The 70004-nt window shown below is 50.4% G+C and overlaps 3 protein-coding genes and 1 pseudogene across 3 annotated transcripts in view; 3 read left to right on the top strand and 1 right to left on the bottom strand.

The window, feature by feature from the left end:
• The window catches only part of PADI3 (peptidyl arginine deiminase 3), a 29837-nt gene extending 18329 nt beyond the window's left edge, over window positions 1-11508 (top strand). Inside the window, exons 10-16 of the mRNA XM_039842090.1 lie at window positions 763-870; window positions 1978-2129; window positions 3425-3569; window positions 3678-3780; window positions 6431-6510; window positions 7896-8021; window positions 9757-11508. Coding sequence (XP_039698024.1) covers window positions 763-870; window positions 1978-2129; window positions 3425-3569; window positions 3678-3780; window positions 6431-6510; window positions 7896-8021; window positions 9757-9990 — 948 coding nt within the window. The 3' untranslated portion in view covers window positions 9991-11508. The remainder of the gene's footprint in view (window positions 1-762; window positions 871-1977; window positions 2130-3424; window positions 3570-3677; window positions 3781-6430; window positions 6511-7895; window positions 8022-9756) is intronic.
• A 16914-nt stretch (window positions 11509-28422) lies between these two features.
• On the top strand, window positions 28423-54641 carry PADI4 (peptidyl arginine deiminase 4). Its single transcript, XM_039842089.1, has 16 exons — window positions 28423-28527; window positions 34508-34688; window positions 36847-36913; window positions 38433-38500; window positions 39696-39813; window positions 41296-41421; window positions 42934-43112; window positions 43241-43344; window positions 44283-44394; window positions 45910-46017; window positions 50513-50667; window positions 51656-51794; window positions 52029-52131; window positions 52916-52986; window positions 53251-53391; window positions 54175-54641. The coding sequence occupies exons 1-16, from the start codon at window positions 28436-28438 to the stop codon at window positions 54406-54408; spliced, it is 1998 nt and encodes a 665-aa protein (XP_039698023.1). The 5' UTR covers window positions 28423-28435; the 3' UTR covers window positions 54409-54641.
• LOC120585940 (uncharacterized) lies at window positions 31774-31892 on the bottom strand (annotated as a pseudogene).
• A 4084-nt stretch (window positions 54642-58725) lies between the features above and the next one.
• PADI6 (peptidyl arginine deiminase 6) overlaps window positions 58726-70004 on the top strand; it is a 21627-nt gene continuing 10348 nt past the window's right edge. Inside the window, exons 1-7 of the mRNA XM_039842088.1 lie at window positions 58726-58835; window positions 59607-59790; window positions 61791-61863; window positions 64184-64251; window positions 64738-64852; window positions 65625-65750; window positions 69871-70004. The exon at window positions 69871-70004 is cut by the window's right edge and continues 45 nt beyond it. Coding sequence (XP_039698022.1) covers window positions 58744-58835; window positions 59607-59790; window positions 61791-61863; window positions 64184-64251; window positions 64738-64852; window positions 65625-65750; window positions 69871-70004 — 792 coding nt within the window. The 5' untranslated portion in view covers window positions 58726-58743. The remainder of the gene's footprint in view (window positions 58836-59606; window positions 59791-61790; window positions 61864-64183; window positions 64252-64737; window positions 64853-65624; window positions 65751-69870) is intronic.

Genomic DNA, 70004 nt, shown 5'->3' with positions numbered 1-70004 from the left:
GGAGCTTTCGCAGCTGGAAGTCATCCAATTAGGCGGTTCAGGGCAAGACCCTGGAGTGAGACGACCTGAGTTCGGATCCTGCTGTGCTGCTGATTAGATGTGTGCCCGTGGACAAATAACTAGACCTCTCTGTTCCTCATTTTCCTCATCTGTAACATGAGGTAATAATAATAATGGTGCCTCCGCATAGGCATGAGCGTTAAGGGAGTTAATATTTGTAAAGGGCAGGGCCAGGCACATAATAGTAAGCTTCTCACTGGGTGTGTAGCTTGTCAATGCTGGGCCATCTTTACCTCCAGGACAAGAAAGGTCAGAATTAACCTGGACATGTTTATGGGTCTGAGGAGAAGGCAGATCTGTACCTGCTCAGGTCCCTTTAGCTCTGTCCAGCCATCAGCACTTGATGACCACACGTAGAAGCCACACGTAGAGGTGCTAGCTGATGCCCAGCAGCCTGCCTGTCCAACTCAGGTGACCCTGCGTCCTTCCCTGTGTCTGCTCCTTCCTGATCCAGCCTGGGGACATGCCCAAGGTTACACCCCTGTTCTCGTTCATTCCTAGCCTGTCTTACTGTGTGACGCTAGGCAACTGCACACCCCTCTTCCAGCCAGCAGCCATCACGACCCCTGCCCTCTTCATCCCAAAGGGCAAAGTTCCCTGAGACAGAGAACTCCTGAGACTAGTCCTCCCTGAAGCGCTCAGTGCCAAGCAAGCTGGAGAAGTTGTTGACTGTCCACAGCTGGGCATCTCTCTCATTTGCAGGATGAGATGGAGCTGGGCTATGTCCAGGCACCACACAAGACCTTCCCTGTGGTCTTTGACTCCCCAAGGAACGGAGAACTGCAGGACTTCCCCTACAAAAGGATACTGGTGAGTGGCCCAGGCCACACAGCCCAGCCCTGAGGGCCACACTGGGGGTGTGGCGTACAGAGGGTAGCACTGTGAACATGCTCTTTGGGGACAGAAGTAGGTAAAATATAGGAGATACCCACTTGAATTTAAATTTCGGATAAGCAAAGAGTGTCTTTTAGGTATAAGTACGATGTCCCAACCATTGCATGGGACATGCTGATATTAAAATATAAGTGTCGTTTTGCTGAAATTCAAAGTTAACTGGGCATCCTGTGTTTTTATTTACTAAATCTGGCGGCCCAGATGGGGAAGCAGGACAGTATAGCTGTTAAGAACACATGCTCTGGAGTCAGAACAACCCAGCTCTGTCACTCATGTGCTGTGTGACCTTGCATGAGTTACTTCCTCTCTCTGAGCCTCAGTTTCCTCATTAGTAAAAATGATATTATAGCCCTGGCCTCAGGTGTTTGTGAGGCTTCTCTATGCCTACACCAAGGGAGCACCCAGCACAGTTAGCTGGTATTATTATTGATAATAAAATAAAGAAGGTGTCTCGATGAACCCCCATGAAGAGAGAAGGGAGACTCTCTTGATGCCTTAGAGAATGGAAGAAAGGCGTCCAACTGACCACTGGATCACACGGATGGTAGGGGCCCTCATCTCTTAAGTTCCTTCTAAGAGGTGCCCCGGGAGTCCTCCCCTTTTCCAGATTTGAGAGCCTGAGGCTTGAGAGCCATCACCAGCCTCTGCCCTTCGGCCGGACTTGGCAGAAAGGTGGAACAGAGAGTAAGGGGGCGGCCATGGCCTTGGTCTCTGAGTCTAATGGGGAGTGCAGGAGCAACCAGGGCCCTCTGTGCTACCTCCCTGTGGCCACGGGGAATAACATGTTCTAATATGTCACCAGGGTCAGAGGGCCTGTGTGTTTCTCAACCTGGGTCCCTGCATGCAAGAATTATTGAATAGGCCAGATCCCTGCCTTGGCTCAGTATTTCCATCTGAAGAATGGGCGGCCTTTCCTGCCCCCTCTTTAAGGAGCTCAGAGCACAGCAAGTCCATTCGAGCTCTTCCTGGTGAGCAGCCTCCCCCGACCCTGCTCCACCAGCCTGACTCAGTTTCTCCTACCAGGGTCCAGATTTTGGCTATGTGACTCGGGAACCCCAAGGCAGTTCTGTGTGTGGCTTGGACTCCTTCGGGAACCTGGAGGTCAGCCCCCCAGTGGTGGCCAACGGTAGAGAGTATCCCCTGGGGAGGATCCTCATTGGAGGCAACTTGCCTGGGTGAGAGGAGCAGGGAGAGGCGATCCTGGGTGGAGGCTGAGGGTGGGGATGGCGACGCGGCTGGGGAGTGGCGAGGGGCCATCCCACTCCTCAAAGAGAACCAGAAGGAAGGAGAGCTGAAGTCGTAGTCACGGATGGGGTGGTGGCGGGGGTGGTAGGCGGTCCGCCAGACACTGTCCACACTTCCCTCAGGGAATTTGAGGAGGCTAGAGCGAGCAGAGTCCTAAGAGGTCATTCGGTCCCACTCTTTCAGCTTACAAGTTGGCTCAGAGAAAGTGAGTGACCTGGAAAGTCACATAATGTGCAAAGTTATGACTAGACTTAGGTCTTCTGATTCAGAAAATAAATAATAAGTCTTGCTGTCAATTAATAGTTACAGAAGAAAAAGCTTTAAGTCTCAACAGTACTGGGAGAAATTTCATGTAAGTTAAAGCTTGTTCATACTATGAGGTAAATGACTAATATCAGATCTTTTCTTAAGAGCAGGAGAAGGGAAGTATAGGACATGAAAAGTGAGATGACAGTAACATACACAAATACAGAGTAATAGATTGTCTTATTCATCACGTGACACCTGGAAACTGATGGAAAAGAAAAGAAATTATATGGTAATGTTATCTGCTGTGAAATCGACCAAGAAATAGAGCCAACCAAATTCAGCAAAACAGTTAAAACAGACTTGGTATCAAATAACTGATGAATCAAGAATCTTTGGAGAGACTAACTGCTCTCAAACACATGATCCAACAGAAAGAGGAAGTTTGGGCTAAGCCATTAGATCTTTCCACAGAAGGCAAAAAAGAATGGGGTTTAAATTCATGACCATAAAATGCTAGGGTTAGGAGGCCCCTCAAGGGTGGCCTTGTCCATCTCTCTCCCGGCTGATGTGCAGGCAGGTGAGGCTGCAGCCAGAGAAATGTAAGATAAACTCAAGGAAGAGCCACCTGGCCACGAGGGGTGGATATAGAGGTGAAATCAGTCTCTTGGAGAATGTGAGGATAGGGTCTGAGGGAGGTTCTGAGAATTTACCTAGATGGCGAGACCTGGGGGTGGGGTGGGGTGGGGTCACTGACTCGTATGATTGACCTGTCCCACATCTGCCTCATTGAGAACTCACCTTGAGTGGACTTTTAAAATCTATCCATTTATTATCTTTCCTGCTTACAAAAGCAATGCATGGGTTGTTGCTTTCGTTGTTTTGGTAGATGTTGCAGAAATCTCGAACTCTTATTATTCCATTTCTGCATAGATTTTTGGAGTTAAGTAACTTTTAAAAAAAATCCCTTGAGCTGCAGGTCAAGTGGCCGCCGAGTCACCCAGGTGGTGCGGGACTTCCTTCACGCGCAGAGGGTGCAGCCCCCTGTGGAGCTGTTTGTGGACTGGTTGGCCGTGGGCCACGTGGATGAGTTTCTGAGCTTCGTTCCTGCCCCCGATGGGAAGGTAAGGACTTAGGTGACACGACTGTCCCTGGCATCTGGATCAGGGGATGGGCTCCAGGGAGCCATGCTGAGGCCAGGGAGTTCAGCCGAGTCCGCTCTCTCCACACAGGGCTTCCGGATGCTCCTGGCCAGTCCTGGTGCCTGCTTCAAGCTCTTCCAGGAAAAGCGGAAGTGGGGCCATGGCAGAGCCCTCCTGTTTGAAGGGCTTGTTGGTGGGTACCAGTGCTGTGTCCCTCATCACAGCTTTCCAACCCTCCTCACCTAAAGCAAGGCACATCATGGCTTGAGAGAGGGATGGCAAATTTTAAAGAAGGGCTGTCCCCCCAAAATGCAGGCGACTTCACTCCTGCCTCTGCGTGCCTTGCTCCACCAGCCACCATTGCCCATGGCTGGGGAAGAGCTGGCAGGGAGCACTGTGGTGGACGAGGAGCTTGGGCCGGGCATGGACAGAGTGGAGGCATGGCCAGTGTCACGGGCATGCGACCAACGGAATCACACAGGCCCCTTTGCTCAGGAGGGCCCTTTGTTTGGAGTTTAATGCTCCATAGTCATTGCCTTGAAATTCTTAATAATTTGCGCTTTGTGGGTGAATCTGATTGATCAATGGAGCATCTATTGGAGGCTTGGAGCCTGGGTTCATGAAAGGCCCCATGAACAGTCCTGCCCCCGGCCGCCTCCTGGGGTTGACTTCCCTTTGCTCACTCCCCCTTCCCCTGGAGTCCTAGACCCAGGCTCCCTGTCTCTGCTGCAGCCCTCCACCTCCAGCTGGAACCTGGGTGTGGAGAGGGTTGGGCCCACCTGCCCCTAAGCATCTCGGGGCAGGACCTAGCATCAGTCAGTCATCCCTGTCTTGGGCTGGCAGTGCCATGGGGCACATGGTGGGCAATTTGGTAGGGTTAAGCCTCTCGCATACCCCTGATCTGGGTATCTGGCACATCCCAGTGCAGAGGCTACAATACCCTTGTTGATCACCCATTTGCCATCGCTTGGGGTGGCCGGCCTGTGGGAAGGGGAAAGGTCCGGCAGCTGGTGGCGGGCTGTGCTCATGCGCCAAGTCCCAGCGGGAGCTCCTGTCACTGTTAGGGTCTACAGCTCATGCCACAGGGAGCTCAACATCAAATAACAAGTAAATAAACACCATGACAGGGCAAGAGAAAGAAAAAGCTTATATTTTAGTACCTTTAATGGTGCTTCTTTCTTGCTGGGAAGCTTGCTGGTGGGGGCTGGGGTAGGTGGGTGTGCTTGCTGGGGTGGCTCTCAAATCCCATCCCTACCAAGACTGCATGAAGCCTGGAGGACCCTTCCTCTCTGACAGGGACCTGGGGAGGGGGGTCTCAGGGTAGAGACCCTTTGCATGCAGGATGGTAGATTTCCTTGGCCTTATGAGAGGTAAATAATTCCCTGGACCAAACCTATCGCGAGAGGAAAAACTTGTGCAGAACTTAGAAGCCCCGCGTGTCTCTTCCCATGCCCCTTTCTCTCTGTTCGCTACCTTCACCCTTCTCCCAACACGAACCGTAGGTCCCCAGCCTCCTCCAACCCCAGTGCTCCCAGAGGGACTGACCAGCCTCCTCTGAGCCCAGATCAGGCCTTAAAAATCCTCACATCCAAATTTTATGTACTGGGCAGGGGAAAGCCCTCCTCATCTTTCCTGGAAGTACCAGGTTTATAGTGAATGAGGCCCAGGAAGAGTCTGAACAGTTTTTTCAACTGCCCAGCTGGAAAGGAAAGTGGGAGACACTCACAATTTTCAGGCCACACAGAGCCACCAAGCTGTTCTGGTGAGCTGACACCCAGGGCAGTGACCAGGGAGGCCCAGTGCACTTCAGTAGTCACCTACTGTGTGCCTGGCCCCAGGCTCTGTGCTCCATGCCCCTCATCTCATTTGACCTCATTAGGGCCTGGGAGGAACACTGTCACCCACTTTATACCCAAGAATGAGGGGAAGTTGCTGGCCCAGAGGCCTCAGCAAGAGTGCAGTGGAGCTGGCACTAGACCCCAGCTGTCTGACCCCAGCTGGGATGGAGAAGATGCTCAGCCTGCAGATGGGCAGCTGGGTCTGGAGAGCTGTCTCTTTTCCTTTGGTCAAAGCCTGAGGCCCTTTGTGAGCACTGGGCTTGGGTTTGATCATAAGCCCCTATTCCCTAGCTGGAAGTCCTCGGTCAAGTCTTTTATCTCTCTGAGCCTCAATTTCTTCATGTATAAAGTAGATATAATAATGCAACCCAAACTTGTGGGGTTGCAGTGAGGGTTAAATGGGGTACTGAACACAGAGCACTGAACTCAGGGTCTGCATGTGGTAAGAGCTGAATAAATGACGGCTGTGAAGACTGTGGGCTGTTTGCTTTAACCTCCCTTCCCTGTCTAGCCCTGTCTCCAGAGACACCCCATCAAGCAGACAGGAAGCTAGGTCTCTGGGGAGCTCCATGCTTCACCTCTTGGAGGGCAGGGACAGGGTCCAATGGTGTCCACCAGGGCTGGCACTGGTGGGCAGGTGGGTGGCCCAGCCCTGACACCGCTAGGCAAAAGAAGAGGGATCATCACCCAATGCCCTTGGGGGAGAGGGTGGGTAAAATGCCAATAAAAGAAACGAACAGTTCCAAGGAATTCAAATAAAGGTCTAAAGTTCATAGCACCGTGGCCCCCTGCCCCTCCCATTCTTCACACACCTAGACTTGTGTAGTGACCAAGCTGAGATCTGCTGGGTGGTGCCTACCAATGCCCCAAGGCCAGAGAGCTGCTGACTCAGCAACACCAGTAGCTATGAACTTGGCCTCTGCCTGGCTGCTTCCCAGAGCAGGTGGCCCTCAGTGCTGGTGCTGTTCCTGCCCCTCCCTTTACGTCTCTCTATCTCCTTCACAGGTAATGTGCGGGTCAACACCATCTCCATCAACCAGGTCCTCTCCAATGAAAACCTCATCAACTATAATAAGTTTGTGCAGGTACAAGGGCCATGGGCTGTGAGTAGAAGGTGGGCGTGGCTGGGGACAGAGATGGGAAAAGGAAGCCTGAGGCTCATGGCTCATGAAAGCTCAGGCTAGAACAGGCCCAGACACAAGAGCTCTAACCCCCTCCTTTGACCCAAGAGAAATGAAGGGTAAGCCATGTGTACGTGAGGAAGACAAGCATTCCAGGCAGAGAGAAAGCATAAATGATGGCCCTGAGGTAGAACAATGGGGCTTGGAGTGTATGAGGATGAGCCAGGAGGCCAATGGGGTCACGCGAGGCCTTGTAGGGCATTGGTAGGATATTGGATGTGCCTCTGAGTGAGATTGGAGGCCACTGAGGGGTTTGAGCTGAGGAGAAACCTAATCTGACTTTGGCTTTGAAAGAATCTCTCGGCTGCTGTGTTGACACTATGTCATTATATCATGGCAGAGGTTAGGGAGTAGTGACAGTAGGTCTCAGCAGGAAATATATGGCACCTCAAGCTGAATAACTGTAGAAAAGTTTAATCAAGGGAATATTTACAAAGGCACCGGAAGCATTTGAGGAAATCAACAAGGTTGTGCAGTCTCCTCAGGCCAGGAAGAGGGGAGCTGTCACCACCCCTAGGCCCGAAGGAATTAGGGAAGGGAGTTCGTACTGGAACCTGGAGAAGTCGCTGTGAAAAGAGGGATTTGAAATGGGAGCTGTGACCTTTACGGCCAATCCACAGTCATCTGGCAGGGAGGGAGCTGGAGGAACAAATACCCACTGAATTCTCTTACCAGCCCCCCACTTCCTGCCAATGCTCCTGTTGGCTGAACCCAATCAGAAACAAGTGGATGTGGGAGACCAGATTTCCAAGGATTGGTCTCCGGGGACACAGAGCAGAGGAGGTGTAGCGTGTGTCTGGCAGGGCAAACAATCTCCAGCACAGGCTCCTACAAGCAGCAAATGCCGAGAGGGGGTTAAACACACAAGGATCGGGGACAATGCCTGTACCGGGGAAGAGGGAGGGAGGTGGAGGAGATGGCCGACCCTGAGTGAAGACGGAGGGCCGGCTGGGAGATGGAAACTGGGGAGTTCTCAGTGCTAGATGGTGGGTAAATTGTGAAACTGAAGGCGATCCCCTAGGGAGTGAAGGATCTAGAGGAGAAAAGCGGGTCAAGCATAGAACACTCTGGAACACTCTCATTCAGAGCCCAGCTAGTGGGATAGGACCGTGAGGAGCGGGACACGGGACAAATGTATTTTGACAAAAGGACAGAAAGATAAGGTTTGCGTGGGGATTTGATCCATGGGTAGCTGTGCAGCCCACCTCTCCGTAACCAGACATGACCCCTTGGGGCCCCCAACACACATCGTTAGGGTCTCCCCAAATCTACCTCTCCCCCACCCCCAGAGCTGCATCGACTGGAACCGGGAGGTGCTGAAGCGGGAGCTGGGCCTGACTGAGCAGGACATCGTGGACATCCCCCAGCTCTTCAAAACTGAGAAGAGAAAGGCGGTGGCCTTCTTCCCCGACTTGGTGAGGCCACCATCTGTGACTTAAGATTTCATCGAATTAGCCTTCAAGCCTCTCCTACCCAGAAGGGCAAGGTGCTTGGTCACTGCCACGTTTAGGACTGTGTTGGCTGGTGGGGTGACAGAGAGAATCAGGAGTCCCATGGGGTCAGCAGTAAGGCCTCTAGTTGGTTGACTGTTATGGTCACTATGGATGCACATTGGCTAAGTCCCTTGCTCATGGGCCATCAGAGAAGAAGCCGTCCCTCCTCCCAGGGACCCACTTGATATTTACGGAGTGAACCGATGGTTATGTGAGGTCGTGCATTTAAAACATGCAGCATCAGCTCGGGGCTCAGATGGGTGTTCTGCTCCCTTTCTTCAGGCTTTGTTATTCATCCATCCCTCATGTATTAGGATACCCTGTAGGAGATACAGAGATGGCGAAGCCTGCTCCTTGCTCTCAAGGAGCTTCCCATCTAATCTGGAGAGGGAGAAACTCTTCCCCTCTCCAAGCACCTGCCCCCAAAATCTATTTTGTATAATAAAGTGATGCGGCCGTTTCAAGGTGGATCAAAGCCTAAGAGGCAGAACTGGAGATCCAAGAGGGCTTCTTGGAAGAAGTAGCCTTTGAGTAAGCCCCAAGAGTCTTGCCTCTGGTGCTTTTAAAACTTGAACTTGCTTCTGGAACACCTGGACCACTGGGGCCCCACCCAAGGGGTTTGATTCAGTAGGTCTGAGGTAGGGCCTGAAACACTGCTACCTTTCTAACCAGCACCCAGGTGACAATGATGCTGCTATCAGAGGACCACATTTTGAGTAGCACTGCTGGAGATCACCCAGCTCCCCTCCCCACTTCCAGTCCCTCCCCATCATCCAGAGGAACTCAGCTCACCCATCCTCTGAGCCTTGCAGGAAGCCCGTCCACACCACCATTGCTTCATTCCCGTCCATCTTTCCTTCCCTCTTCTAGCTAACCTTTCGCCCTCCTCGATTTCCCCACCGGCAAAGCCTCTCATCACTCCCCTTCCTTCCTGCATGTTTAAGGCTGCCCTGCAATCATGTATGTGCCCCCAGAAGCTTGTGCATGGGTTCAGATTCCTGTGTTTGCAAGAAACATGGAGGGCCCCCCAAACCAGCTTCAGCCAGAGATGGAGATTTAACATAAGGGTGCTATGGAAGCTGAGGGCTACAGAGGGGGCTTCAGGAGGGCCTGTAACTGTCTCTTGTTTCTATGTCTATCTTTTTATTCATTTCCTCCCTCTTCCCTCCTCCCCCCGCAACTCCAGCTTGGCTTCTTTTGCTTCTCTATCCCTGGGGACAGACAAATATGAATATGGCCACATGTTATTGATACATAAATGGGCAGAGATTGACTCGATTCTTCTGCCATATCAGCCTCAAATACCCAAGAGAGAGAATCTGATTGGTCCATCTCGGGTCAGATGTCTACCCTCGTCCACTCAGCTACAGCCTAGGAGATTGGGATTCTGGAGCACAAACATGGCAATCACCACAATCCACCAATAAGGAGGGCAGTCACCAGAGAGATACGTTATTGTGAGCTCTGTGGAAGCTCCCATGGGAATGCACAGCTGGCTAGAGTTCTTACTAACCCAAGTTCCTGCATGAAAGGGCGAGTAGCTATTTTCAAGGCTGCCTAAGAGACAAACCCATTTCCTACCAGGTATAGTAAAGGTGTTGGGGTGGGAGCCGATGATAAAGTGCTGCCCCTGACCTGGCATCCCGCTTCTTTGCAGGTGAACATGCTGGTGCTGGGGAAGTACCTGGGCATCCCCAAGCCCTTCGGGCCCATCATCAACGGCCGCTGCTGCCTGGAGGAGAAGGTGCGGTCGCTGCTGGAGCCGCTGGGCCTGCACTGCACCTTCATCGACGACTTCACTCCATACCACATGCTGCACGGGGAGGTGCACTGTGGCACCAACGTGCGCCGCCAGCCCTTCCCCTTCAAGTGGTGGCACATGGTGCCCTGAGCCTGTCCCACCCACCATCTTCTCCTCCTGGGGCGAGACATTGGCCCAGGTGCTGGAGACTAAGACAGGCCCCTGAATGATAAGTGTCGAGGGACCCCCAAGCTTCCAGATGGAATGCTGAGGGTGACCTGTCCCTCTCAGAAGCCTTTTTCCTAGAAGTGTTCATTCCTCACCTGCAACCCATATGGTTCTCAGGCTTGATTCCTCTTGGCCTGCCAAGAAGGAGGACCTCATTTCTTGTGGCCTCTCATGTAGATCAACATGACTCATGGGGACTCCTCCAAACATCCCCATCTCAAATCCTCCATTTGGGGCCAAATTCACTTTGGGGTCTAGCGACATCCATGCATCTCATCTGCCCTTTTGGCCTGTGTATCCTAAAGGAGGAAGGACCCATGATGCTGCTTTGGTCTGATTGCCTCTCGCTCTGCACGGAAGGAGCTGGGGGTCCACTTAGCTCAAGGTGGGAGCATCATTCCAACTGCCAAGCTCCTGACCTGATCTTGAACTCTCTACCCTGCCCAGTGCCGGAATGAGCTTTCAACATGGTAGGTGCTTCTCAGTGCATGTTGGAGAAACGATAGTTGTCCCTTAGCCTTATAAATTCTCCATTATCTGATGTTCAGAAGTCCGGCTTTGTCTACAGACCTCTTGGAATGTCTTGGAGATAGAAGTATCTGGGAAATTCCTGGAGATTGGGAAGACGGTGGGTGCAAGGGTGAAGACATCCTTCATAATGCGTAGGGAGCTTTGCTGGCCCTCGGGGCCTCTCTCTGAGGGAAGGGAAACTCCCGGCAGGATTGGTCTTAGGCTTTCTGTTGACCTCTGGTCAGTGTTTCCATATCCTGCTATGCCTCAGGAGTGGGGGTGCCTACAGGGGCCAGATTCCCCCTAGACAGCTTACAATAGGACAGTTCTGGGAATGAACCACTCGGAGTGAGGGGGGATGGGGAAGAGGTGGGTGGTTTTCTTCAGGTATGTGTCAGTTACATACGTGTTCTGTATGGATCCCATTGTGTTTCCATCCTGGCTAATAAATCTATAGAAACACAAATGATTTGAGTCTAATTTTGGCCCTTCTTTGGGATTAGAACACAATAGCGAGAACAGAAGAGTTTCTTGCAGCTGAAACATTTGTTTGCCTGGCCCTTGAAGAATGTGAGGTTGACAAGCCCATGTTTTAGTAAGACTGTGAGTTTGTTCCATCTTGGCCACAGGGCAAGTTAGGGCTGGTATGGATAGTTGTGGTGATACAGACATGTAAATGCAAGGCCAGGGGTCAAATGCCAGGCTGCCAGGATCAAGTGGGGGTGGCAGGGCGAGAGTCTGGGCTGTGGCCAGAAGTTTGCATTGTGAGTGTAGCAATGGGGGAAGCCGATACGTGTGGAGCATAGGAAGGCCTGCCACATGCCCTTAGCAGCAACCTCCTTCCTGCCCATGGGGAGGCCTGTGGCCCCATAAGAGGCCAGGCAGGCTTGCTACAGAGCCCCAGGAAGTTACTCTCTCTGCTCGTCGCCCTTCCAACCCCACCCCCATTCTCTCCGGTGGCATAAGACAGAAACACACTCAGGCTGGCCCAGGACCGCGTTGCTTCCGGGCGGTTAGAGAAGATGCTACGGGCGTTTCCTCAGGAGACAACTTTCTCACCACGGTTTTCTTAGATTCTCTGGAATAGACTCCCGATGCCCCTCACGTGGCCAGATTTGATCAGAATAAGGTCACCTCCAGGGGAAGCTGAACAAATGAAAATGCTAAGAAAATCCAATTTTTGAAAGAGCTTGGGGTGGGGAATGTGACTGTTTGAAGGCAAGTGCTTGAAGTTGGGAGAACTGGGGTGAGCTTTCAAGCATGCTTGTCCTACTCCCAGATACCCTCAGCCTGGCCATCGGGCTCTGGGTAGACCCAGCGGAAAGCCCTGGAAACTTCTCGCTTCTCCACTTTGTCTCCTGTGCTTTAGGTTTCTGTGGATGAGACAACTGGGGAGCCCCAGGAACCTAACCCAATGCAGAGAGGAAGCAAAAGAAGTCCTCTTTGGGGCCCCTGAAAATGGCATTTTCATGTTCACACAGCGAAATATATAGCTAGGGTATTAGTTTCCTACTGCTGCTGTAACAAATTACCACAAACTTAGTGGCTTAAAACAACCCAAATTTATTACCTTACAGTTCCGGAGGTCAGAAATCTGAAATGGGTCTCACTGGGCCCCAGTCGAGGCGTCAGAAGGGCTGGGCTCCTTCCGAAGGCTGAGGGGGGAATCTATTCTCTTGCCTTCTCCAGCTCCTAGAGGCGGCCTGCATTCTGTGGCTTGTAATCTCTTCCTACATCTTCAAAGCCAGCAGAGTAGCATCTTTGACTATTTCTCTGACTTTCCTGCCTCCTCTTTCCCTTATAAGGAACCTCGAGGTTACATTGAGCCCCCCTGGACAAGCCAGGATACTCTACCATCTCTGGGTCAACTGAATCACAACCTAATCCTGTCTATGACCTTGATTCCCCTTGTAGTATAAGGTCACAGGTTCTGGAGATTAGGACATGGACATCTTTGGAGGGTCATTATTCTGCTTACCAAAGCCAGCTAGGCCCCGACTCAGCTTTCTGGCCTCCGTGAGCTGGACCACACAGGCGCCCTCTGAAATCCAGCTTGGCTGCTTGACAAGTGTCATGGAGTCAGCAGAAAGAAGATGCTACCAATGTGCCAATGCCGAGCTGATCGAGAAGGGAAGGTGTCAGTGGTGAGACACCCCATTGGAGGAAGGCACGAGGGGCCGACATGAGAACTGAACAGCAGACACCAACTTCACTGCGGGGAGCAAAGTTCCATTGCTGGGAGCGCTCTTTTGCTTCTGCTCTTCTGCTCCCCTTCCTGTGCTCCCCTTCTGCTCCCCAGGGGACCGCATGGCTCCAGACCTATCAGAGTATAAAAGTGGCATTCAGCCACACATGCGTGATACAATAAGCTGAGTTATGTCTACATGTTTTAGGCGCAGGCGCCCTACTACCCTAGCGTCACATTCTAAATCCAGGGGCCTATTCCTAGCTGCGAGCTTGGATCACAGCCAGGCCTGGGACCCACACGATGGACCCTCCTTCCATGGCTGGCACTCAGTCCTGGACACTCAGGGACGCTGTGCTGAGATCTAGGACCCCGTGGGTACAGGCTGGTGTCTCCTAAAAACATTGGGGACTGCCTCATCAAGCCTGAAGGTCGGAGTCATCTCCACTGGCCACTGGCTCCCCAGACAGCTACCTGTGCTGCACTGCCTGGTCCCTTCCAGGGCCTGGGTCTCAGGCCTGGAAATCCCCAAAGAAAGAGACCAGGATGGGGCCTGGGTTCTCGTGGGGGAACTCCCTCTTCCCCCAACACACTATGGTTCCTCCAACACAGAGGTCAGCCTCGACTCTGGGAAGGTCAAGGTGAGGGTCTTGAGAGAGCCTGATGGCTACTGGGCTGCTGGTTATATCCCAGCAAAGCCTTGTTCACATCCTCCGTTCAGTCCTCATTCATTCACTCAAAAAATCTTCAAGGCGTATCTACTGTTTACCAGGCAAAATCTCTGCACTCAGGAGTCTACATCTAGGCAGATAGCCAGCGAAGAAACATAAATAACTAAAAATTATGAAAGTGTCATGAAGTGGAGAAAGTGAGGGGCAGGGAATAAAGGAGATGGGGACCTGCTTTTAACAGGATGATAACCCTCACTTCTGAGAGAAGTAACATTTGGGCTAAGACTGTAGGATGACACTGAGCTGTGAGCAAGCAGGGGAACAAGAGTCCAGGCATTGGGAACTGCCGTGTGAAGACCCAGAGGTAGGAGAGGGCTCGTAGCTGAGGCAGGACATAAAGAAGACCTGGGGGTGGGCAGGGTAGGGTAGAGCGTGCCCAGGAGCTCCGTACGTACACCACAGCCTCTGGGCAAAGCAATACGGCATAATGGAAAGGCCATGTGCCTGGGAGTGGGACGATCCAGTGCTAAACTGGCGCTTCTCAGCTGTGCACTTAGCCTCTCTGAGTCTCCGTTTTCTCCTCTGCAAAATGGGCGTCATAATTGTATCGCCTCAGAGCTTGCATGGGATTTAAGTGAGGTGCTTAGTAGCACAGTGCCTGGTACGTAGTAGGTGATCAATAAACAAGGATTGTTGTTATGTAACATCTCCCAAACCCTCCTCAAGCCACTGCTCTTTAGATAAACTCCCGATTCCTGCATTCTAATAAGGACCAAAGACTCTTTGAGATGCAGAGGTCAGCTTTGAGAGGGAGGGAAGGGAAGGATGCTCTGGCAGCTCTCGGATCGTTTCTTGCTGGTCTCGGCCGCCTGAGACAGACCCAGGAGGAGGCTCAAGTCCAGACAGGAAGCGAGGGCCTGTCTTTCTTAGGATTTACAGCTCTGGATGGCACTGGGCCTGCCTGACTCACACTTTATTCAGAATTAGGAATAAGTAACTGCAGGGCCTTGGCGGGAGGTTGCCCAACTCTGTGGTCTCCTGAACTTTGGCCGGCAGCCCAAGGGGCAGGAGTGTCAGGCTAGCGCAGCTGGGGCAGCTGGGGCTCCAGGGGAAGATGGCAGGAAAGGAATTCTGGATGACCGCACAGTCAGAGAAAACTGTCATTTCCTACAAAGTCAGTGTCATCCACATCTGCTGCAGTGCGATGATGGTGGGTATGAGCCATATACCAGACATGTGCCGGGCATGTGCCGAACACTTTATGCACATGATCTCATTTGCTTTTCAAAACAGGCTAACAGGTAGTTATCATTATTACCGTCATTTTATAGATAAGGAAACCGAGGCACAAAGAAATGAAGAAACTTGCCAGGGTCATGGAGCTGTGAAGTGGGGAGACAGGTTTGAGCTTAGACAGGTGACCTCCAGAGCTGGGGTTCTTAACCATCCACTCCAGTGGTTCTCAACTCTCTTACATGTTAGCATCACCTAGAAAAACGATCAGGCTTTTAAAAACTATCAGGGCAAGAACCAGGGCCGGAAGGGACACACATCACTTCTGCTTACAGTCCAGCTGTAAGCAGTGGCCGAGTGTGGGTGCAAGGGACTCTGGGAAATGTGGTCCTTGGCTGGGCAGCCACCTCCCAGAGTCCAGTCCACATTATAGACAAGGGTGAAGGCTGACCACCAGCCACCTCAAACCCAGAGGAGAAAGAGATCAGGCCAGAAAAAAGATCTCTTTCACCAAGGAGGCGTCCCAGGCCCCAGCCTTTAGTTTTCAGCTCAGGTTGCATTTCTATTCATTTATGTTGTCCCACCCTCAGAGATTCAGACTCAGCCTTCTCGTAACTGTGGTCACACAGCGCCGGGCCCAACCCCTATGGGTTCCTCTCTGTCTGCTCCTTGCCCCACTCCCAAGCCCACTTGGGTTGCGGTTTTGGGTGTTGCCCACTGACTGAGAACCATGATAAATAGAGTTTCCTGGACAGAGATTAGTGAATCGAGAGTTTCTTCAATGGGTACAGACAACAAGGCCCTCCTAAAGGGCCTGGCGGCTGGTGAAGGTACGCAGTCGAGTGTCTCTCTCTGTCTCTCTCACGTCCCTGTTTGTGGCAATGAAGCAACTGGTGAGCCAACACGGAAGTAGGTTGAGGTCCATCTGCCAACTTAGACCTACCTGTTGTTCATGACTAGGAGCTCTACAGATGGAGAAAGGAACCAGGAGCCAACCCTCAAGCACACTTTCATTTAATTCATTAGTTGTTCACTGAGCACATACCATGTACCCAGGCAATCAACGGTGAAGGCTGTGGCATAGTTCAGAGCATGGGCTCTGGGACCACGCTGCTGGGGTGTGCTTCTGGCTTTCTCACTTGCCAGCTGTGTGACCTTGGGCAGGTTACTTAACCTCCCTGAACTTTACTTTCCTCCCTGGTAAAATGGGGATACTACTAGTACCTGTTTCAGGGTAGTGCTGGGAGCTGTGTAATAGGCTGTCCGGGTAGGTGCTCGGCACAGTGCCTGGCACCCAGTAAACTGCAGCTACATGATGAAGGAAGACGTAACTTGAAGTAACTTGCCCTAAGAAGCTACAAGACAGATGTACTTGGCTCTGAAGCCTCGATTTTCTATGCTGCCTCATAAGGAGTCTCTTACCCACTTTTCCTGATGATAAACTTTTTTTTTTAAATTAAAGTTTCTTATGGACTTCTTAAGAAGTTTGGCTACAGCAAAGCCTTGATTGACACAGCAGGTACCAGCACTTTCTGTCACTGGGAGGAGGGCTGTGGTGTCTCCCATTCGTCCACCACAATGTGCCAGAGACCGCTACTCCCCTATGACTTGAAGCTCAAACAAGCAGCAGGCAAATTTTCACTAGGCCCAGGGTAGGAGATGAGCTAGGCTCCCAGTTGCCTCAAGTTCATCATCCCAGTTCTGGGAACCAGACCTTGGTCTCCTGGTTCCCAGCATTTTCTTGTGAGGTTGGTGGCGAGGATTTGAGATGGCTCCTGATAGAATGTCAGAGGGCAGGAGTCGCCCTTGAAATTCTTGGAAAGGAATGCACACTTGGAAAACCCAGGGTGAGCATCGTCACTGTGGGCGCTCCACAGATGCGTCTGTTATAAGCCAGCAGATGAAAAGAAACTGCCACTAAGACTCTCTCTGAAAATGCTTTCTTTGAAGAGTTCAAGACCGACATTAAAGTTAGTTCCATAGTTTCTTCTTTGAACCCTCCTTGGGTCTTTAAATGAGTCTCAGTATCCTGAGAAACTGCATCTTGGTGTTAATTATCTTAATCTGAAACATCTCAATCACAGGAATTATAGCCATGCCAGGCAATTCCCAGGGCTCTGGCAAGCAGGGACCTGAGCAGGGCTGGGCAGGGCATTATTCAGAAATGAGTTTTATGTGAGTAACCTACCCAAGAGGGTACTGGACAGCCAGCTCAGTCTTTATATTTACTTTTTTTTTTTCTTAATTCCCCCTGACACATTCCTCAAGGGATTTGAGGCTACTTATAATAAGAAAACAGTCAGCAAGCTAATGATTTAAAAATAGAGAGAAATAAAGACAGTGAAGCAGGAAAAATCTAGGAAATATAGGCTGGGAAAAAGGACAAACATACATGCCACAAGAAGCAAACTAGTGAATGTACTTTAGGGCAGAACTAGGACCTGAGCTTCCCAGCAGCCCATGCAAAGAAGGGAAACAGAGTCAGCCATCTAATTCTCATTATCAGAAGGAAAGTAGCACGCAGCATGCCAAATGATTCCCACTACATGTGGGCCTTTATAAGAGGACATGGAGTGGTCAGTGTCCTTAACCACCTTGCAGCAGCAAATTTGATGAGAGATTTTCTGGGGCCGAGCCTCCACTCACTCATCTGTAAAATGCGAATGATGCTTACCTTTCTGAACGGGTTGAGGACCAGACCGGTGCCTGGCAGACAGCAAGCACCCCCAAAAACGTTCATTTCTTTACTTTCTTTCCATTCTGCCCCCGCAGCATTAGTGTCTTAGTTGTCCTCTCCAAGGCAGCTATTTGATTCTCATACCTATTTTATATGAGCACAATTATTCCTACTGCATGTCCAGCTCAGTGGTAGATTTTGGGGTCACAGCAGTGAATGAGCAGATGGAGACCCTGCCTTTAGGAAGCTCACAGGATTGGTAGAGAGGCAAAGCTGGCAAACAGACATTGGCAACGTGGCATGATGAGTACAATTATAAGGACATAATAATAACAACTACGATCGCTTCCATTTTTCCACTCCTGTATCTGAGCTAGGTATGGTCCTTGTCAAGAACAGCGTGGGAAAGGAAACGTATAGACACAGCAAGGAGCCCATAAATACAAAATTTCTAAACAAAACTCTTAGCAAACTAAATTCAAAAAAGATACAATACCTGATTACACAATATCAGATCAAATTAAATTGATCCATAGGAATGAAAGTTCACCTTAAACAGTTGATAAAATTTCCATTTATGACTTTTAAAACTCAAGCTGAAAAGAGAAAGGAAATTCTTTCCCCTGATGAAGGATATCTATGACAGTGGTTCTCAAAGTGTGGTCTCCAGACTGGCAGCATCTGCCCTGCCGGGGAATTTGTCTGAAATAAAAGCCCTCAGGCCTCACCCAGACCTACTGAATCATGAACTCCGGGTGTGGGGAGAAGCAGGGAGGCGGCGATCTGTGCTTTAATAAGCCCTCCGGGTAACTCTGGTGCTGCTGGGGTTTGAGAACCACTGATTTACAAGAAACCCGTGTCAAAAATCAGACTTAATGATGGAAAGTTGAAACTCTCCTTCCAGTGTCAAAGCAATACAAAACTGTCACTGTCATCGCTTCTAGTCGGCATCGAACAGGAAGTTCATGAGTAGAGTGAGGCAGGAGAAAGAAATGAAAGTTTTAAGGATTGGAAAGAAATGGTATATACATAGGCAATCCAAAAGAATCAACAAGCTGTACGAATTCATAAAAGGTTTAGCGAGGCCATCACTATAAAACCAATATACAGAAATCGATTGCCTTTCTACATACCAACAGCAAATAGAAAATTTTAAACATTAAATAGGCCACTTACAGTAGCCATAAGAAAATAGATAAACACAAAATCAAAGAGCAAAAAAAAAGATGCACAGAATCTTCGAGGAATATGCTGTGTGACTATACTGAAAAAGATCAGGGAGGATCTAAATTAATGGAGAGAGACCACGTTCATAGATTGAAAGCTTGATACTGAAAGGATGTCAATTCTCCCCAAGACCTACGAATTCATAAAAACTCAGAATCTCTGTAGGGCTGTGTGTGTGTAACTTGCAAGCTGATTCTTAAATCTGTATAGAGATGTTAAGAGCCAAGAACAGCTAAGTCGCTCTTGAAGATAAAAACATGAACAAACTTGCTCTATTATAAAGCCGTAGTAGCTAAGACAATGTAGAGCTTCTGCAGAGACAGATGAATAGGCCAGTGACACAGAACAGTGGGCCAGATATTTCATTACTGCACGGAGTTGTTCCTAAACCCTATATACTGGTCTGTCACCATTTACATGCATTACATGCATTACATGCATTATTTTCTCCTCATTTGTGGCTTATCTTTCTACTCGCTGAAACTCTTTTAATAAATACAAGTTCTTAATTTTAAGACAGTTAAGTTTATCATTTCTATATTATTCTGTTCTTTGTAGACCAATATCCAGGATATATAAACAATGCCTATCATTTAATAAAAATAAGAAAAAGAAGAAGAGAAACACTCCCATAGAAAAAGAGAATAAAACTGTGAATAGGCCTTTCATGAAATAGGAAACGCAGATTTCCAATAAACAGATGAAAAGATATTCAACCTCGTTAGTAATCAGGGAAAGTCAGATGTAAACCACAATGGTATACATCTGATACGTGTTCATCATTATGCAAAAATAAATAAAATATAAATAAAATAATAATATATATAAATAAGTATAGTATAAATAAAATAAATGCTCACCAGATAGGCAAAAATAAACACAAAAGTAGAACTGTCAGCAAGAATATGGAACAACTAGACCTCTAATAAATTGTTGATGGGGACGAAACTGGTACAGGTACTTTGAAAAATAGTTTATTACCCAGTAAATTGAAAATGCCTATATCCTATGCCAGAAATTGGACTCTTAGGTATAGTTACCCTTTGGATCTGTGAGGGATTGGTTCTAGGGCCCCTGTGAACACTAAAATCCAAGGACGCTCAAGTCTCATCTATAAAACGGTGAAGTATTTGCATAAAACCAATGTATATCCACCAGTATATTTTAAATCATCTCTAGATTATATGTAATACCTAATGCAGTGTAAATGCTATGTAAATAGTTGTATTGTTTAGGGAATAATGGACAAGAAAAAACGTCTGTACATGTTCATTACAGACACAACCATCGTAGGCCTAACTACATAACACACATCAGCAACAATGTAACATTTTTTCTGAATATTTTCTATCCAAGGTTAGTTGAATTCCCAGATGCAAGACCCGTGGATACAGAGGGTCAACTGTATATACCTAATGAAACTCTGGCACCTGTACCTCCAAATACATGAATATTCATAGCATCATTAGTCTAATTATCCCCAAACTGGAAACAACGCACATTACCAGTAGGACCAATGATGAAATTGTTGTATATTCATATGATGGAATATTAGAGAGCAATGAAGATGACCCATTCATGGCACACACATCAACACGGGTGAATTTCATAAGCACAATGTTGAGTGAAGAATCAAGTCACAAAGGAATACAGTGAGCTTCCATTTATATAAAGCTCCAAAGCAGGCAAAACTAAACGATAAAGTAAAACCCATAAAGAAAACCAAGGGGATGATGATAGCAAAAGTTCATATGATCATTAGTTCAGGCAGTGGGGTCATATAGTGAGGGTGGTGTCCCCAAAGAGCTTCCAAGGTACTAAAGACTTTCTATTTCTTAACCTGGGTGGTGTTTACACGGCGTTCACTTTAATATTATTCCTTAAAATGATCATATGATTACACACTTCTCTGTGTGCATGATATGTTTTGCGGTTTGAAGAAATGCACACAGACGTGAAAACGACCGTGGAATGCACACGCGAGTGGATCGACCTCATCGACAGGGCTCACACCGGCCAGAACAAGAGGAGACCCCAGCTTCTAGTGGGCAGATGGCAGAGGATTTGCCAAGCCTGGGGAGGGCTGCCGAGGATGGGCTGCCAGCAGGCCAGCTGCTCTGGAGCCCCAAAGCTCAGGGAGGAGCATGGTGCCCACACACTGATGACCAGACCACACCAAGCCTCTGGAAGAGTCCCTGAGTGTGTGTGGGTAGAGAGCTTTATGTGTCAATAAAAACTTGACTATCTCCTGTTGGAGGAGGGTGGGTGGGTGTGGAGGAAAGAGACAGGAAGAGTCACTGGTGGTAGAGGTGTTAAACCAGTGTCTCCAGGTGAGCTCCAGGGTTCACGAACCTATCAAACTGCGTAGAACGCTCCATGTGCATTTTTCAGGGGAAAAGCGTCTCCAGTTGTCTTCTGTCCCTGGACGGGGTGGGTATGCCCCTCTCCTCCTGGAGCAGGTGGTGTCATTTCCGCAACTCCCTCTCGTCAGTTCACAAAGACCGGGTCTGAGTCCTGCGCCTGTACCTGCGCTCTGCCCGAGGTGTTTTCTGGCCACCAGAGCCCGATGACCAAAGTGCCAGGGAACTAATGGAGCAGCCCTTAGCCAGTGGCAAAGGGCATGGGCGTATAGACGACCCAGCTCCCCCTAAGCTGGCTCTAGGGCTTGGGCTCCACAATGCTCCCCAGCGCTCCCCCGGTGGGCTAAGCATCAGTCACCCACAAGTGGTAACCATGGTGACCAGCTCACTAACACACCCTCGCTGGCTTCTTCCCCGCCCTGCCTCGCTTTCCCACTCCCTCCAGGAGGTGTATCGTGCACCTCCCAAATAAACTACACCCCTTTAAATCCTTTTCTCAGAGTCTTCTTCTGTGGGGACCCAAACTAGGAAGCCCCCAGACGATGAAGAATGCTCGCAGAGAGTCAGGAAAGGAAACTCGTTTTGATTCTGATCAATTTGCCCATGACCTTAGACCAGTTACAGCTTCTCTGAGCCTCAGTTTCCCCATCTGCAAAGACAGGAAAGCTAAGGGTATCTCTATTGCTTCCTTTAAATGCTCGAAAGGGGTAAGCAACCCCTCGAGAGTTAAGAACACGGGTTGTAAACTGCATATTCTGTGATGGTTGATTTTATGTGTCAAGTAGGCTAAGCCATGGTACTCAGACATTTGGTCAAACACCAGCCAGTGTGGATGTTGCTGTGAAGGTATTTTTTAGATGAGGTTAACATTTAAATCAGTTGATTCTAAGTAAAGCTGATAACCCTCCATACTGTGGGTGGGTCTCATCCAATCAGCTGAAGGCCTTAAGAGACATAAGACTATGTCCTCCAGGGGAGAGGGAATTCCTCAGCAGACTGGTCGCCTTCAGCCTCAAGCTGTAACATCAGCTCTCTCCTGGTCTCTAGCCTGCCTGCCCTGCAGACTTCGGATTCACCAGCCTCTACAGTCATGTGAGCCCATTCCTTAAAAATCTCTCTCTGCATATATATAGGAACATATATTTATATATTCTTGGAGAGAGAGTTAAGTCCTATTGATTCTGTTTCTTTGACCATTATGTCATGTTCCTCGAAGGCAAGGACACTTCTGTCTTCTGTGTTCCTAATACTTGGCACAATGCCCGGCTCAGAGCGGTGCTCAGCAGATGCCTGTTGAATGAATCTAAATCAGAAGACCAGAGAGTCTGGGTCTTTTATCTCTGGCTCACCAACTGGCCAGTAAAGCCTGTGGTTAAGGCTTTGCGATCTGCTCAAATTCTGACTGGGTTCAAATTCTGACTTCTTTTACTACTGGTTGTGTGATCTTGTTCTAGTTATTCAACTTCTCTGAGCCTCAGTTTCCTCGCCTACAAAATGAGCTTAATAATCCCTTCCTTGCAGGGTCGACGTGAGGATCCCGTGAAGTGACGCGTGTCAACAGCTTGGCCTGGAGCCTGCCCAGAGCTCAGCGCCTCGTAGTCAAGGTTATTGGAGGGAAACTCAGACAACAGGGTCATGACATTCCTTGCACAAAGGTACTAAAGGAAACAGAACGTCCCAGAAAAATCGAGGCCCGGATTCCTTAAGACCTGAGAAGAGGGCCTGGCACCCAGTGAGCACTCAGTAAGTTGAGAGAAGGGATGGTACACAAATAGAATGTTGTGGCCAGCTGAGGCCCTGGCCAGTGAGAAGCCAGATGAGAGCACTAAAGTGTGAGGGCATGTGGCGGTCCCATACTTCCTCGTCCTCCATTGTGGCTTCTGGACCCTGGACTTTACAGGGCCAAGGGGCATGTTCACGCTAAACCCACAGGGCCCTTGAGTGACAGCTGAAGACGCCTGGGCAACCCTCCCTAGTAACGAGGGATGCACAGTGAGGGCTGGAGCACCAGGAAGAAGAGTGCTAGAAATGCCATTCTCCGACCCCTCACGCTCTGCCAGCGCCTCGGCTTCACCTGGCTGGGTGTGACTCTATTGAGCAAACAAATCCTGGAAAAGGTCATCACTTAAGTCTAGCTGAGGAGAATGTGGGGCGTCACTATTATTTTAAACCAGTGCTAGGTTTAAGTTTGTATGGCAGTGTTATTTTAACCTAGCTCCAGGATCAAGCTTCAAGTTGCTGCTAGAGAGGTGCAAAATGACAGTTGACCAGGAAAAGGAAAGTGCTGAATTTGCGAGGTGTCAAATTGCCTGCAAGGACTCCAGATCCTGGCTCTGGACCTTGCCCTCCCTAACATCTCTCCTGATCAAAATTGCCCCCAAACAATAATAACATCAGCAACTAGATGGTAAACATCAGGAACATTTATTGATCTCATTGGGAACTAAACACAAAATACCACTATCAAAATAGCAGAAGCTAAAACAAGTTGCTGGGAAGGCCAGGGTGAAATGAGCAGTCTTGCAAATTGCTGATATAGATGTCAGTTGGTAATCCTTTGGAAAGCAGTTTCAAATATTAGAAATTCTACCTCTAGCAAATTAACAAGGAAGTAACCCCATGCAGAGACAAATGTTCAGTTGGGATTCATAATGGCAAAAAAAAAAAAAAAAAAAAGGTGGGGGTAGGGCATCATAAAATATAAAAATATAAAATATAAAAACATGGGAATAGGTAGGAAAATCATGATATCTCCATTTGATGCTATAGATGAAATCTGCAAGGTCTTTATGATCGTGTGACAAATACCTTTCATGTTAAGCAAAAAAATCTGCTACGAAAGGAAGTGATCTGTAAAATGGCAAAACGGTGAGTGAATAAGTGGAGGTGATCACAGTAATCGTTACCTATAGAAATGGATTAAATTAGGCATGATTTGCTTTGAAGACTTTTTAAAAATTTAAATGTATGAAAAAATCAGATTTATATGAGAAAGATGGAAAATTGTCTGAGACCTGTAAAGTGAAAAAAGTTGTAGAATAGTAGGTTTGGCATAATCTCATCATCTGTAATGATCTAGAAGAAATTCTAGAAGGATCTATACTCAATTGATAACAGAGGTTATAAGTGGGGAGTGGAATGAGGAAAGGGAAGGGGAGAGTTAATCTTTCTACTTAAAAAACAGTAATTACTTTTGGTATAATAACTGGAAAATTTTTAAATGAATAAAAGTTATATAAGTACAGAAAAGAATCCCTCATGTGAGCACACAATGCAATATACAAATGATGTATTAAAGAATCGTACACTTGAAAACTAATTAATTTTATTAACCAGTGTCACCCCGATAAATTTAATTTAAAAAAAGAATCCATAAGATATAAAAAAATTTAAATTCTACATCTAAAAAAATTGAAGGAAATAAAATTATTTGCTAGAAATGACTGATGAAATCGGGAGATATTTTTCTCTTGTTTTCTCTTCCTCCAACTAGCCCTTTCCTCCAAAATTTGTTATTATCACCCACTTATAGTAAGAAGAGGAAAATGTCACATAAACTTTAAAAAAAGAGATTATGAAACTCGCTAATCCTATCACGAGAAGTATGAGGTTTCTTCTGGGGGTTTCTATTAGCAGGATACAAATTTCTAACTCTGGTGGCATTTTGAGTTTCTTCCAGCAGGTAGGGTCAGAACCTTGACCACGGGTAGTTGCTTTCCTCCAAAATGGAAGAATTGACCTGTTAACTTAATCCTTGCCAAAGTGGGGAAGCCCCCTCTCCCCAAAGAGGGAAGCAGATGGCGGGCCCTTATTTTCTGCCAGCCAGGCCAGACACTCGAATGTTGCTGGCACCAGGCAAGCCCCTCTCACATGTGTGCTGAGTGCCCTTTGCATCAAACAATCCGGTGGCGGAGGGGAAAGGCTTGGGCACTGAGTCCGCCTTGGTCCGAATCCCTGTTCAAATCCCTGGCAGTGCCAAACAAGTGCCTGAGCCTTGCATTATCTAGCTGAATGAAATTTAAATAATTATAAACCAGAGAGAAAGAGAATGAAAGAATTCATAATTCAACCAGGCAGTAGAGCAATTAGTTGAAAGAAGTTAGCCTCAGACCCACGGAGGTTCCAGACTCAGAGCAAATGAAGAAATTACTAAAAGGTATAACTTGAACCTAGATAAACCATCACCCCTCTAAATGACACGGATGCTAAAATTAAAAATGTATCATTTACAATCACTCCCCAAAATGAAATACTTGGGTGTAAATCTCACAAAAGATGTGTAAGACCTATATACTGAAAGCTACAAAAGACTGTGAAAGATCTAAATAAATAGAGAGACATACTGTGATTGTTCATAGACTGGTAAACTCAATATAAGATGTAAATCTTCCCCAAATTGATAGCTAGGCTTGATGCGGTTACTATCAGAATCCCAGCAAGATTTTCTGGTGATGTATGCGAGATTATTCTAAAATTACAAGAAAAGGCAAAAGAACCAGCTTAAACACTTTTGAAAAAGAAGAATAAAATGAGAACAACTAGTCTACCCAATTTCAAGAGCTAGCTACAGTAATAAAGATTGTGCTTGGATAGACACACAGATCAATGGAACAGAATAGAGAACCCAGAAATAGCCCCACACAAATATGGCCAACTGAGTTTTTGACAAAGTTACTAAAGCAATTCAGTGGAGGAATTGAATGGAGGAAATGGTCTTTTCAAAAAATGGTGCTGGAGCAAGGGATGTATCTTAAAATAAATGGCGTTTTCAATTCAATAAAATACAGCGTTTCTTGTGCACCTAACCTGTGCCCGATGCTATTCTAAGCACTAGGGCATAGCTGTGAACAAAGGCAGGAACTGCTTTCATGGTACTGACAGTCTATGGAGAGAGCCTGTGCTCTGGAGGAGCAATGTGGGCACTTGGGGTCAAAGACAGGGTAGGAGCCAGCTCCAGAAAAGGAATGCGGGGGCACTGACCTTCACCTGGCTGGGACCCTTTCCTCTTCTTAAAGACGGCACAGTGGAAGGCTGCGGGCTTTCAATGTACGCGGACCTGTGTTCCACCTCCCATCTCTGCCCCTTAATGCTCATCTGTCCATGACAAACAGCTGTCCTCGCTTCACTGTGGGGCTGACACAAGTGGGTGCAATAAAATGGCGCAGGGTGGGGCTAGGTGCATGTTAGAGTCCTAATGTTGTCCTGTGTGCCTGTGAATCCTTCCAGAGCCTGGAAGTTTCTGCAAAGCAGAGGGGTGCTGGGGGCGGCCCGCCCCCACACCTGCTACAGGCACAGGCACTTAGCCGAACACCTTAGTAGGAAGGGAGATTTGCCAGTTTCAGCCAGTCTGAATGATCTCAACACACTCCCAACTTTCTACTCGAAGTTATGGAGAGGCTGGGGGGTGGTCTTTGTGCTGGAAAGGATGATGATTTATCTGGGTTCAAGTTATACCTCTGGAAAAATGAAACAGAAGAATTGGGTAAGAACCATCAGGAGTTCATTTTTCCACAAAGCCCACATACTGTATAATTCACTTATTATATTTAGTGCATATTAGCTGTCTCTATTAGAAAAAAAGCCCCATGGAGGCAGGATTTTTGTTTGTTTTGTTCATTTGGTATTCTTGGTGCCTAGAACAGTGCCCAGCAAACAGTAGGCACTTAATAGGTATTTGTCAAACTAACAAAACTGCTTTGGCTTATTCTCTTTATGGCTTATTCGCAGCAAATTTAACCTCCAAATTGCTGAAGGAAAAAACAGAAAAAATAAAAGTACCCTAAGAAACCGAAAATTTGGAGTAGAGCCCAGCCTTCTCGCTGACTTGCTGTGTGACAGTGGGCATGTCGCACCCTCTCTCTGTGCCACAGTTTCCCACCCACAGAATGACTGGTTTTGGTGTTCTCTGAGGCTCTCCCAGCTCTGACAATGGACAGCTCCCTCCTCCGGCCACCATTAGAAGCTCAAACTAGTCCTAATCATATGACCAGCCAGAGAAATTGGGTTTATTAAGACCTACTGCGTGCACATAGGTGTGTGGACGCATCAGAGTACTAGGGCTGGCTGCATCATCTGCTGGCACAGAAAATGGGCTTTGAGCCTAGAGTAGCCGGTTTGGATCCTGGATCCCCATTTAATGAATTGTGGGGCCTTGGGCGTATTATTTAGCTTCTCTGAGCCTCAGTGGCCTCATCTGTAATGTGGGCATCAGGTTGGGACCCACCTCATGGGGATGCTGGCATGAAGTAGGACTGGAATTCAGGTCTGCCTAATCCCACAGCCTGACTCTTAATTAATGAGGCGAATTCTTTGTTTCAAAGCCAGAGCAGATAAAAGCACACACATGTCAAATCTCCAACCCCCGAACGTGCTCTGCTCATTCCAGACCCCCACGCGTACCTCCTCTGGGAGTTCCCTTCTGGGACCATCCATCCACCCCCCTCACCCATCACCCCACCAGCAGGGAGAGCGCCTGGCACCAAGGGCCCAGCTGCAAACACAGCTCTGTGGTCGACTGAGTGTCCCATCGGCAGGTGTGGCCCACCTGCAATGTCTAGTCTGACACCCAGAGGCCCTGGCAAGAGGCAGGCCTCCTGGAATGTGCAGGGAACACTGGCTTCCAGCTCTGTGGCACTAGCTGTGGCACCTTCAGCAAGTCACCTTTCTTCTCTAAGCCACTATTTTCCCTTCTATAAAATGGGTGGTAATAATAAGCCCCTATATACTTTGCATTGCAGTGAGAAGTAGGTGTGATAAAGTCGGAAAAGCTCTTGTCGTGTGGATAGGCGGCTAACGCGTATGCTCTGGGGCTGAATGCCTCTGGTTCAAATCCTGGCTCTACCACTTGCTAGCTGTGTGCTCTCTACACCTCAGTTTCTGTAAAATGGGAATAACAGTGGTACATTAGAGAGCTGCTGTGAGGATGAAACGAGAGAATAATATTAGCGCCTACTTCACAGACTTGTCTTAATGAGTTATTCCACATGAAGTGCAGAGAAAGGTGCCCAGCACACAACCCTAAGAAGGGTGAGCTGTCTGTCGTGTGGGTGACCCAGCCTGGGGAGACTCGTCCTAGGCCAGGTTAGTCTTTGCACGTGTAGCCCAGGCTGTGACCTCTTGCCTAAAATCTCTGCGTTTCTCACCTTCTCCTCCCTGTTTGGCACAGTTACTCAAAGTTGGCTGCACCTAGGTGTTCAAGGCGCCAGGCAGGGACAAGGCTATGGGCCTGAGGACCCAGACCTGTTCCCCCATCCCCAGGGTTCCTGAGCCCTCTGCCCTTCCTGGGAAACTGACGGAGCCAGCCTGCAGCTGATTCTGGCATCGACATCCATCAGGTGGAAGGGCAGCTCCAGCGCAGGCTGAGAGTACCCACCTGGGACCTGAGTGGGGATGGGCTAAGCCACTGAGCTGCAAACCGCAGGTGCTGACTCATGGCCTCTGCTGGGCGGTATAAAGGAACTAGCTCAGGGTCTTCCTGCAGCTGCAGGGACGAGCTGGCCAGACTATGGCCCACGGGACAGTGATCCATGTGGCCCCAGAGCAGCCCACCTATGCTGTGTGTGTGCTGGGCACCAAGACTCAGCTGGATGTCTATGGGTGAGCAGGGGATGTCCTGGGGGTGGAGGGCAGGTTCGGTGATGCTGGATGAACAGGTTCTGCTGACACAGGAAGCGTGTGGTTGGCTCAGCCTTCAGGCGCCAGCCTCTGTAGCTGCTGTCGGGAAGAAGCTGGAGAGGTAAGACCTGAGTGGCCCCTGGATGTGCCCAGACTCAGGGCAGTGGGTTCTTTGCTGGGTACAAGTGGGGATTTCCTAGGGCCTCACCACAAATAAATTATTACAGAGTAAACAGGACCATCTGAGGCAATGAAAGCTCAGAGAGGGTCTGTGACTTGCCTAAGATCTCACGACAAGTGTACCTCGGAAGCAAGGCTAGACCCCAGACTTTATGACCCATACCTGGTTCATGCTGCGGTTTGTTACCCCACAACTCCCAGCCAAGCCTCCCTCTGTGGAAGCGTAATAGTGTGGGCGTGATGAAGCGGGCTCTGACGTGGGAGAGACTGAGGCGGGAAGCCTGGCACTGTCAGGCTGGGCAGCCTTAGGCTACTGAGCTTCAGTTTCCTCATCCGTGAAATGGGAATAAGACTCACTTTATAGAGTGGCTAAAGGGATTAAATGTGGAAAACCATGAACATGTTTGTGAAGTACTTAGCACAGGGCTAGGCACAGTACTGTACTTAGCACAGTAGCTGTTCGTTCATTCATCTGTTCACTGAACAAATACTAAATGAATACCTACTATGTGCCAGGCCCTGTGTTAAATGAGATGACCTAGGAATGCGCTGGATGGGTGCACGTGGTTGCTGTCATTGTTGTCGTTAGTAATAGTACTGGCCGCCCCCGGCTTCCTCCGTCTCAGGCTGGGCATCTGTGATCCTAGAATGGCACCCACAGGAATGCCTGGGACATTTCCTTGAAAGTATCTCTTGCTGCCTGAACCTGGACAGCGTGAGAACAGCAGTAAATGTCTGGGTGGCTTCTCAGGACACGGAGGGGAGGCAGAAGATCGAGGGGTTGAGGAGTAAAGGAAAAGGAGAGAGCCTATGTCATCTGACGGCTCCTTCATGACATTGAGCCCTGCCATTCAACCCCCGAAGGTCTCACATTATATGGCTGACATTTACACCACACTTCCTACACATAACTCATTCAGCAGCCTTATGAGGAGTCAGAGCTGTTATTCCCGCTTTACAGAAGGAGAAACTGAGGTTCTGAGAGGTTAAGTAACCCACCTGAAGCCACACGGCTAGTAGGTGAAGGAGCCAGGATTCAAAGCCAGGTAGCCTGGCTCCAGGATCCCCCTGTTTCCCCTTCAGTCCCTGGAACAGCCCCTCCCATCACTTCTTACCTGCCCTTCACAGTGGTCCCCAGCCGGCACCTCCGTCCCATCTCCACGACCACCATCTTCCCTGCGGCCTGAATTCTCCTTCTGAAATGCAGCCAGAGCTGGCACCCTCTCCTAGCACATGCATGCCTCCACACCTTTGCTCAGGCTGTGCCCTCTGTCACTGGGCTAAGAGCCCCCGGGGTTTCGACAGACAAGGTCACAGAGGCAGGGACAGACCTCAGGGGCGTGGGCACTTATTCCAGAGCTGTTCTTACAAACTTCGCTTGTGATTTTCAGTCTGTGTTTGGAAAGTATTTCCTGCAACGGGAAATATGTTGATTATAGTCAAACAAAATTCCGCAGACCTGAGACGAATATGGAAACCCATCGAAGGCTTTCTGTGATGCTAGTGCCCGGGGTCAGGGTGGTATCATGACCCCAGCTACCATGTGCCAGGCCCTTCCATCATGATTTCTAATCTTCACAGAAACCCTGCAAGGTAAACGTTATCATCGTGCCCATTTTAGAGATGAGTAAACCGAGGCTTCAAGAGGTGAAAACACCTATCCGAGGTCACACAAATTAAAGGTGGCAAAGCCAGGAGATCTGACTCTAAGCCCATCTGCCTCACTAGCTCACACTGCCTCCGAGGGCTGCGGAGTTGGCCTCGCTGGGCACAGCTGCTGGGTCCGTGGAGCTCATGCAGTTTCCACACTTGGGAAAGGTCCTGAACAGGTGCGGGGGTCTAGGAGGCTCTAAACACAGAAGACGGTGGGCGTTCCGAAGCCACCAGCCCTGGGCTTCTCCTCTTCCTCCAGTGTCTCCTTCTCAATGCAGACCCTCAGGGTGACCTTGGGGAGCGTGGAGAAATCTATGAGTGTCTCTGGGCCTCAGTTTACCACCTGTAAAGGGAGAAAATTAACATCCACCCTTCTGGGTTGTGGCAAGGATTAGATTATAAAACGCAGGCCATGAGGCCTGCAGATAGTGCCTGTAAAGCTCCGGCAGGCGGCCGACCCACCTGGCTGCACCCGAAGCCACAAGGGGCAGAGAGAGAGCCAAGGTGACAGTACTCCCTGCCCTGCGGCCGTCCGTCCAGTGTCATCGCCTTTTCGGGCCTCAAGTAAGAAACCTGGGCGTCCCTGTCTTCGGCCCAGCGAGTCTGTTCATTCTGGGATGACTCCATCCACTTCTGTGGCTTTTCCACCTATGGAAACAGCCATAGCGGATGCACCACCGTGGTGGAATGTTTTAGCTACTCTGCCCTGTGCATCATTTCACGGTTTCCTCGGATTCCAGTCAACTTCACGGTCATGCAACAAACTTGTCTCAGTGTCTTTGATAGCCGTAGTTCTCACACTCGAGTGTGCCTCAGAACCGCCTGGAGGATGTGTTTAAACACAGACCGTTGGGCCCCACGCCTCCAGTTTCCAATTCAGCAGGTCTGGGTGGGACCCGAGACTCTGCATCTCTAGCAAATTCCCAGGCGATTTTGGCGCTGCCGTTCTGAGCACCATACTTAGGGAACTGATGCAATGTAAATAACATTGGGCTGGGCCGCACGTGGACCAGGACCTGCCATTATCAGCCCTGTGACTTGGACACTGGGTCCCTGTGAGCCTCAGTTTTCCTCATCTGTAAAACAGGAATAACAATACCCCACCCACAGGATGATTGTGAAAATGAAGGCATGTCCTGCAGGTTTCGGCTTAATGAAAGTCAAGACGACCTGGGCACCCCCGTCAGGGCCGAAGGTGCCAAGCCCGAAATGTCATGGAGACACCAAAATTCTAAATGCTCGATGCTTAGACAGAGAAGGAGGAGAAAAATGTGGCTACTGGTTGAGCTAATGTCTAATTTTTTTTTTTTTAGGCGAGGCAACCCTTGGTTGACCTCACAGATTGCAAGGACCTTATCAGCTTACAGTCCCTTATTTTTTAAATTTATTTTTGTATGCCTACAGCACCTGGTCTTCCTAAGTGGTCTCCCATCCAAGTACTAGCCAGGTCCAACCCTTCTTAGCTTCCGAGATCAGACAGGATCGGGCTTGTTCAGGGTGGCATGGCTGTAGACGGAGCAAATGTCTTGACTAGACTCCCCAGTGACGTTTTCTGCTTAAGATATGAAAAAACATTTTTATATTTTTTTGCCTTTTGCTATTCATACGTACATGATAAGTCAAAAATCGGCACAGCTTTTTCTTTAATCTATAAGAATCTGTCGCTTACTTTTTTTCTTATTTCTAATGAGGAAACCGATTTTAGTTCCAGTGTTTCCTGATTATCTGCCACCTTTCTGGGACCCAGCCATCCCATCACTTGAGACAGCAGGGTCTCGGCTCGGGCAGAGTGAGGGAACTTCCGTGAAGGAAGTACAGAAAGGGAAGGTGTGTCAGTTTCCTGTTGCTACTATAAGAAATTACTACAGAGTTGCTTAAAATAACACAAGCGCTATATCTCAATAACACTGGGGGTAAATAATGCGAATGAATTATCTTACCATTCTGGAGATCAAAATTTCATAAATGGGTCTCACGGGGCTAAAATGCATGGAACTAAAATGCAGGTGACAGCAGGACCGCGTCCCTCTCTGGAGGGTTCGGAGAGAATCCATTCCTTGTCTTTTGCGGTTCCTAGAGGCCGCCCGCATTTCTTGGCTCATGGCCCCTTCCAGCAATTGCATCACTCTGGCCTCTGCTTCCATCATCCATTTATTCTCACTCTGACCTTCCTACCTCCCCCTTATTAAAGCCCTTGTGGTTACATTGGACCCATCTGGATAATTCAGGATCATCTCCCCACCTCAAGATCCTTAACTTAACCATATTTGCAAGTCCCTCTTTCCGTGTGAGGTCACGTATGCATAGGTTTTGGGGATTAGTTTGTAGTTATTTTCAGGGGACCATTATTATGCCTAAGAAGAGAGAGAGGAAATCTCATTTTGAGGAAGAAGTCCCTCTTGGTCGGGGTGATGGGGAAAGGACTCAGTGGGGGAGGTCCCACTGAGATGGTTCATTGGGGCTGAGTTGGATTAGTAACTTCTTAGATTGTGATCAAAGAATACACTGCCAATAGTATGGTTGACCTATCCTTTCCCATTTGTTGAAACTTGTTTTATGGTCAATTACACGGTTGCCTTTTTTTAGTGCTCAACGTGCACTTTGCTTGGGAAAATGCATATTCATTAGTTGCGGGGTACAGAATTTTATGTATGTCCAGTAAATCAAGCATGTTGTGTTACTAATTTTCTGTCTGCTTAATCGAGAAAGAAGAGTTGAAATCTTCAACCATGATGATGCATTTGTTAACTTTTCCCTATATTTCTATCAAAGTTTTACTTTATGTGTGTCGAGGCTATGTGATTAGGTACATACAAATTTAGAGTATCTTCAAGGTGAGTTGAACTAAGCTTATACTATTAGGTTGTGCTCCTCTCTGTTGCTAATAGAGTGGTTTTTTTTTGTCTGATATTAATGTGCCAACCTCAGCTCTCTTTTAGTTAGTACTGGCTTAATGCATTTTTTAAAAATCTTTTCTGGATCTCTATATTTTAGATGTGTTGCTCATAAATAGCATATAGCTGAATTTTGTTTATTTCTCTAATCCAAAATTATCTTTTAAGTAGTAACATTAATCCATTTACATTTATTTCGTTTATATATTTGGATTTATTTTTACCATCTCATTTTTTATTTTTATTTGTTCGATTTTTGTTCTACGTTGTCTTTTGCTCTTTCATTGCCTTTTGAATGGACTTTTTCTGTTCTTTTTTATTAAAACTCCATTTCTATTATTCTTGTAAACGCGTTTCAATTTTATCTATAAAACCTAGAATTAAACATTATATTAATTCCCTCTTCAAACAAGTATCTCAGGAGACTTCGACTCTCGTTGCTCTTCCAAATTTACATTCTGCTTTTTTATTTAATCCCACAGTTTTAATACTTTGAAATCTCTTTTATACAGACAAAATTTGTTTAGCTATACCAGAATATTTACCTTTTTTTTTGCTCATCATTCTTTCTTGCATCTCAGACCATGCTTCTGGCCTCAGATACCTTCTTCTTAAAGTATATCTCCAGAAATTGCTTTGGTGAAAGTGTGCTGGTCATAAAATATTAATTTTTATTCATCTGAAAATGTCTCTATTAAAATACATTTTTGTCAGGTACACAATTCTAAGCTAATACTTATTTTTTCATTATATTTTGAAGACATGATTCAACTGTCTTCTGGATTTCATTGTTGCTATTGAGAAGTTTGCTTCCAGGCTGATCGTTACTCTTTCATAGGTGATCTGACTTTTCTTTCTGGGTACCTTTAGGATCTTCTCTTTGTCTTTGGTGTTCTTCATTTTAACCGCTGTGGTGTGTGTGTGTGTGTGTGTGTGTGTGTGTGTGTGTGTGTGTGTTTGTGGAATGTAAACCTCTGGGTGTGCACACTGCTCTATGCATACATCTGCGTGTGTGTGTCTTTGGTGTGCTTGTCTCTGCAATTTTCCTAGTTCCAGTGTAAGCCGTCCAGGGCAGAGGACTTCCTTTCTGTTTCTCATGACCTCCTGACAACCTCCCACGGCCAGGGGTAGACTGGCTGCTATCTGGTGTTGACACATTTGCTGGGGAGAGCGGTAGTGGGCCGGCCCTGTCTCACTGCACGTCTCTCTCTCCTCTCCATCTGTGTCTTCCACAGCTCTGCCCCGCAGGGCTGCACATCCTTTGGTATCAATGCCTCCCCAGGAGTGGTTGTGGATGTTGCCCACAGACCTCCAGCCAAGAAGAATCCCTCAGGTTTCTCCAAGTGGCCCCTGGACCCTGGGCTGGAGGTGAGCCTGAGGATGAGAGCTGCCAGCAGTAGCACAAATGACCAGAAGGTAAGTACAGCAGCTGTGGCATGGGAGGAAGACAGCAGGTCTCGGCAGGTCAGCCATCAAAGTCTGACCTGCACTGACTCACAGCCCCAACCCTGTCAGAGCCCCCTTCTCTCTGGAAAAGCTCATGATGGCTCAGTCCAGACCCAGTATCCTCATAGACAATATAGAGACCCCAGGGGTTTATGCAGGCCAGGAATTTGATTAAATTCATTCATTCAGCAAATGTTTAATAATCACCTACTGCATGCCAAGCACTGCAGGCAGTAGAGGTACAGAAATGAACAAGACAGGTAAGGTCACAGCCTTTATGGCACTTACAGCCTATGGGCGTCAGATACTATACAGGTAGACAATTACAGAGGGCGATGAGTGCTGTGAAGGCCACAGCCAGGCAGCCCTGGGAAACTGGTCCATGCCGGTGTATTTAGTTTCCCACGACTGCTGAAACAAATGATCACAAACTATTGCCTTAAGACAACAGAAGTGTATTCTCTCGCAGTTCTGGAGGACAGAAGTCTGAAATCGAGGAATCGGCAGGGCCACGCTCCCTCCGGAGGATCTCAGGGAGAAACAGTTCTCCTCTTGCAGCTTCTGGGGGCTGTGGCCATTCTTAGACTTATGGCCTCATCACTCTAATCTCTGCCTCCGTGGTCACATTGCCTCTTCCTCTCAAATCTCTCTCTGCCTCATCCTTGTCATTAGATTTAAGGCCTGCCTGGATAATCCAGGAAAATCTCATCTCAAAATCCTTAACTAATTACATCCGCAAAGACCTTTTTTGCTCCCCCCCCCAAATAAAGTCATATTTACAAGTTTCAGGGATCAGGATGTGGATATACCTTTTGGGGCACTGCCATTCACCACTGCAGCCCCTTTGACTGCCGATAGAATCAACAGGACCCCTGTTGTGGGCCAATGACCAATTGTTCCCAGCAGCACAGGCCAAGCAGGCTCCTCCGTGAGACAGAGAGTTGTTGCCTTGTGGAGGAGCACAGAGCCTCGGTATCAGAGCGAGTTGGGGAGGGTACAATCAGGGAACACTTCCTGGGAGAAGTGGCAAGCTGAAGGATCGTAAAGACGACCCACCCAGGAGAGGGAAAGAGGAATGGAGCTCTGCATAGGGGATGTGGCCTGCGCACACACTCGGGGTGAGGAGAGGGTGAGACTCGCGTTGGGGAAACTGGAGAAGATCTTTGCGGCAAGAAAGGAGGGTGGACAGAGAGTTGGGGGAGAGTGGGAGCCAGTATTAAGGAGTCTGGCATTAGGGACCTCATTTTGTGAAGGCAACAGGAAGCCAAAACCTTTCCTTCAAGGAGTAACGGGACTGCATCCGTGTGTGAGCCAGACCCCGCTGGCTACAGTGCAGCGAGTAGATTGGATCCAGGCAGTGGACTGGAGGCAAATGCCGTGGGCCAGACACCACGTGACAGTGGCTGTGACATTTCCCTGGATCCCCACTATCTACATAATCGATTCGGACACCTTGGTGGGAACCCTGAGGAGCTTCTTTTCTTCCGATGGCAGCTCTTTGGTTTTGCTTTGGGGAACTCGCTTCCTCCATTTTGCTTGGAAGTGTCAATCCTGATGCTCCACCCTCCTCTGGCCGGAATGGGTCAATAAAATGCATTCTTCCCAGATTTTGAACTCTGGGCAATGGGGGTTGGTGCTTCTTAATCTCGACAGCCCCTGCCCTGAAGAGAGGACCATCTGTCCAAAGCTCCTGCTCTCCAGATCCTCAGAGGGCTTGGGCTCCAGCCTTCCCAAGGTCTGGTTCTTCAGGTCTCCCCCATCCTGTCTGCTTGCCAGCGCCCGTTTCTGTGGCTTATAATCAGTGCTCCCCCTCTAATACCTCTTCCACCATGTCTCCGGCTGTTCCTCTTACAAGATCTACTTCATGTGTACCTCCCTGACACGCCCAGGCGGAGTAAGCTCTTCATTTCTGGGCTCCCATACGACCCTCTTCTATGCATCACAATCATTTGAGTGTTTTGCTATCCCTTTGTTCCCACCAGTCAGGGTGCTCTTTAGAGACAGAGACCACTTCTTGCCCATACATGTCTCCTTAGCATCCTGTCCTGAGCTGGCATATAGCAGGAGTCCAGTTAGTGTTTGTTGAATGACTAAGAGAAGTCATTAGTGGTTTGCTGTTGTCCTATAGGTTCAGATTTCATACTACGGACCCAAGACTGACCTGGTCCAAGCCCTGCTCTACCTCACTGGGGTGGGTAAGTGATGACCAGGATCCTGGAGCGGCGTCCTCTCCTCCTCCAACACACACACAGCCCTGCAAGGCCTCTCTCCAGGAGAGACCACACTCTGGAGCTTAATTTAGACTGAACAGAGAAAAGGGACGATGTCTAGCCAGTCACACATGTGGTAGTTCATAAATGTTCTCTCCCCCGTCAGTGAAACACAAAGAAATACAACTGGAGAGAGAGGGCGTTTGCAGGGAGCTTCGATCTCATCTTAATATTTTGTTTCTCAACTTAGTAAGTAGTACATGGATTTTCAATATGTGAATCTTTATACCTTTTTAATACTTCAACTCCTTATAAGAAAAAGTATAATATAGACCAATGTTCCCCAAATTCCATTATTTACATCTCATCTTGACCGTTTTTGCCATGTCAGTGATCTACCCAGATTTATATTTATTTAATATTCTTTAAATACATTTTTAAACTTGACCTCATCTGGAACAATAGCATGATATTATTCTTATGTAAATATGCATTAAAAATATGAATAGCATGTGAAACCTTCGGGTTTTATTTCATTAATGAATTGCGTTCATTAATATACATTTATTTCATCAATACACATTTTTATAATAAATAAATGATAATAATATAGCACTAACTCCACACCAGGCACTGTGTGAAGACATTCCAGTTAAGCCTTCCAACAATCCAATGAAATCGGTACTATCAATATCCCATTTTACAGACGAAGAGACTGAGACACAGGAGGTAAACAGACTTGCCCAAGGTCACACAGCTGGTTAGTGAAGAAGCGGAGATGTCCTGTCCGCTCAGCTCTATGCTCTCTGGTCCAACACTAATCCCTGGATGTGGACGTGTTTAAAGTCATCCAGGTCAATCTCACACTGTGAGCTCACAAGGTCGCTTTACCACACTGTGGGCACAAATATCTGTCACTGGAATGACAAGATAGTCATGAGTTCTGATGAGAGAAGAAGGAATTACAGACATACGCTCTCTCAGCCATGCCATTCAGACAGAGTGGGATCTATCCAGGGCCTCGAATGGTCTCCAGTGCAGTTGCAATATACATAATGAAGAGCCAGGTGGGGTTAGAGCAACCACTGTGTCCTCCACCCTATGGTCACTAGGGGCTGGAGTTGGGACCAGAGGGCTTTGTGAGCCTGGCAAGCTGTCTTATAGGGGCTTCACACCAAACATCCCATTGGGGTGCCTAGAAATTCTTTCTGCAACCCTCGAGGGTGGCCAGACATGCAGGATCTGGTTGGCATCACAGTCGTGGTGCACCCTACCTCCCAATGGAGAATAAGTGTGGTCCGAAGCCCCGGCTCTGCTGTCTGAATTTCAGACTTCTTCTTGGGGGACACAGGGGTGTCTTTGAACCTGCATCTCCTCTGAAGGGGAGGGAGAAAAGCCTGGGTGTAGATAGCCTCCTAGGAAAAGGATTATCCACTGGGATCAGGTTGAACGCCCCTAACTTGTACCCTTACCAACCTTCTTCTCTTACTCGGTGGGATTTCAGAAATCTCCTTGAGCACGGACATCACGCGTACTCCCAAAGCGAAGGCGACCAAAGCCAGGAAGGACCAGGTACTGCTCAAAATTGACTGATACCCGAAATGCTCCCTGTTAACTCCGCTGGTTTCTCCTCTGGCGCCCCCTGGTGGTGGTGGGACGAATAGCGGTCTGTCTCACCTATCCCATGTTAACTTAAGATATAATTTGGGAAGAAAGAGAAAAAGGAAACGAAAATCACCATTACCATTTTGGTTTACATATTTCCCATCTCTTACAAAACTAGAGTTTTACTGTTTGTGATTTCAGAGAATGTGATGCCCTACAAACTGGAAACTACAGTCACCCTGTTAATCCACAGCAGAGAGGAAATTTGCAGGCAGATCTTGACTCTGGCATGAAAATGCCCACCTCAGGCTTTAACAACTAGTGGGAGAGAGTCCCATGATGTTGTCCATGTGGCGCGAATAATAGAGAAAGGAAGGAATGGCACAGAGCAGGGGAGAGAAGGAGCCAGGTGGGGACAAGGGATGTATGTTACGGAAGGAGAGGTGGAGGGCGCGTAGGTGATGAGTCGTCTTAACTGGGGTCCATGGATGCAACTCAGGGTATCCCTGAAACCCCAAAGCTGCCTGCACAATTTGATGCTGTGTGCACTTTAGGAGGACATGACCTTTCGAAACACTGAGATCCCTTTGTCAAATCAAAGCTGCAGGGAGAACTAAAGCTCTGACAGTGGAATTCATCTTAAATCCCACTCAACACACAGTCATTCCCCAGGGCAAATGCTGTCCTACAAACAGAAGACGTCATCCCTATTAGAGCCCCACCAAGAAGGGCTGCGTAATTTGCTTTCATCTTCGGACAGACAGTAACTGGCTGCTAAGAATAGTACCCATACTTTGGTGAGTGAGTAATTAAGAGTTCACATAAGAGATACTATTTAGATTAGAATCTTGGCACAAATATCTAGCTCAGTTTGCTTTGCCAATACAACAGTTTTTTTAAAGCTGTTAAAAATCAATTTTATCATCATGGGCTCTTTTTTTTCTTTTAAGTGGATAAATTACATTTTTGGTGAATTTGCTTATGACTTTTGGGGCAGGCAAAAATCCACTCTTGGAACCAAAGAATTACCTGACATGGGAGCAAGATGTATAAACTGCACGAGGCTATTGAGATGCTGGGGACGGGTGGCTATGCTTTCTCGGGAGCTGGAGGGACATACACAGGTTCCTAAGTGTGCCCCATCTCTGCTGGGTGTCCACAGAGGACCTGGACCTGGGGCCCTCGCGGGCAAGGTGCCATCCTGCTGGTGAACTGTGATAAAGACAATCTCAAGTCTTCCGCCATGGACTGCTTGGATAACAAGGTGCTTGACAGAGAAGGTAAAGACCTCCGAGAGCTAAGGGGACTAGAGCTTCATCTTTTTGTGAAGCTCTTTGTCCTGAGCCTTGTAATTGCCCTCTGAAATCAGGGCTATTGAAGGCGTGTTCTTCTTAGCGTGTCCACTGTATAGGAGAAGGTATGGATAAGGGTCCAGAAAGGGCAAGTGACCTGCCCAAGGCCACACAGCAGCCAGAGAAGAACCAGGACCAACAATGAGTCCCAACGCCTCCCCCAGTTTCCACGCCCCAGCCCGCTGCTCACCCCAACCTTCTGCTCGTGGGTCCAACCTGGGGCCTGAAATATTTCAAAATGAAAGACTGGCCACTGCCCCAAACAAGTCAGAGTAGCCCTGAGCCCCTGCCGGATGCTGGGCGCCGCCCTGACCACTTCAGAATTATTAATTCATCCAATCCTTCAGTCCAAGTCTCAGAAGTATGTGCTGTCCTCACCTCCACTTTACGGATAAGGGAACTGAGGCATAGGGAAGTTGAGCGATTTGCTCTCGGTCACACGGCTGGTCAGCTGAAAGCTCAGGAAGGCAGACAAGGATGGTGGTGGGAGAAGAGTGTCTGCTGGCACACTTCTGAGGTGTGGTCGGGGTGGAAGACACATCGCCCACCTGCCCTGGAGGAGGGCGCTAAGGGGGTGAGGTCGGCCAGCCAGGGCAGTGGCCATGGCCTTCTTGGGGAGCTGCAAGGACAGCATAGACACAAATGCGTTTTGAAGTTGCATGTGGTTGGCCTGGCCTGATGCCAGGAGACAGCCGCTACACAGTGCCTGGCACGCAGTAATGATCATGCAGCTGGGACCCTCGTGGGCACTCCCAGGATGCCGGGCATGTACTAAGCACTTCGTACAGCTGACCTCACCCTTCCCTCCACCTGGGCACTACTCTCAGCCCTGTTCATTGATAAGGAAACAGAGGCACCAGCTGAAACAACTCCCCCAAGTCCACCCAGATCCAGGGCGCAAGCCCCGCTGACTCCAGTGTCCTTAGCCCCGGGTCCATTTTCAACCCTGTGACTATTGTCTAGCTTGGCTCTCCCCAGGCCGTTGTTGGCCACTATTGTAGTTGGTTCACAAATTTCACCTCTTGCTCAGGCCCAGGAGAGAAACCTTTCCACTCATTCATTCCACAAATAGTTGTCCAGCACCTGCCAAGCGCTAGTCATTTTTCTAGGTGCTTCTAGGTACTGGGGACAGAGCAGCAAACATGAGAAACGAGGTCCCTGCTTTGCATCCTCATGTAAGATGAGCTTACATCCTCAGCTCATCTTAGTGGGAGAAGACCATAAACTCGATTAGATTTAATTCTGAAAAACATTATCTAAATACTGGCAAGAGCATTAAGAAAAAAACACCAGGCAACATGATAAAGGTGGTCTGTGGGCGGGGCGGGCGTTCTGTGGGCGGGGTGGGCGTTCTGTGGGCGGGGCAGGGTCTCAGAGGCCAGCCTCTCAGGCCACACCTTCCCATTCCAGACCTGCAAGACATGTCCCTGGTGACCCTGAGCACGAAGACCCCCAGGGATTTCTTCACTAATCACCAGCTGGTGCTCCACGTGGCCAAGTCTGAGATGGACAAAGTCAGAGTGTTTCAAGCCAGTTGTGAGTTGTCCTTGGCTGTCATTCCAGTGTTCCCTTCCTGCCCCCTCAATGGGCACAGCCCTTTCACATCCCCTTTGATGAATAATTCCTGAGCACCTACTATGTGGCAGGTTCTAGGAACCGAGAAATAGAACGGTGAGCAAGAAGGATAACATCTCTGCCCACCGCCTCCTAGAAAGGGCACACAGACAAAATACAGACTAACAAGATGATGTCTGGAGCTGGTGAGCCCCAACAAGGAGATAACTCCCCTCCCGGAGACTATTGTAATCTGTAATCATTCTTCGTGTGTCTCTTTTGTCTCTGTCTCTGTGTCACACACACACGCACGCATGCGCACACACACACACGCACACACACATGCAGAGGACTCATGTTTAAGGAGATATTTTGCTCTAAGCTGACTGTAGGTGTTATGTTATCATTTGTTCTCCAATACCCTGCTATCAAAGCCACCAGTGAGTTCTCAGCAGCTCACGAGCACCTGCTACTAAGGGAGCACCAGGCTCAGTTCTGGGCGCAGAGCAGAGAGCGAAGACCATAACAAAGTCCGGGGAGACGGTGTGTGAAATAACTAAATCAAACACTCAGTGCATCAGAAGGGCTATGAGGAAGAAGGCAGCAGGGAAGGGGACGTGGATGAGGGGTGGAGTCAGGCAGTGTGGGGAAGGGTGGTCAGAGACAATGTCCCCCACAAAATATCATTTGAGCAGAAGGGGGTGTGGGAACAGCCTCAAGACACCCATGGTTAGGGCATGCTAGGCAGAGGGACCGGAGGTGCAAAGGCCCTGAGGCAGGATCGTGAGTTTGAGGGATGCGGGGAGGTCAGTGCAGCTGGAGTGCGGTGTGGAAGGGTTTAGGTGGTAGGTGAGGGTGGCGAAGAAAGGGCAGAGGGTCAGGGGCCAGATCTGGCAGGCATGGAATGACTGGCTTAGCCTGAGGGAGACGGGGGAGGCTGTCTGAGGGTTTTGTGCACAGGCGCAACTTGATCTGACTTACAACAAACCAACTCCTTGCGGAGGCATCACCTCTTCCAGGAAGCCTTCCCTGGCCCTCTGAGTTTTCCTCCATCACGATACTTAATACCTTCTATAATTGTGACTGTCTTTGCTCCTCCCTACTTACTCGGGAGACTGTGTACTCCCTGGAGGCCAGGATAGTGACTGTCTCCCTAGGTGTCCCCTGAGAGCAGGTGCTCAGGACTGAATGGATGGATGAATGAATGAACAAATGATGAATGAACCATAACATATATTGGACTTCCTATAACGTCGAGAGTGGCTTAGGCACCCCCATCACTCCACTCCTGGATTCCCAGCAGAGTAGCCGGGGGGTGATGTCCCAGTTGAGGTTTTAGTCCCTTTCTCTTAAGGGGATGCCTCGACCAGATTTAGCTGTGAGGGGCCCTCAGGGGTGACAAGTGGTGGCCCTGGGAAAGCATCACAGCATCTGGAAGAAGACAGGGTCTCTAAGGTCGAGATGTGGACCTGAGCCTCCCCTGCTCTCTCCCAGGGGGCCAACAGCTCTCTGAGTGCAAAGCGATTCTGGGGCCCCAGCGGCCCTCTCACCCCCTGGAGCTCCCAGGTGGCCAGCACAGCACAGACTTCTACGTGGAGGGCCTTGCTTTCCCGGACGCCAACTTCTCAGGCCTCATTTCCCTCACCGTCTCCCTGCTGGACATGTCCAACCCGGTAGGCCAAGATGGCGGCAGAAGGGAGACCTGGGCTTCCAGGCAGTGGCCCAGCGGGGTGGGGGGTGGGGGGCAGCAGGGGTTGGGCCTGGCTGCGGTAACAACCTCTCCCTGCCCCTCTCCCTGCAGGAGCTCCCCAACACCCTGGTATTCCAAGACAGTGTGACCTTCCGTGTGGCTCCCTGGATCATGACCCCCAACACTCAGCCTGCACAGGAGGTGTATGTGTGCAGGTGAGGGGCCCTGGAGTGCTGGGGGACAGAGCACAGACACATCAGGAAGAGCCTTGGACCAGGAGCAGGAGCCTGGGGTTCTGGCCGTGGGCCTACCATGCACTTGCTATGTGAATAGGGAAAAAGTAATCCCTACTGTGACTTGCTGAGGGCTTGTGGCTTGTTTGGAGCCATTAAAAGGCAGGGGAAATTACTGTTGCTGTTTTTCTTGTGGCTGTCCTGCCCCGATGCAGGCCGAAGGCTGCTTTAGCTCCTGGGGGCCTCTAGAATTTGTTATAACTGCAAAGTGAGAGCTCTCAGTCCATGAGCCAGGCCTCCAGAGTTTCTCAGAGTGTGGCCCTTGGAATTTCTGCACCAGAAACCCCTAGGAACTCATCCAAAATGCATGTTCCTGGCCAACCCCTGACAGCTGGGTCTTGTCTCTGGGGATGGGTCCACCTGCGTTTTAACAAGCTGCTCTGGGGAGTGTGGGCCTCCATCCCGCAGTCTAAGAGCCCCTGTTAGGTATGCAGGAGTCTCAGGGGCCCTTCCTCTCTCCTCTGATTGCTTCTGGGATAGAGAGGTGAGAGTGTAACCTGGTGATCAGCACACTGGCTGGAAGCCAGAGAGGCCTGGGTTCAAATCCCAATACTGTCCTTAGATGCCACGGCCTTGAGCACTGACCTCCCCACTCTATCTTCTTGGTAGAAGGAGATACCTGCTAGTTCTTCTCATAGATTGTCATGAGGGTTCAGTAAGATAATGCTCGCAAAAGGCAGAGAGACATAATGAGCCAGCCGTCTCCATTCAGGCCACAAGCAACTCCTGAGCACCCACTGTGTGCCCCCCAACCAGGCCTGAGTTCCTGTTCCACCCCAGGAACCCTGCAGGGTCCAGCTTGCTCCCGGGCCAAAGCCACTGGCCAGAACAGTAAGGAGCTTCTTTTCTGCTCTTTCTAGGATATTTGAAAACGAGGACTTTGTGAAGTCATTGACTGCTCTGACCAAGAAGGCCAACTGCAAGCTGACCATCTGCTCCTTGGAGGAGAGCATGGATGACCAGTGGATGCAAGTACGAGGCCCTGTGGGATGAGTAGGCTGGAGCACTCAGGATGAATGGCCCTGAGGTCAAGGGCCGCTGGGGGACCCAGGCTCCAGGGGGCTTGGCCTATCGCCTCGCTGGCCACCCTTCCTTGGACAGGTAGGGAGTTAGAAGCCTCTGAGGGTCCTCGCATAAGAGGACTCAGGCAGGTCTTTCAACTGGCATTTACTGCAGGCCGCTGTGTGCCTACCAGAGTCACCAGGATGAAAACCACCTTCCTGCTTAAAAACTCTCAGGTGACCTCTAGAAATGATTCAAAGCTCAGGGGGCTGGAGCTCAACTGGTCCCTCCAGTGGCCCTTCTTCCAAGCTGGCCTTCTGGGCTCTGCCACCACACCAGGCCACACCCCTCCTCCGGCACTTTCCATGGCTCCCATCTCCTCCTCCTCGGCCTGCCTCCAGGGCTCTCCCAACCTGGCCACCCCCGTCCCCCAGGGCCAGCCTGCCTCCTGTATCACCGTCTGTTTCCATACGGGCTCCCCCATTGTGCCGTGAGCTTCCTGAGGGCTGAGCCTGGTCTCATTCAGCTCAGCACCCCAGTGCTTGGCACTGGGCAGTGCCAGTGGGCAGTTGGTGAATTGAGCCGAACCTCCTTGCTATACCCTTGCTTTGCTCAGGACTCTGCCTTCCATGCCTTCACTCTGCCCATGCTGTTCCTTCCGACAGCCCTCCCCATTCCCATCCCCCACGTCCGAATCATGCATGTCCAGTCTGAGCTGGAAGGCACCCCCTTCGTAAATGTCCCCAATCCCTCCAGTGAGAATTCATTCCTTTTTCTTCTAAGCCTCCATATTAACACCCTCTCTCCCTTTCTCATCATCCCCTCTGTGTTAATCAGGCTGAACCATATGAAACGGCTGATCGGCCACCATTTTTGACCTATAAGAATGGCAATTTCATATGGTCCAGCCTGATGTGATTTATGTTCATCATCACATCTGCCTGCAGGAATACAGGCAGGATTTGCACCTGATTCACTCCTCAGCTTTCCCTGACTCTGCCCTACAAGCTAGGCCGGGGCCTAACCTGCCCCCTCTGCAGGGGAAGGCCACGCCTACCCCTGGCCTCCAGATCTCAGCTCAGCAGTGCTTTGCTCACAAATCTTCTCTGAGCTCCTAGTCCCAGCAGGAGCCACCCATCTTTGTCCAGCAGACCCCTCGCCCCCTTTTATCACCTCCTAACATGCTAGTTCCCCAGCTCTTGGGATCTCTCACTAGGAGGACAGGGCTGAGGCTGGCTCACCATGGGTCCGCAGCACCCGGGGCCCTCGCCAGGAATGGGAGTGAAGGGCACGCCAGGGTTTCACAGCACTTTAATAAGCTCTGCTTTCTCTGAGCCCCTCCTCTGGGGTCCAACATCACACACAAATTCGCCCTTGGCCACAAGGGGAAGAGAACGTGGATGGTTCCACACCGCCAATCCCTGCGCTGGATGCCAAGACCCAGGTGGCGTGGGTACCAGCCTCCCCTCCTCTCGCTCTGCCCAGGATGAAATAGAGATTGGCTATATCCAAGCCCCGCACAAGACAATGCCCGTCGTCTTTGACTCTCCAAGGAACAGAGGCCTGAAGGAGTTTCCCGTCAAATCTCTGCTGGTAGGTGCCGGTGGGGGCACCAGTGGTTGACACCCCCTTGCCTTGAGGCCTCCTTCCTCATTGCCTATCTCCCCGCAACCCCCTTCCCTCAGCCGAGTGACCCAGCTCCCAACAGTGCAATGTCTGCTCAAGCAGTGATCACACAGATGGGCCATTATTTCTGTTATTACCATGGTGAGATCTAGCTCTTTCTTTCCCAAAGCCCTTTCCAGCTGTGAGCTCACCTTGTCCTCAAGATAATCCTCCGAGGACATAGGTCGGGCTTGGGCATCCTTGTTCCACTGAAGATACTCTTGCTGCAAGGTGAGGGTGGGGTCTGGACCGGAAACTTCGCCAACGTTCAGCTGGAGGCTCTGTACTTTCAGTGGAGTCTGGCCTTCAGGGTCGGGAGGCGGTGCTCCGTCTGGGACATGGGGAGGGGGAGGTTCAGGATCAGAGTGGTCATTTCCTGAACGTGACTTCATCAGCCGAAGATTCTACATACGTTTGGGGGTTAGGGTGGGAGTGACGTATTGTTAAGTTATGCTTGACTAGCCTGGCAGTTTCCTGCAAACTCAGCATAGATTATAATATTACTTTTACTGAGCATGCATTCTGTGTCAGTCACTGTGCTAAATTCTTACGTGCACTGGCTCACTTAATTTGTCCGACAAATTTAATGTATATACTATCACTAGGCCCATTTTAGAGATGAAGAAACTGAGGTTCAAAGAGGAGAAGCAGCTTTCTGAAGGTCATGCACAAAGAGAAGGGAGAAGTCGGGATGCGAACCAGGCCAGTCTGGCTCCATGCTTTCCTAGAGAGAGCACAGGTGACAGCCCCTTGACTCCAGGCACCCAGGAAAAACAGGAAAGAGTGTGGGGTGCAAGGGTTGCTGTGGCGAATGGCTTTCCAGGAGGAAGCCTGCACCTTGTGGGGAGGGGAGGCGGCCCATGAGAGGCTTTGAAAAGAAATCTGAGTTTAACTCAGCAACCTGTCTTAGTCTTTCTTACTGTCCTGAGTGGAGTGGTGCCGGTGAAAAGATTTTGTCGGGTTCACGGTGTCTCTCTGCCATCGAATCAGGTTAATCTCGTTTCAGGAGCAATGGGATAAAGTAGCCAGGTGCCACTAAACTTTGGCCCTTTTACTGATTTCAGTCCCACTTTGTTCGCTTCCTACTTTGATGTTCCAAGTGTGACAAAGGCTAGATTCTTCGACGTCATAGCCAAACCTCTAGAGTCCTGCAGGACAGAGGAACAGATAGACACCTCGGCACAGGTATCCTCACCTTTCCCACAAACAGCCTTGAATGGAGTTGGGCTGTGATGGCCTCTCAGCCAAGTATGTCTGTGGCATTCTGACTCAAATCACTCAGGGATGGAATTGGAATAAAAGTGACACTCAGCACAGGCAACGCCCCACCCATTCTCCAATGTCATTGTGGGCCACTTTCTCTGTCCCTCACCTGGCTCCAGCCCCACTGGCTTCTTGCTGTTCTTCAATGCACCCAGCTTGCACTCACCTCCAGTGGCCTCTGCCTGCGATGCTCTTCCCAGTTCACGTGTCTGGCTTCTTCTCAATCTTCCGATTTGAGCTTCAGTGCTATCTTCCAAGAGGCCAATCTGACATGGAAGGACACCCTACCCCAGCCCCTGGCATTCTCGGCTACAGCACCCTGTTGGCTTCTTCTCAAGTGCTTTGCTATAAATCACTGACTACTCATCCACTTTTCATTGTCTGCCTCCCTGCAGAATGTAAGCACCGGAAAGGCAGGGCCTAAGGCCACGGAGCCCATTCTTGTACCCCAGGTACTTAGCACACAGCGTCACACACACATACTTGGCCCGTAAGGCAGTGTCAGTAAATTAAACGCCACTGCCGTACATGGAAAATCAGGAGCACTTACCGTAAAGAGGAGGCGACCATGACGTTAAACAGAATGAACGCAAAAGAATGCCAGCTCGATACCAGTGACAGCAAAACCCTGAGCCACAGTTTCGCTCTCTGTTGTTAAATGGGACGTTAGCAGGTGTTAAGGGATGATTCGTGCCACTCTGGGACTTTAATCTTTGACAAACCAGAGAGTGGAGGACACCTGAAATGGCAACACCTTTCCAAGTCTGTGCCAGAAGCTGTAGCAAGTGGCGCCTGTGAGCCTCCCCTGCATGTACCACTCTTGGGGGACGACTTCTGCAGACAGTGGACACCCCTTTGTTTGCCTGCAGAAATCCGAGCCCGCAGCCTCTGGAACTACTCCTCTCTCATGCTGACAGCCAGGACAGTGACTTGGATGAATCTGTCATTCATTCATCCTACATCCTTTGAGCACGTACTCTCTGCCTGGCCCTGTTCTAGGCACTTGGAATACATCAGTGCGCGAAGCCGAGGCCCCCCCACTCCTCATGGAGGTGACATTCTAGGCGGGAGCATGCTTCAGGGACTAGCAAGGAGGCCAGGAGGGGCCGGACAAAGCGAGCGAGCAGAAGAGGCAGTCAGAGAGCGGGTGGGAATGGGGTGTGGAGGGAGGACAGGTCCCATGGACTTGTTGGCCATTTTAAGGCCATTTGTTTAGAATCGGAGAAACTGCGGAATTATTGCAGGGTCTTAAAAAGAGGGAGATTATGACTTGGTTGATGTATCAAAGGGAACCTCAGCTGCACGTCAAGAACAGATGGCAAGGACCAAGGGCAGGAGCGGGGAGAGTGGGAAGGAGGCCGATACAGGAACCAGCTGAAGGGGGCGCAGACCCGGGGAGCAGGGGAGGGGGTGAGCAGTGACCAGATTCCAGATACGTTTCGAGGTCAGAGCCCACAGCATTTCCTGACTGATGTGTGATGTGAAGGAGAGGGGGCAAAGGTGACATCGGGCTTCGACCTTTGTGACAGGCAGGCGGAGGAGGGGTCAGCAGTTCTGTTCGGGGCAAGTGGGAGATATTTAGTCAACATCCATGCGGGGAATCGGGCAAGCAGTGGACCCGTGCCTGGAGGCTGGGAGAGAAAAGCAGGCTGGAAATATAAACGTGAGGTTGTCAGCACGTGGGCGGCATTTCACGAGACTGGGCGAGAGCACCAGAGGAGAGAGTGAAACTACAGAAGGCAAGGAGCCGAGGACCGGGCCTTGGGGCCCCCAGCGCTCAGGAGACGAGCGGGAGCAGCAGCGAGGGAGGATGCCAGCGTGCACGGGGTCCCCAGGGCCAAGTGCAGAAAGTGAGCGGAGGGAGTGGGGGTGACTCGCTGACTCAGATGCTGCTGGTGGGCAAGGAAGACGAGGCCTGGGCATTGCCCGTTGGGTTTAGCTGTGTGATCACGAAGACCTCGATGAGAGCAAGTTTGATGGCAGAGTGAGGGCGGAAGTCAGGTTGGGATAGGTTTTCAGCAGAAAGGGAGGACGGGACTGGGAAAGAATACATTTTAAATTAGTGGAATCACTGACCTTGAGACTACTCACCTCCTCGGCAAAACGCGCCCAAGCTCACAATCTGGAATCTGCTTCCAGGGCGTCCGTGGCCCCCACGAAGCCCCAGGATGCAGACCATCGATTTGTAGAAAGCTAGAGCTAGCATGGTAGACTGCATGATGGCCCCTCAAATACGTCCACATCCTTATCCCCAGAACCTGATGCTGCAGGGGCTTTGCAGGTGGGATTGAATTAGAGGTCTTGAGGGGAGGAGATTATCTTGGATTATCTGGGGGGCGGGAGCTCTATGTAATCATAACACTCCTTATAAGAGGGAGGGGTGGAGATCAGGGTGACAGAAAACATGTGACGATGGAAACAGACATTGGAGTGATGCCCTTTGGAGATGAAGGAGGAGGCCACCAGCTGAGGTGGCCATAAGAAGCTGAAAAGGCCAGGAAATAGATTCTCTCCTGAGAGTCTCCAGAAGGAACCGGCCTGGCCACACTTTGATCTTGGCCCAAAGGAACTGACCTCAGACTTCTGACCCTCCGAACTGTGGGAGAATTAATGTGTGTTGTTTTAAGCCACCAGATTTGTTACGGCAGCAGCAGGAAACTAATACAGGGGCTGAGAGGTGTGTCACCCACCTGGCCTTCTCACCGAGATCCGTGTGGAGAGGTCACAGCCATTCCAGAAGCTCGTTCTAGGCCCCCACTCAGGATGTGGACCAAGAAAGCTTGCTGTAGAGACAGCTCAAATCCTGGTCCTTCCACAAACTGGCTATGGGAACTGAAGAAGCCACACACCACTCTGAGCTTAGTAAATTCTCTGCAAAATGAAGATAAAAGGGATGTTTTACAGATTCTTTATTATCGCCCAAGTTAAGGTTTATGAAGCAGCTGGAATGTATTAGAGACTCAAAAAATGCTGTCCCCTTTCTTGCCACTCGATTTGGCATTCCTTCACCATTCCACAAATGATAATGGTACCTGCTATGTGCCAGCCGCTGACAGGCACTGAATTCCTCCCTGTGACAGAATTACTCTTTAACCTCGGACCCCACCCTCTCTTCGCCAGGCAGGAAGTTCTCTCTCAGCATGTGCTTCTTCCATCTCAGGGTCCAGAGTTTGGCTACGTGACTCGAGGTCCCCAAACAGGGGGTGTCACCGACCTTGACTCCTTTGGGAATCTGGAAGTGAGCCCCCCCGTCAAAGTTGGGAAGAAGAAGTACCCACTGGGCAGGATTCTCATTGGGAACAGCAGTTACCCCAGGTGAGGAGGGGAGGGGCGGAGAGGGGCGGCCAGGACCCAGGGAGGCTCTGGAATAGCAGCAGAAGCCTTCCCTGCGTAGTCCCAACCCAAGAGGGCTCCGCAAACTTTAGGGCATGTGAGAGGAATCAATGCACAGGCCTAGGAATACAAGGCTTAAGATCTCAATAGACCCAAGTTCGACTTCCAGCTCTGCCACTTATATTCTTTTGATTGTGAATATTTACTGAGCACCTGCTATGTGCCAGGCACTATGCTAGGAGCTGGGAAGGAATGCAGCCATAAACATGACAGACAAGTCCCTGCCACTATTCCAGTGGGGGAGAAACATAATAGAAAAGTAAATAAATAAGATCATTTTGAATAGTAAAGAAAACAAAACAAGAGCATGGCAGAGAAGGAATGGGACCCGGGTTGGTCGGGGTGACCGAGGAAGGCAGCTCTAGGGAGGGGGCTTTCGAGTTGAGGCCTGATGACGGGAAGGACATGGCTGCGTGGAGATCTGAGGTAGAGGGCTCCTGGCAGATGAAGGAGCATGTTCAAAGGCCCTGAGGCAAGAATGAGCTTAGTATGTTCGAGAAGGTCAGAGGGGCTAAAACAGATAGAGCAAGAGGAAGAGCAAAGGGCTTGATGCGGAGGACCTTGGAGAACACTGAAGCTCAGAGGGCGATGGAATGTCCCCAGGGCCACCCAGCTAACAAGAGATCACTAACCCAGCGTCTAGGCTGAGTCAACGGGCAGTGATTTCCGAGGCTAAGCTCTGATCCTATTTACCTCACTGACTCCATGCCTCAGTTTCTCCAATAAAAATGGGCTGAAAAATTCTTCGATTCCTCAAATATCAGGAAATATCATAAAGGCATCCCAGGCTCTGGATTCCCTTTCCTGGAGGAGCACCCTGACCCCTTGGCCAAGCCTCCAGTCCTGTTAGAGACCTCCGTGTCGCCCCCTCGCCCCCTCCCATAACACCCTTTTAATTCTGTGTGGGCAGGACTGACAGCCAGGAGATGCACCAGGCACTGCAGGACTTCCTCGCCGCCCAGCAGGTGCAGGCCCCTGTGAAACTCTACTCCGACTGGTTGTTTGTGGGCCACGTGGACGAGTTCCTGAGCTTCGTTCCAGCACACAAGGTGCAGTGTGGGGGCTGTCCCTGGGTTCCCCAGCCCGGCTCTGTGCTCCGTACTCTGCCTAGGAGGACTGAGCTGACTCTATTTTTCCCTGCTGGCAGGAGGGGGCATGGAGGAGGTGCCAGCCTGGGTCCAAGCCCCTGCACCCTCCTCCACCAAGCCCTCCTCCACCAAGCCCTCCTCCTTGGGAGCCTCATGGGCAAAACTGACCTCTGACCCCAGTGATTCTGCCTCCAGGGCTTCCGGCTGCTTCTGGCCAGCCCCAGGTCCTGCTTCAAACTGTTCCAGGAGCAGCTGAATGAGGGACACGGAGAGGCTCTGCTGTTCGAAGGGGTCAAGAGTAAGTTGGTCATGCCTCGTTCTTCCATCCGGGCACCTTCCTCTGCCTTCACGTGGTTTCCCAGTGTCAGACAGAATCATTCAGCAACAGATAGCTTTTGAGCACCTACTGTGAGCCCGGGGATGCTGTATGAACAGAGCTCCCTGTCCTCAGGGCTCACAGTCCAGAGCAACCGAGCCAAGAAAACAACTACAACACAGGAGCTTTGGAAAAGTGTCTGGGAGGAGTTCAAGGAAGGCTTCTTGGAGGAGGCAAAGACCAAGCAGGACATGAGGATGAGCAGGAGTTGGTCAGGCAAATGGGGCGGTAGGACGAAAGAAAGATATTCCAGACCGTGAATGCAAATGCTCAGAGGCGGGAGGAAGGAAGATGTGTTCGAGGACCTGAAAAAAAAGTTCAATCTGGCTGAAACGCAGAATAAAATATTAACGTTTTTCAGTAAAGTCCACAGACAGGGGCCAGAGTCAGAGGCGGAGAAGCCTCCGTGGCTGAGAGTTTTCACCTAATGATATCTGTGGTGGCATCAGGCCTCTGTTTGAGCCTCAGTAAACGGAGACAAGAGACTTCAAGGGAGTGAGAGAAACACTTTTAAGAAGAACTTTCCCTGATCAAATACTTTATTAAAGGCGTTTGCCTTTCAGATGCTCACAACAAACCTGTGTTAGTTAGGAATTAAGGCTGCCCCCATTTCGTAGATGGAAAACTGGGTCTCCGCCGTATCCGCTGGCAAGGGGGAAACGGACCTCTGAATTCATCTGCATTTTGTTCTTTTTCTTCATGACAGAAAAAAAGCAGCAGAAAATAAAGGACATCCTGTCAAACAAGAAATTGAGAGACCATAACTCCTATGTGGAGGTACCAGCCTGGGTACCCAGGAGATGCCACAGCCCGGCAGAGCTGACACCCCCACCCCCAGCCCCCTCCCCTGAGATTAGAGGCACAAGGCAGGGCCTTCCGTGGGCTGTGCTGGCTCCGTGGTGAATGGCCTTGGGAAGTGGGTAAATGTGTGTATGGAGAGCTCACTACCCCTATAGGAACACACACTCCGCCTCTGGCCCTCCCCCTGGAGCCCTGCCTGTGCTGACCCCTGCCATACCCACCGCCCTTCCTCTCACCCAGAGCTGCATCGACTGGAACCGGGAAGTGCTGAAGCGGGAGCTGGGCCTGACCGAGCAGGACATCGTGGACATCCCCCAGCTCTTCAAGCTCCATTCAGACTCCACAGGGACCCTCAAGGCTGAAGCCTTTTTCCCAAACATGGTGAGGAAGTGGCCTTCGGAGGTGGCCCACCTAGTTTTGCCAGTGGCCTGGCATCAGAGAGGCCAGCTGGGCTCTGGGTGCAGGTCCAGGACGCTTGGTTGTCTCCTCATCTGCATGGCCCCATCTGGGTTCCAGAGCCCCTGTGGGCATCTCACAGGCACCCTGGGAGTCAGACAATATTGCCACCCTCACTTAACAGATGAGGCACAGAAAGGGAAGGTCTCTGGCAAGAGGTGGGATTCAGAGCTGGGCTCAGAGCTGGGCTCAGAGCCAGGGGTCCAGCTGCAGAGCCCACGCTCTAACCACCAGGCTGCACTGCCCCGAATGGGCTTCTCTGTGAGGTGAGGTGGGAGTGGAGCTGGCCAGACAAGCACCAAATAAGACACTCTCAGGTCGAGTCATGCTCCATGAAGGGCCTGACAGTAGGGCACCTTCTCAGACTGGGTGGTTTAGGAAGGCCTCTTTGAGGGGGTGAGGCAGGCGCTGGGTGCTGGGCAGGATTCCCTTGTTTAAACGGTGGACTTGAAGGGGATCCCAGCTTTGTCGAGAACTTTTAACTGTGACCCCAAGCATCATCTTATGTCATCTACTATGTTTTTACTTCTCTGCCCTGTTACTCTATCTCTTCAGAGAATACCTATAAGTCAAGAAGCCTCAGTGGGCCTCAGTTTCCTCATCTGTGCAGTAGGGCTTTATTTCTGAAGGGCATGAGAAAGAGGGGACACGCGGATAGCGATGCAGGCTGCATGCCGCCACCCCTGACCTGGAGTCTCACCTCTGCAGGTGAACATGCTGGTGCTGGGGAAGTACCTGGGCATCCCCAAGCCCTTTGGGCCCATCATCAACGGCCGCTGCTGCCTGGAGGAGAAGGTGCGGTCGCTGCTGGAGCCGCTGGGCCTGCACTGCACCTTCATCGATGACTTCTACAGCTACCACCTTCGACACGGGGAGGTGCACTGTGGCACCAACGTGCGCCGCCAGCCCTTCCCCTTCAAGTGGTGGCACATGGTGCCCTGAGCCCATCCCTCCCTCCAGTGTCCTCTGCCTTGGGAAGCTCCTGGCCAGAGGCGCTGGTCCCTGCAGTGTAGCATAGCAAGAGTTCCTGGGGAAATATTGGCTCCCCAGAGAGTGACCACTCTGGACAGCGGCTTGCTTCCTTTGCCTGTGTTCCCTCCGAAGATGCTACCATGGTCCTGGCTTTGCAGACTCAGTCGTGCTGTGAGAAGCTGCAATAAAATTTTACGATCCCTTTGTACGGGAGGTGAAGCTGTCGCTCGTATTATTCATTCATTTATCCACTCACTCATTGCCATGAATGTTATCCACTTGTAAGTGCCACCAGGATGTGCTGAAGGCCAGTGTTCCCGTGTGTGCCTAAGAATTGTATCCCTGTTCATGTTGTCCTTTGAGAAAAAGGCAGCATAGGGGTGATGCGAGAGCCTGAGGGGGACATAAGGATTTGACTGTTAGGTCAACATGCCCAGACATCAGTGAGCCCCGCTTGCCCCGCCCATCTGTCATCTCCAGTCCACCAGCTTGAAAGCCCCATAAAGTGGGCTCTCGTCCCTCTTATTTGCGGCTTGCCGTAGGCTACCTGTGGGGATGTGGTGCGTAACAGAAGCCACGGGGTTTTGTGGAATAAAGTCATTAGTCCCCTCTGTGTCCTTTTTATATATTTTATGGTCCTGACAGAGGGACTTAGATTCCGCTGTAAAAATTAAACGAGATGACTCAAGATCTTTAAAATCGAGGCCAGATTTTGCTTCCATGGGGCCTGAAATGCTCAGGAAACCCCTGGCGACACCGTTTTCACAGTGGAGAGCTACGAGTGTGGAAAAGATGGATGTGCGAAGCCTCTGCCTTTGCACTAAGGACAAAGGCCTCATAAACCTGATGAAAAAGCGCTTCTCTGGAGCAAAAGATGCGCAGTATTTCTTGTGGACCAGAAAGGGCGCCTTGAACAAGAGGAAGTTGGCGTGAGGTCGTCCCAAAACCTGACCGATAAGGCTGCCTGGAGCAGCAACTAGCCTCAGACAGAAGCCAAATTTCCTTAGCTTCCTGGAGCTGCAGAAAGATTGACAGACAAGCTGGAGGCTAAAGCAGATCTTACATGGAGGTAAAAGCAAGTGAGCACCCCCAGCCATTCATGGGGGGTAGGGGGCATCTGTGAAGGAACCAGGGAAGCTCCCATGGAGAAAGCACCAACTGTTAAGTCGTCCCAGCCCCACAGAGCCTGGGGCCACCTTGTGCCCTCGGAGCAAGAACTTCCTGCTCCCTCTCTTCCCTAACTCCCAACCCACCTCCCTCCCCCAGCTGTCACAGGTTAGTTTCTGAGGCCACTGTAACAAATTTCCATAAACTAAGTGGCTAAAAACAACAGAAATGTATCCTCTCGCAGTTCTGGAGGCCAGGAGTCTTCCGGAACAGGGCTGAAATCGAGGTGTCAGCAGGGTGATGTCTTTTCGGGGGGCTCCAGGGGAGAATCTGTTCCTGGCGTCTTCCATCTTCCGGTGGCTGCGGGTTTGCCTTGGCTGGTGGCCAGATCACTCCCATCGCTGCCCGCGTGGGCACATTGCTTTCTCCTCTGTGTCTGTCAAATCTCTGTCTCTTACTAGGATACTTGTGGTTGCATTTAGGGCCCACCCAGATAATCCAGGATAATCTCCCCATCTCGAAGACCCAGTCGCACCTGTAAATTTGGTCATAGCTGCAAAGGCTCTTTCTAAATGAGATAACACAGATGGCAGGTATTAGGACCTGATATCTTTGGGGGTTCATTACGCAACCCACTACAGGTCAGGGACCACCATTTGCCAGCTGCAGCAGGCAGAAGAGAGAAAGGAGTTGAATGTCCCCTCTCCGAAGCTCTAAGCTTTTTGCCTCCATGCAACCCTAATGAAAAAGGGGGGAAAACTTAACTTTATAAAACCGAGTTTGGAGGTTTTCTTTGGTGTGGGGTTCAATTTTCGAACTTCTGAATTGGTGACTGGTTTCTGTCTGGTTTCTAGAAACAGATTCTGAGAGAGAGGTTTGCCTGCAGGAGGTTTGGGGGTGCTCTCAGGATCCACACCTGGGAGGTGATGAGCTGTGAAGTACTGGCCACAGAGAGTTCCGGTAACCCCATGGGATGCTTGGAGGCTGGGATGGGCCCTCGGCGTTTTCCTGAACTGAGACAAGCAGCCTGGCCTTGTCCGCCACATCGGATTCAGCTGCCCACAAGGAGAGGGCACAGCCTTGGGAATAGGCGGTAGACAATTCTAGGAGGACTCGCTATGAGTTGCTAAAAGCCAGCACTCTCAGCATTTGGGTGAATGATTACATCTGCCCTGAAGGGTCAAGGGGAGCAGGTGGTGTACCATAGCGTCCTCCACAGTGACTTAGAGTGACCATGGGACTTGATTACTGAAGAGTGATTGGAGAACTTTCTACACTGAACGAGCACGTGAGGGGCTGTGGGCGTCCATGTAAAGCTGCTTTACAGTTGCAAACCCCTTGTTTTAGTTGGAGAGCTTTGTAGATGCCCACTGGGTTATGTTTTTAGGGGGTAGGGACCATTTTGTCATTTGCTGCACAAGAATTGATTGAGCATCTACTATGTCCAGGACTCTTTTGTGGGTGCTGGGGATTTGGTGGTGAAAAAGAAGCTCCTGGGAGTAGGAACAAGACCTGCTCTAGATCTCACCAAGTCCTTTTCATGCCCAGAGACACCAAGGGTGCCCCTCCCCACTCTGCTCAGACAGAGCCCTGGCACAAGGCAGAGCTGCCCAAGGGCGGGGCGGGACAGAGCTCCCAGGCTGCTCTGCTCCAGAACCCCGAGTCCAGCCCTCAGCAGCGCCTCCCAATCTAACGATCCCTTCCCTCCAGCTCATCTCTGGCCAGCTGTGAGAGCAGATGGGCGGGCAGGTGTGGGTGGTGAGAGCATACACATGTGGAGCACCTCCTGCCTGATTAATTTTGCCACTTTCAACCCAACCAGAGGGTCTTCCTGGCCAACCCCCTGCCTTCGAGGGCTCCCCAAAACAAAGCCACCCCTGACAGTTATGCCGAATTCTGGAAACTTCCAAGGAGGTATATTTCTACTTTTAATCCTGAATGTAACAAGCCTGGCTGACCAAGGAGTCTTCGCTCAGTACCCAACTTACATCCCCCATGCTATTAACACAGGTTGCTCATCGCAGCATCAAGTGTCAGGGCAAAAGCCTGAAAACAAATGTTTATGTATATGATAGAGCCCTTGTGGAATAATGTACAGCCATAAAAAGGATAAAGATGCTCTTTATGTACTGTTACGAAGACCTGAGTCATACTATGAAAGTGAACACAGCAAGGTATTGATGGTATATACTGTGTAGCATATACCATCATTTATGTAAAAATAAAGAGGAGACGATATACATACAAGTTTGCTTGGTGATGCATAATGTTTATTTGGAAAGATGTAGAAGAAATGGGTGCCACTGGCTGCCTCCACATAAGGGGATTGAATGGGTGAGAGACAGAGGGAGAGGGAACTTGGAACCACATGAATGTGGTACCTATTCGAGAAGAACCATAACGTTCCCCTAAAACATAAAATGAGCACCATTTGAAAGTTAGCTGGTATGTCCCCTGGGCTGGAGCGGAAGTTCTCATTTCTTTGCTCCGTGGAGAGGAGGAGCAGCTGGTGGACTCGGCTCAGCACAGGCCCCTTCCTTCCTCCTCCCCCGCCCCGACACTTGCCCAGCCCCTGCTGGGAGCTGGTGACACAGAGGTGGACAAGCTGCTCCTCTTCACCTGGGGATGGAACCCAGGTTTCTGGACCACACTACAGACCTGCCAGGCCCAGGAGCTACAACTTTAACGAGCCCCCGTGATCATTTTTGCAACCACCAGAGCGTGGAGATCCCGTGGCTCAGTACTTTACAGGGCTTGCCTTGTCAATTTCCTTGAACCATCCCCACCCCTACATCTGAGGTTCCAGAGCCTGGTGTTGCTGCCACTTGCTGCCACCCAGACACTTGCTCCTGACAGCTTCCAAATGAGTCAGTTCTCCAGTGCTGTGGCCAGCTTGCTAGTTCTAGAGCCCCTCTTTCTCCCAGCTGAAGGGCAGAGACCTAAGCAGACAGGCTCGGATGGGCCTTGTGTCTGCAGATACTGGCTGCCTAATAAATGAGTGATGAAGTGGTTCTGACCCCACCTGCTCCTCTGCAGCCTTGATGGAGAAAGTCACTCCTGGGCAGCTGCTGAAGCCTCCTTAACAAGGGGGTGGGCTGGAGAGGCCCTGAGCCCATAAAAGGGGAGGACAGCAGGGAGCTCCAGGGTCATCTGAGGCTGCCGTGCTGGGTGAGGGTGGTCAGCTTGGTGGGCAGTGCCATGGCCTTCCAGGGCATCATCCACCTGTCCCTGGACAGCCCTGAACATGCCATTTGTGTACTGGGCACAGAAATCTGCTTGGATCTCAGTAGGTGAGCAGCTTAGGGCACTGCCAGGGCTGGCTAGGGGCAGGGGGAAGCAGGTCCGAGTAGGGAGATTGGCGCCTGGCTCCCCTCCTGGGGCCGCCCCTGGTTTGTGTAGGGGTCTGGGGTTCCCTCCCTTCTCTGCATCTTACCTCGTCATCCTGCCTTAGCTCTAGGAGCCTCATCTGGGTGTCTAAGGGCCTTCTAGTCCTGATGCTGCAGGATTCAGATCTAAACCCTGCCTCTGCCCCTTACAGGCTGTGGGGCCTTAGAAACAAATGCCCTGCCCTCTCTTGGTCCTCTTACCAGTGAAATGGGGGTGAGGCTGGGTCTCAAGGGAGACCCCTGTAAGTTGGAGGCTCAGCGGGGAGGCATTGCACTAACAAGAGACCAGATCTTCCCTAGGGTCACAGGACAGACCTCATTGTCCTAGGCCGTGTTTTTTCCCCTACAGCGATCCCTCGTGGCTTTTCCTCATTGGGAGTTGAGAGTTTATAAATAAGGCATAACTTTGGTGATTTCTAGAGCATTAGTGGGAAGGTAAGGCTAGAGCTCATTGGAGGGAGGATAAGGGGGGTGTGGGGGGGTCCTCGGAGTAGGGGATGGTAGGAGTAAAGCTGAAGTCGTGTTAGGACCCCAAAACGGCCCTGACCTTAAACCAGGGTGCCTCAGCACCTTGAGGAGAGAATGGAGAGCCACCCCCACCATGCCAGCTGCACCCTAGGCTGAGAAGATAAGACTCTCATGCCCTTATCTCTGTCTCCGTGTTGGGCAAACCAGGTGTGCCCCGCACAAGTGCGAGTCCTTCACCGTCAGTGGCTCTCCGGGGGTCTTGGTTGATATCCGCAATGCAGTCCCGGTGACGACCAGCGAGGACCCTGCCACGACCCGGTGGTCCCTGTCCGATCCCATGGATGTGCTGGTCAAGATGACGTCCCCCAGCCCTGCCACCGACGGGGACAAGGTAGGCCCGGAGTGGGAGGCGCTAACTCAGCTCGTGGGCTATGAGTCTATGAAATTTGGTGCCAAGTGTTTCGCACGTCTGAGACTTTCTAATGGTTGCAACCAACCCGTGGGGTGGGCGGCACTCCATGTCCCCATTTTAGATGAAGACACCGAGGCACTGAGAGAAAGTGCCCTGTCCAGGCCAGTAATCGGCATGCAAGCTCAAGCATGTCCACCTCCTCTGACCGTCACGCTGGGCTGGCTTCCAAAGCAGCTGCTTTTAAAGTCAGGCTTTTAAAAGGTTTTGGCAGAACTCAAATGGGCTTTTTGGCTCAGGCTGGTCTTCTGCCTGTGGCAATCCTCATGAAACTTAAGAGCTAATGTGTATTAAATACGTGCTATGTTCTGGTACTTTGTCACATTTCAAGAGGTTGGCTTTGCCCCGTTTTACATGAGGCGCAGTGTGACCTAAGCGTAACTAGAGTGGATTTAAGCCTAAGTCTGTGCCCTTTCTCCTGGGTAAGCCGCCTTCCTAATGGGGCATCTGTGGCAGGCGGGGGTTGACTTCCACCTAGTGGAACAGGCCGTCAGGGCCATCGGGGGTTAAGGGTTCTGTAGTGAAGATCACTCTTGCAGAGTAATTAGAATCACCAGAGACTCTAATACCCAACTCCCACCACACCCACCAATTAGATCAACCTGGGTGGGCTAATGGCATCGGTAGTCCACAGCTCTCCAGGCGACTCCACTGTGACACTGAGGATGAGAACTACCTATGAAGCACGTTCAGGACTAGGGGACCCCTGTCGGCAGAACCTGCCTGAGTGGTCTGCCGTGAGTTGGCAGAGGGTTCAGCTGGGTATTACATACCCATTCTACGCGGTGTGCCCGGGGCAGGCACTTACCTAAGAGGCAGGTAGCACACTTAGATAAGAACTATGCATCTCCCAGGTGAGAATTCAAGCTGTAATGTGTCCCAGCTGAGCCCAGATGACCGGAGAGGCATTCTCTGCCCAGGTCTCAACCTCCGGCACCGTCAGGAGTGGCCTACGGAGATACTTGATCTTGAAGGACAAAAACTTTCGTTTAGGATCAGGTGGTGGTCACGTGCATGTAAGCATGGTCCTAGCTAGAGTTCGGTTCTCTGCTGAGTGATGAAGGCTTGTGGTCAAGGCCAGTGGCTGAAGGGCAAGTCTTTGTCTAAAGTATAAAGGCCCCTCTAGAAGCAGAGGCTGATTCGGGACACAGGAAAGACAGTTCCAATTCCTGTCTTTCCATACACCCTGGGTGTGTCCCACGACCTTCCGAGTGAGCAGGTTTTCTTATTTTTCCATTAGAGTTGACATTCAATGTCTTATATTAGTTTCAGATGTACAGCATAATGGTTAGTTATATAACACAAGGTGGTCCCCTGAATAATACACACCTGGTGCTATACAGTTATTACAATACGGTTGACTGTTTTCTATGCTGTACTTCACATCTCTGTGATTATTTTGTAACTACCAATTTGTATTAATCTCTTCACCGTTTCACCCTGCCCCCAACCCCCTTCCCATCTGGCAATCATGAGTGAACAGTTTACTGGAGGCTCCACTTCTTCACTGCCCACCTCATGGGTAACAGGTGGAATCCCAGGAGGGCAGGTATAGTGGGCAGGGCGTAGAACATGGTTTCAAGCTTGATCTCCAGAGCCGGGCAGCCTGGATCGTCAATCTTGTGCCACCCCTTTCTGAATGAATGACATAGGGCAAGTCCCTTGAGCCCTCTGCCCTTAGGGGTGGAGCCCACCTGGATGGGTTATTGCGAGACCTGCCTGCAGTGGTCATGGCATGTTAAATGGGTTATTCCGACCTAGTCCTAGTTACAGTCCAGTGGGCCTGTACCACGCACGATGAGACATCAGAAGCTGTAATGTGAGACCAAGGTCAAGAAGCCAGACTCGGGTACATGGCCGAGGTCCTGCTCCTGCCTCTTGTCCTCCAGTGTTCCCATGGGTGCTGGGTACTGTCTCCACAGATCTCGGTCTCATACTATGAGCCCGACGAGGAGGTCCCCATGGCCACAGCTGAGCTCTACCTCACTGGCATTGGTGAGTGCTGCTCCCATCACTGGATGAGGGGTGGGCTTGGCCGGAAGCCAGAGGAAGGGGCTCTTTCTGTACTGAGATGCCTTCCAAGTGTCCTAAGTGGATTCAGTCAACGCACTCACTCCCGCCTCAGCTCAGCCACTTCACCCCCACCCTCACCCACTGCTGACGTAAGTCTCTGAGAACAGAAGCAATTGGAACTTCTACGTGCTCCCATCTACCCACCTACCTATGGCTGGTGCTGACATTCCCCTCTGTTATGATGGATGACGTGTCTGGTCCAAAGTTAACTTTATCACGCCGGATCCTTCTCGCTCATTCAAGAACATTCCTTTAGGAATTCTTACTATGTAGGAAGCTGCCATCCCTTCCCCCTTCTCTTCCGGATCTTTCCTATTATGCCTATTAAGGAATAAGCTGTACTGAATTCTCTTAAACCTTTTTCTAAACTCAAACTCCCCACCTCTCTGCTGCTTTGGAGACATCTCTACATCCTCAATTTCTCTCTTTCTCTTGAATCTCAAACTCGGATGAGACGCCCACCACCAACACTGCCCTTTTCTAGGACCCTAACAACTTCTACTCCCCTAAGTCTGCTGGTCAACTCTATCTTCCTTTACCTTGACCTTTGTCCGTGTTTATGCCAACTGGTTATCCTTCCTTGATGCATTTCCCTTGAAACACTTCAGGGACCCTGCATTTGGTTCCCCCTACCTAGCTGGCTGTTCCTTCTCAGATCCCTTTGCTGCAACCTTTGTGGCTCACCCCTCAAGTCTGTCAGTGAAGTGCTTCCGGCCTCAGGCAGCCAGTCATGCGGCTCCTGACGATTCCCAGGACTCTAGCCAGGCATCTCCCATCAACTTGGCTTGGATATTCGCTGACCCAGCACAACTGATAAGTATCCAATGTCTCAGACTTAGCATACCCCAAATTGTACTGATTCTTTACCCCAAACACTTATTTTTAATTATCTTCCTCATCACAGTAAATAGTCTATTCTAGCTGGTCAGGCCACACATTCTGGCCTCACCTTTATTCTTGACTCATGTCAATGCGTGAATCTTGTCGGTGCGACCTTGAGTTTAGCTGGAATTCAGCCACTTGCCACTTTCAATGCTCTTGGCCTGCTCCGAGCCACTGTCATCTCCTGCCTGTGTCACTGCAAAGGTCCCCTAGTGGGGTTCTCTGCTCCATCCTTGACCTTCTATAGGTCCAGTCTTGATTCGGTCCCTTGTAAAAGGTTATCAGATGACGTCTCCTCAGATCAAAGCATCCGCTGCTTCTACATCCTTGGATTAAAGCCAGCGTCCCCTTACCCACGCTACCCGAGCCAGCCCATGCTGCCTCTGACCCAGGGCCTCGTCTTCCTGCCCTCGTTCATCGTGCTCTAGGTGCTTTGGCTTCTTTGACTCTCGAACTTGCCCCCTTCCTATTCTATTTGCTTTTACCCCAGATATTAACACAGATCACTTGGGGGCCTCCTTTGGGTCTCAGTTCACATTTCAACTTGGAAAACTTCTCTGAGCCCCTAAAACTGAAACGACTCCCCTTAGTCCACTTCCTAGTCTCCTAAGACACTTTACCATCGGACACATGTACGTTTTACTTATTCGCCCCTTGTGCCATGCACACCCCTTTACGTCTGAAGAAGATAGGGCCTGACTTGTGTGCTGTTGGACCCCTAGGACCTAGCACAGTACCTGGTTTGCAGCAGGCATCTGGTCCTGAGCATCTGTGCCAGGTGCCAAGTACGCAGCAGCCACCAAGGTTTGTTCCTACGGCCCTGACGTTCCAGTTGCAAAATAGCATGTCAGATGACAAGAGCTATGAACAAAGTCATACGGTGGTCAGTTATGTTGGGGGAGGAGGAGTGGGTGGGATGTAAAGACAGTAGGAGGGGCCTCTGGTGATACTGGGGCGGAGCCTGGATCCTTAAGCTCTAACGGGGCTTGCAATTGCCATGTATCAAGGCTTTCCTATGTCTTAGAGTGCCACGAGCTTTCCAGAAGGCTAAAGAGGTGGGCCCTCCCAGGTAGGAACCACCTGGGTGGAGGCCAAGAGGCACAAAATGGCACCATGACCCCAGGGAACTTGTTTTATGAATTCCCAAGAGGTTGGGGGAGACATGTGAGCACTTGGGCCTCTCCAGACTTGCTCACAAGAAACAGTCTGCCTCTGAGGAACTTACTTCTGCTGAGATGACAGTGTGCCCAACGGGCTGGATGGCCCTGGCACCAGCCTTGGGCAGCCCTGGGGGTTAGCTACAGCTTTGAGGCTCCACCCAGCAGGTCCAGGGAGCTGAAATCCTTCCCCCCTGTTGCAGCGGTCTCCCTGGATGTGGACATCTACCGCAGTGGGCACGTCGAGATGGCAAGTGACCAACAGGCTAAGGTGAGGCTGCCAGGGGAAGGGTGCAGGCCTGGGGCCCCCGAGCCAGATCCGGCACTGTGTTCCACCTTCATGGCATCTCAGGTCAAACTGCTGCAATACCGCTCAGGGGTTGTGAAGTTAAATTCTAGCTTTTTCAAAAATATGTCTGGTGACGCTACGCTCGTATCCTAGCCTGGTCGTATAGTCAGCTAGAACAGGAGGTCAGCTGTCCCCTTCGGATGGACACGTCTCCTCTATTTGGCCTCAGTCTCTACTTCCCTTGACACAAGGTAGAAAACTCATAACTATCTCTAGATTTTTTTTCCCTTTTCTCTTGGCCCACTTACCTGATGTTACCTTCATGTTGCTATAAGGCACTTGGGTTGGCAAATTCTGACCTAGAGGTCCCTGTCACTCTGGAGAAAAGGCTTGGTTCTGCCCCTGACGGGGGGAGCATCTGGGTTTACCTGACATCTTCCTGAACCAGCATTCCTGCCGTCTTTGCAGAAAAACTGGATCTGGGGCCCCGGTGGTTGGGGTGCCATCCTGCTTGTAAACTGTAGCCCTCCTGACATGGTCCAGCTTACAGACAAAAGGACGACGAAGGTGTTCTTTTCAGAGGGTAAGAAAGAACTAGCCACTGACCTGGGACTATTACTACCTTTCCTCTTCGAGCTGTGCCCTGCTCTGGGGCTTTCCTGCCTTACCCCTCAGCAAACATGGGTTCCAGGCTGATGTCACTTGTCAATGGCTTGAAGTTGGTAAGTGGGAAGAAAGAGGCCACACATCCCCACGGGAAGAACATGGGATCTAATGTCAGGTAACTTTAATTTCCTGGCTGTGAACTTGAGCATGTTAACATCCCTGGTCTTGTTTTGGCATCTGTAAAGTGGGCATGATACAGTTGGCCTCACGAGGTGGTTGAGAAGATTAAATGAAGACACAAAGGGTACGTGAGACTCTCCCTAAAATCCTCTCAGAGCCTGGGGCAGGAACCCGGACCATCTCAGGCAAACACAATCTTGGATCTGGACCTGACTTGTGGTTAGGACCTGGGTTCTAGGTCTTAGCAGTAAAACAAATGTCTTGGTTCACCCCAAGGCTGGAGGGGACCCTTCAATGACCTGACTACACCAGGCCCTGTTCTAGGTGTTTGTGGGGGGCATCTACTTACTACCATGTAGGCTGAATGCTATCCTCTCTCAAAGTGAAGTGGGCCCTGAGGATTGTGAGTCGCCTGTGGCCATGCAGGGAACAAGACATGATGCAGGCCTGGGCAGCTTGGGCCAGAGACGGAGGAGGAGGAGGGTCCTCAGGCTCCGATACACAAGCCCCCCCGCCCCTGGAGTGCTGGCCTCCAGAAGCCCTGAACTTCTGCCTTGTATCTTGCTCAGAAATAAAGAATCTGTCCCAGATGATGCTGAACGTTCAGGGGCCCGCCTGCATTTTAAAGAACCACCGACTGGTTCTCCACACCTCGGAGGAAGAATCGGAGAAGGCGAGAGTCTACCGGCCCCAAGGTGAGTGTCGTACCAGCTCCAGCTTAGTCTAGTCTCACTTCCAGGATGAGTTGTGGCCACACCCCCCACACTGCAGGGTCACCTTCAGAATCCCACTGGGACCTAGAGGTGCAGTCAGGGTCTGTTGTGGCCAGACTTATATTCCTAGGATTGTCTGACTGGCACCTTCACCTAAGGCTGTGTACACACGTGGGTGAGTTGTACCTCTAGGCCACTTTCTCCAACACAGGTGTCGATAGTGCCTAATCCTGCACAATTTTCACATCTGGAAGAAGAGAAACGCAAGATGACTAAAATAATGATTGCCTTATACAGATTAGATAACCTCCTTTCCCAGTTACTTCTGCTAGAAGAATCCATCTTCACTTCTTAACCGGGATCCCACCATATTAAGTTTCCAGAATTCAGAGAAGCCAAGAAACCAGTAGCAGGTATGCTAGCACGTCCATCTCAGGCACCACAGCACACACTGCCACTTTCAGCCTTTATCAGTCTGGCAGGCAGGTGGCATGTCCCTATTCTAGAAAAGTTTAAGGGCTGTTGGTTTAGAAAGTGGGCACGCTGGACGCTAGCACCATACGCTTGAACAAACAAGTCTTCGGACTTCCCTAATCAGGTTTAGAATTCAGCGCCTCTGAATTCCTGAAATTGAAGTTTAATTCTTGGCTTCTGGAGGTCTATGCTAGTGTGCTAGCTCGTTAAAGCCACGTTTAGCTTTAGCTGGGCAATTGGTGAACCCTGTGGTTTATCATAACGGACCACCTCTGTCTCCCGCATGGAGGGCATACCTCGGAGGGCCTCAGCTCAGCATCTCCCATTCCATCTCTTCTGCAGACCATGGGTCAGAGCCGAACTTGGAAGTGACCCGGGACTAGCCAGAAGAGGCAGCCCAGGTTGTATGCGGCCCTTCTACTTGCGAGCTCAGAATGAGCCTTAGAAACCTATGGGTCAAAGCCCTGTTCAGGCCGCGAAGGCTGCTCTGTCCCCTTGAGGCGATTCTGAGGCAGGCTGGGCTGTACCGTGCTGGGCAGTCCTTGGAGCCTGTGCAGGAGGCCAGCGAGTCTCACAGCCTGCTAAAGATGCCCTACTTAATCACGTGTATGTCAAACTACCCACCCGTTTTTTTTTGCTGTTGTTTTTACTTAAAATTACTCAAATCTAGGTCAGGGATACACAGCCCACTGTGTTTTAATAAGTCGTCCAAGTGATTCTGAAAAGCATGTTCTCAGCCTCCTTTGCTATATCTTAGAAATGGGAAGCTGGAGAGGGAGCCTTCACGAAGGCGGTGATCAACCGTGGCGGATGCTGTCGAGAGACTAATGAGATCCGTGGTAAAGCTTAGTTTCCAAAATAAGGCATTAGTGAGTTTGATAACAGTGGGGATAAACGCCAGACTGAAGATGGGCGGGCACGGTGAATACAGACCACGGAAGGGAATTCCCATAAAGAGGAGCACGTAGAGGGTGATAGCTGGGGGTCACTCTGTGGGGGTGGGGGTGTGGAGGAGGCTAGTATCTGAAGATGGTAGCACACAGCATAGGTGGCTGCAGATGGGGCTGTCCCAGTGGAAGGGGACAGGAGCTAGGAGAAAATCGTAGGAATGAGAGCACCATACTCAGAGAATATGGGAAGTAGGAGGTGCGAACAAGTGTTTCTGGACAGTGCCGAGGGCCGGCTCTGAGGTTTGCTCATATCTTCAATGAGGTCCTTCAATGAGGTGGTTTCTCCAGCTGCTCAGATGCCAGAGTCTTACGGGCTTGGTTGGACCAGAGTTGAGGTCTAACGTGTGGGAGCTGACGGGGGGCCGGGGAGTGGGTGTAGTGCTCGATCTTGGAATGTGAGGGGGCTGACAAGGGGAGGGAGGGGAAGGAACTGGCACTGGGAAGATTTGGGGCTTGGGTCGAATCACTGAGATGGGCGTATTGATGAGCTAAAAAGAGGAAGACGTTGTCCAGTCTGTTTCGGAGGTGATAGCTGGGCCGTGAGCATTGAAACTGGCACCACAGACAGTGCAGAACTCCCATCCATTGACATAAGAGGAGTGCGGACTGTACGGATGGCCTTGTCTGTGGCGTAAATGGCATTGACCACAGTGGTGGTGGAGACAAGCGAGGACTGGAACGATCCATGGAGGGCGACGAGGGTGGTGGTCACGTGCAATGAGGAACGCGGCAGCGGCATTATCTGATATGGCTTTCAAAGGGATTAGGATTCTTGAGGAATGAAGAAGTGGTCTAGAGAAGAACAGGACACCTGCCCTACCTCTAGGCCCAGTGGTACCTGGAAGGTAGAAAAAGAGAACACAGCTCAAGTTAGTGTTTGCTCTGTGTCCTGGGGCTCCTGCTCTGGAGAGACGGTCATACCTGTTCTCGGATGGACAGGCAGCCAAGGACAGGGGTGGGGCGGGAGGAGTTCAGGGGGAACCGGCCTGAGAACTGAGTGGGATCAAGGGCCAGCGCTGTGAGGAAAGATCTAGGTAAAGGTGACCATGTTGTGCCTGGGTCATAGGGATGATAATCACAGCACCTGCCTCAAAGTGTGGTGAGGAGGCAGATGCAGTCTGAGCCTCTGCCACAGTTCCTGGCATAGGTGAAGCATTAGCGATGCTTAAAAACAAGCAACGAGATCAGAGAGAAGGCCACCCAGGGGCTCAACCGCAGAAGCACTGAGACGGCTGGTAAGGGGCTCGTAGCAGGACAACTTGGGACCTTCTCACCCCTGCTACTCCACGGTGAATCATCTTACGGTGGATCGGCCATGGGGAGCCCAGGGCCCTGGAGCAGCTCTAGGTGGGGCTGAGTGGCGGCCAGCCACAAGCCAGTCTGTGGTTGGGAGCCCGCCATGCACCAAGCATGCTAGCCGGAACCTCTGCAGTGAGTGGAAAGGGCTGTGCCTCTGTTGGGGACCTGCGGGGGTCCTGGTAGAAGACTCCACCCTACTAATCGGACCCCTCAAGGCCTGGCTTAGGGCCAGCAGAGAAGCCTCCAAGTAGACTAGAAGCAGGAGTCCCCAGGAGTGTTCTCAGCTGGCCCAGCCCATACACGGCCAGCAGCAGCAGAGGTGAGGGGACTGAGGCCGAGCCCACAGCCAGCACTCCCAGTGACTATAAGGAGGCTTTTCCTGTAGAAATGCTCGTAGCTAGACTCCATCTGGAAGGTCACGGCCCAACTCAGGCCATCACTGTGCTTGAAAACTAGGCCAGTGAACCAGTGCTGTGCCTGTGCCCTGGGGGTGGCCATGGCCACAGCAGCCATCTGCTGGCATGCTGGGGGAGCTGGGAGACCAAGGCAGTTGGCACCTGCTACGCACGAGGTCTGAGGAGGATGTGGTGCCCAGATCCTTCAGGGCTTCGGTGGCCAAGGTAGCCCTAGATTGGGATTTTCTAAAATCAGACTCCATCTACAGGCTTTGAGCCAGAGAAGCCACCATCAGAACTGTGGCTGCCACACAGGGAAGGGATCGGAAGGGTGGGGACTATGGCAGGAAGGCCAAGTAGGGAGAAATGGTCCAGGTGAGGGAGCCCAGTGGCCCTGAGTCAGGCTCATCTCTGGAGATGGAGAAAGGACAGATTTGGGATCGAATTAAGTGGGGGCAACCACAGCGTGTGGTCACCTTGCTTCTCTCTTCCATGCATGGCATTCTATGATCTAAAAAAGCAGAAGGAAATGGGCTTAGCCCATGATAGGAACTTCTCTCATTCAGAAACCCTCAATGGAGCCTGATCCATCCAGTAGACAGTTCTCACTGACACTTCCTGGTGCTTAGTTCATGTTGGACTTTTCAGGTGAGGCCACCAAGCCCACCTTTGCACACTTTAAGACTTTATATAATACTCCCCGCCAAAGTTAATCAATACATACAATGACCCACTGTGAGTCTTGAACCCCAAACTGAACTCCAAGGCAGGTGTTTTTATCCAGGTCCCAACTCTCGGCATGCAATAGGCCTTCGAAATGTGTGGGTGAGCAAGCGGCTCTTGTCCCTAAACACTAGAAATGTAAAGACAAAGTGAGCTGGGCTCCTGTCCGAGAGCTCCCAGCCTGGCTTCTGACATGAGGGAGCCGGTACCCTGGGCCATCGGGTGTGGTGGCAGCTGGTCTGTCCCTCCTCTCCTTCCCAGAAGGTGGCTCCAGCCCCTTCGAGTTGGTGCTGGGGCCTGGCCAGCACACCTACACCTTTGCTCCACTCGAGAGCCACTTGAAGGAGACCTTCTACGTCGAAGCCATAGAGTTCCCGTCTGCTGACTTCTCCGGC

The sequence above is a fragment of the Pteropus medius genome, unplaced genomic scaffold, assembly GCF_902729225.1.
Source record: "Pteropus medius unplaced genomic scaffold, Ma_sr-lr_union100, whole genome shotgun sequence".
Lineage (NCBI taxonomy): Eukaryota > Metazoa > Chordata > Mammalia > Chiroptera > Pteropodidae > Pteropus > Pteropus medius.
This window is presented reverse-complemented; position numbering and strand designations above follow the sequence as displayed.

Excerpts from the sequence above, each read along its gene's own strand:
- PADI4 (XM_039842089.1), top strand. The coding sequence starts at position 28,436 with ATGGCCCACGGGACAGTGATCCATGTGGCCCCAGAGCAGCCCACCTAT. Across the intron at positions 41,422-42,933 it reads CAGAGTGTTTCAAGCCAGTT|GGGGCCAACAGCTCTCTGAG; the intron begins GTGAGTTGTCCT and ends GCTCTCTCCCAG. Across the intron at positions 53,392-54,174 it reads AAGCCTTTTTCCCAAACATG|GTGAACATGCTGGTGCTGGG; the intron begins GTGAGGAAGTGG and ends TCACCTCTGCAG.